This window comes from Brachyhypopomus gauderio, chromosome 2 (assembly GCF_052324685.1).
Source record: "Brachyhypopomus gauderio isolate BG-103 chromosome 2, BGAUD_0.2, whole genome shotgun sequence".
Lineage (NCBI taxonomy): Eukaryota > Metazoa > Chordata > Actinopteri > Gymnotiformes > Hypopomidae > Brachyhypopomus > Brachyhypopomus gauderio.
Window position 1 is genome coordinate 13,263,722 of NC_135212.1, and position 72,089 is coordinate 13,335,810.

At 44.1% G+C, this 72,089-nt stretch overlaps 1 protein-coding gene across 1 annotated transcript; it reads right to left on the reverse strand.

Moving 5' to 3' along the window:
• Nucleotides 1-3,643: 3,643 nt before the first annotated feature.
• Nucleotides 3,644-7,630, reverse strand: nptx1l (neuronal pentraxin 1 like). The gene is made up of 5 exons (XM_076987520.1): nt 6,967-7,630; nt 6,280-6,487; nt 5,285-5,529; nt 4,755-4,934; nt 3,644-4,034 (listed from the first exon to the last, which is right to left on the reverse strand). The coding sequence occupies exons 1-5, from the start codon at nt 7,405-7,407 to the stop codon at nt 3,813-3,815; spliced, it is 1,296 nt and encodes a 431-aa protein (XP_076843635.1). The 5' UTR covers nt 7,408-7,630; the 3' UTR covers nt 3,644-3,812.
• Between the last annotated feature and the right edge of the window lie 64,459 nt (nt 7,631-72,089).

Sequence of the window (72,089 nt, forward strand, 5' to 3'; positions counted from 1 at the left end):
CTGCTGTGAGGGCTCTATGGCCGGAGCTGGGGGCTTGCTAGCTATGATTGTGTCCACTAGGCCTGATAAAATAGATGCTACTGACTGCTCTCTTGGTCTTTCTAGAGTCTGGGTGCACCACTCTGAACATGAATTCTTCTCCGCCATGCTAATAATTAATCTACACTTCTTACTTATAAAGTTACCACTACTGATGGAAGATGGGCAACTATACATGCCACAACAAAAGCAAGAAGTGACTCAAACATGGTAAATATACTTAGCTAAGTTGGCTAAGTTGTTTGTAGATTTGTTTTTGAAGGTAGAAAGGTCTTCCGATGGCTTGTGGATGTTTGCAGATATTGGGGTTATGTGTAGATATATCCAAATATTTCAAAAAATCAATAAGCAAATCATTTAACTAAGGAACAGAATGGCCACACAGTGTGGCATTTGCACAAAAATGTTTCAGAAACAAGCAGGTAGTCCTATCTAATATGCATGTATCTGTGTGTGTGTGTGTGTGTGTGTGTGTGTGTGTGTGTGTGTGTGTGTGTGTGTGTGTGTGTGTGTGTGTGTGTGTGAGAGAGAGAGAGAGAGAGAGAGAGAGAGAGAGAGTGTAAGAAGACAGTGTAGGTGTCTGTGTGCATGGGTTCCTTGTGCCATGTCTTGATGTCATGTCTCCTGTCTCTGGTCAGCAGTTTCCTGCACATACTCAGTATGCACCTCCAGCTAACTGGAGGAAAGGAAAGAAAATTATGAAAGAAAGAATAAAGGTTGTAAAGAGCCAGGTGGGGAGGGACAGGGTTGAAGGTGCAGGAAAAACCAGAGTAATCCAAACTGTTCAGTTCTCTTCCATTCCTGCAAATGCACAATTACTAGTCCTATTAAATTATAGGCTCAGTTCAGTAGTTTATATTTCTAGCATATACGGGCTGGGATCCATCAAACACAACAGATGGTGATTCACATCATATCCATGTTGGTACAAAAGACCAGAGGAGAGGCTCTATTTTTGGAGAGATTACCCCAGTGATCACCCCGGCATGTGGGACCTGGGCCAAGATGGAGATGGGAAACACTCTCCAGGAAATGGAAGGAACTCAGTCCCACTCCAGTGCAGTGTGGGATACCATAATGGATGTGATTTATTAATGGAAGCTGATCTTGTGGGGATAAGGTATTGATGCACAAGTAGCCATAGTGAGTACTGGGGAAGGACATTAGGACTGTTGCCACCACAAATGAGAAGCCTGGTATTATTTCACTATGGAAGATTGGTTTAGTGTTGAGGCAGTTTAGCATTTAATCCTTTCCACGATGTCACTGAGGCCACTTTATCCTGGAGTGAACATCTGACTGTTGGTTACTTATGCATGTATTTATTTATTATGTGCTGCTTGCTGTACAAGAGTAAAAGAGTATGTCATGGGTGAATGATCACCCTCGACTGCTATCAACCTTTCACCTTTTTACACAAGGTCAGACTTCATACAGTACAAAATATATATTGTATGAACAAATGTATTGGGTCTCAGCTCATAATCATTCAATGTAGGTGTTTCATTCAGTCATGTTGCCACAGGTGTGTAAACTCGTTCATCTAGTCTTGCAGTCTGCCTTTACAAACATGCGAAAGAGCTGTTCTTACGAAAGAGCTCACTGAATGTGAGTGTGGTACTGTAATAGGATGTGACCATTGCAACAAGTCAGGTTGTGAAATTTCTTCCCCCTAGATATTTCACGATCATCTGGGAGTGATATTATTGAAAAACAGAGATATTTAGGAATCACATCATTCTGGTGACTCAATAACTGCAGAGCTCCAAACCTCCTCTGGTATTTACGTCAGCACAGACACTGTGTAGAAGGAGCTTCATGGTGTGGGTTTCCATGGCCGAGCAGCTACATGTGAGCCTTACATCACCAAGCACATGGCCAAGATGGAGTGGAGTAAAACACGCTGCCACTGGACTCTGGAGCAGTGGAAAGATGTTCTGTGGTGTGATGAATCACACTTCTCCATCTGGCAGTCTGATGGATGAGTCTGGGTTTGGCAAATGCCATGAGAACTTTACTTGCCTGACAGCAGTGTGTTGGTTGTAACATTTGAGGAAGGATTGATGTGGGTTGTTTTTCAGAGTTTGGCCTAGACCCCTTAGTTCCACTGAGGAAATCTAAATGCTTCAGCATACCAGGACATTTTGGACAATTTGATGCTTCCAAATACAGATTGGGGAGGCAGGAGAGGTGCAAATTTATATTATTACAAATGGATTTAGAATGGAATGATGTCATAAAAGCTCCTGTAGGTGTAATGTGCAGGTGTCCCAATACTTATGTTCATAGAGAGATAGAGAGAGAGTGTGTGTGTGTGGGGGGGGAGTGGCTATAGACACATACAGTGCAGTGTTTTAACAGGTGTTCACATCTAGCCTTAAAATCAGAATTTTTTTACATAGAATAGATACTGCAGATGTGTTTTGATCAAATTCCTGGCATTAAACTGCTATGATCTTTTAAAAAAACCTTATATCCCATCTTCCTTACTTTAGATGTTTCTATTGCACTCTTTTCAAAAGAAAGCAACATTCAGTTCTGCATATCTGCTCGGCTGAGTAAGAAATTACGTTGCTTTTGGGAAACTCTAGAAGAATGTGGTGGTTGTGGTAATGACTTTTATATGCACTAAAAGAATGTCCACTGTGATCAATTTGATCAAAAACAGTAATAAAGCAATTTTTTCAATACAACATTGCTCTTTTATGTATCACAATTTTGTTACAAAAATTAGATTTTTCTTATCTTTCAGTCCTGCCATGCTTTTAGCATATAACAATATAGTATAAAATCTCAACCCAAAGGAGGATAGGAAAAGCAGACTTCAGTAATGCTGTTGCAGCATTTTGCACTGTCATGCTGTTTTCTGTACGTAGAACATTCCTAGGAAAAGTACAAACACCCTTTGACACACACGATGGGTTTGCTCCAAAATTCACTGACAACTTGCTGCTTCAACCATGACTGCTCAACTGAATTGTTACATGTTGTGACCATAAGCAACATAGATGTTAAAGTCAAGAATTACACAAGAAAAGAAACACACAGGTACAAGTGCGTTGCGAATGATGAATGAGTTTTGAGATTTTTCCAACAGCCGCAAGGCACCCAGGCTTGTAACATGTTGGCAATTAGCAGTTTTGTCACATACATGCTCGCGCACACACGCACACACACACAAACACACACACACGCACACACACACACACACACACAAGCAAAAAGTTCTTTCAAACAGGCGCTAACACTGATAAACACTGATAAAAGAAAGCTATTTTGTTCTTGTTGTATGTCCTGTTTCCAGATCTCAGCACTGCTCACAGTGAGTGTCCCAGGGGTAATGGGGAGGATCCCTGTGTGGTTCTGGGGAGGGACAACCAATGCCACGTCTAACATAACTTACATCGTTTCTGGAAGTGAAGATGGTAAAGCCTTTGCAGTTTTGTGTCAAGTAGGTTAAACTGTCCAGTAAGGCGTCACTTGCCCAACAGAATATTAGAAAAGACCTAAAAACAGAACCTGTGCACAGAAACCACCTCCATCTTCAATCCAGTTTCAAAGTCCAAAAACAAATGACCTGCGTGACCAGAAGGAAAGATCGCTGAAGTGTTCACAAGATTTCACTCAAACACTTAACAAACAAAAATTCCAAATGTTGTATTTTTTTTTTTTGAGTCTGTGTACACCTCCGTGACGGACGTTCCAAGCCAAACAGCTGGACTGCAGGGACTCGCGAGTACCAGTCTCTCCTTAGCTTGTAACTCCTCTGCAACTTAGTTCAGTTGGCGACAAGCTTCAAATTGCCATTTGGATGCACCTCCATAGATGTCGATGCCAGTCTCCGACCAGGAGAAGACGTTACCCACTTGTGCCTTGCTGCTGCATGTTGCCAGATTATAAATCTCTCCCACCGTCAGCTTTCGATCCCAGATGTGAAAATTTGCCATGTCACCCACAAAGGCCTGAGTAGCATCAAATCCCCCACCGAGAGTGTCCTGCAGAGGAAATGGTCACATTAAACACTCCTGCAGAGGAAATGGTCACATTAAACACTCCTGCAGTGCATGTTAGTCTACCTCCAAAACACCCGCCTAGGCTGTTCTGTGACTTATTTGACATTGTCGTCTTTTAAGAAGGTTTAACAAATGTGAATGTTGAAATGTTAGCAGCAGTCGAAACCTGCAGTAGGAGCCTGACAAAGTGTTAGATGTTTGCTTCAAACCAAACCCCCGAATAAACTTTCCAAAAGGATTTGCTCCAATTATTTTCAGATAAAAGAAGTATCTCATGTTGTGACAAATATGAGCTTTTAAAGTTAAGCCTTTACAAATTTTCATGATTAATTCAATGTATTCAATATCAGTGTCAGTATATTGGGAGCATTATTATGGGCTCCTTAGCAGTTGTGGTGTTGAATTTCTCATGCTGATATAAGCTGAGTGAAGCCTTAGGCTGCACTGTTAGCTGCTGAGCAGGACTAATCTGAAACTAATATCATGTTCCAGTTTTACTCTTCGCCCTGTGATCAGAGAATGAGCCTGCAGCATTATGTCTGACAAGGAAAACGGGCAAATTCCACTTGCTCATTCATTGCTTTGATCACAATATCAGATTTGAATCTGTTTAAAAGGTTAGATCTAAAACTAACGAGATCCTTCACTGCTGGAAATGGCGTCTGCAGAAGATGAGGTGGAGGTTGAAGAAAGTGTCCCTGCCTGTTCCTGCCCTAAGATCAGCATTCCTTGTGGTTTGATTGGATGATATGGTGCCAGGTTCTCTCCGGTTCCCCTCATCACTCCGTCCTGGAAGGCCTCCCACACCCCGTCACGCGTTGTCCAGGTAACACAGATATGGTGCCATTTTCCATCATTGATGAGAAAGGGCAACTTTGCCACCTAAAAATAAATTCATATGTATTTGTAGTGATGATTACTTATAGTGACACTGCAGCCAATAACAGTATGGGGCAGTGTGCTCAATATTAATGGGCTTACAGCTCAGACTGAAATGTTTAAGTTTTAAATTTCAATTCACAACACATTTTTATTTTTTAATACCATCGTTCTTCACTTTCATCACTGTTTCAACAAAAGTAATATTAATCCTTTTTCATTACCTGAGTGAGAAAAATGTCAGAATATGACCCAAAACATGAATTCATTGACATTCTCAATTCATTTAGCATGTTTATAAAACAGTTGGCTGCAAAATTTCCAACAATCTACAATCTTCAAAAAGTGTTTACCTTGTCATTGATGAGGATTTCCATAGGGTTATTTCCCCATTCAATAAGGACTAACTCGTTGGCTTGACCAGGAACAGCATATGAGAATGGAGTGCCCAGGCCAGGAGACGCATTAGATTTAATCCACATGCATACGGTGAACGCATACATCTCTGGCAAGCTCTTCTTAACCTTAGCATACATGTAGTTGGTCCTAAGTGGATATGTCAGCTGGAATTTGTCTAATGGTCTACCTTCCTTCTGACCTGTAGGTAAAAATATATATATATTTTAAACATGCTTTCAGGAATTAGGCATATAAAAACAAACATTTATACATATTAGATATTTCGACATATTTGTACAAATGCAATATTATAATTGTATAAGACCTCTACACAGCATATATAAAATACAGGTGATACAAAATATTATTCTGGCACACTGGTATTTCTGTTATGTGTGTGCGTGTGTGTGGGGGGTGGGGCATTGACAAATATGACATATTTCGTCATATTTGTCGTAACAAAATTAATGTGAAAATTTATGTGAAGTAACAAAATTAATGTGAATGCAAAACTGACAGTCTCAAAATATGGCAAATAACACTACTATTGGTATTTATCTTATTTTTCATTTAATTCATGTGGATATGAAATGTTGCTTTGTTGTTGGTATTGTGGTTGTTTTGTGTATTTTAACGTGAAATATGGCATCGTTAGAATTGGAGAATTTAATGAGCATGCGCAAAAAGGTCTTCTTATCAGTTAAGTCTCCCACCGCCACCCAGCGTGCTATATAAAAGTGGAACTGAACTGGATATGCAAAGCAATGCAGCTAACACCCCTCCTTCTCACGGAGTCGTATGCGACATTCTAAGATCCGGTTTGGTGCCGAATAATTATCGGAGACCGTTAGTCTACTTACTTACTACACTATAAGTAAAATATTGCGTCGATGTTACTGATTTCTACGGAATCTACGTGAGTCGACAGAGTGCAAAAGCTCATTTTAACCTTTTTCCAAGTCGGTGATTCGTTGGTGCAGGGAGGTGAGCGTGGACTCCACGCGCCCGCGCTGTTCGGTGTCGTTGCGCAGCCCGGATTTACCTTCCTCCAAACTGTTCACGCGGGATAACACCTGCTTCTCCAGCTCGTCGATCTTGTTCTGAAGCAGATCTTTCAGGCTGTTCGCTGGGACAGAGCTGTTGTTACGGCTAAATTGCTGTGAAGAATAAATGTGACATAAAATAAAAAAATATATGACATAAAGAACAATCCCCCGCTTTTCCGAGACACTGCGAACTAACAAGGCAACGTTGTTAACTTATTTAAGGCTTACCGGTTCATGCCGCTACACAAGGCGCGAGTACTTTGGTAACTAAATTTGTTATCGTTAGATATATGTCCTTGGGTGAGATAGTTTTATATTGCATTAATTTTCATGGGGCAATGTGCTACAATAAAACAATTTATAAAAACACTGACGCTTTTAAATACTCCCGAGATACTCTAAAGTTGTATTAAGTGAGGCACAGATTGAAACACGAGATGCCCAGCGCAGGCTGAATAGTAATCTTAACTGATTCAAATTTTAATTCGCACCATGTAATGACCAATGATCAAAGTAAACGCAGAAAATATATGTCTAGGTATATTAGAGCCGTCGGGGTTATTCGAGTAAAACATTTGCGCATACTCTACCTCGAGATTTTCCAGTCTTTGTTTTAGTGTCTGTAAAGTATGTGACAGTTGCGTCAGTGTGTCTGTCGGACCCCTTGATACATCTCCCATTGTGTTCTTAGAGCCCGGTTCTTTTCGCCGTCCTCCTGCGCGCGACTCGCCGGGTTCGGCTACACTTTGACTTTCGCAGCGCGTCAGTTTTGAAGTGAGTTCCCTGATTGTCTCCTTTTGGTTCATGATCGTTTCTTTCTGTTGAAGCACGGTCTCTCTTAGTTGCATGACCGTCGTCTTCAGGTCCTCTCCCGGCACGCTATTTTGTAATGTGGCAGTGCATATGTCCATATCCTTGGGCACGGACGTGCAAATAAACTGTGTCTGTCCGAAATCTTGGGTCAGACCATCCGCTAGTAAGCAATAAAATACAAAAAGTTTCCAGTGGGACGCTCTGACTCCGGCCTCCATTGTGTCACGTACGTTTGGTGTTCTTTGCGTCGCAGCTGATAGTGCGCCAGAGACTTCAGCACCACGGAGCTGTTCTTAGTTGTAATCCGGCTTTGGCGCGCGCCTGGTTTATATAGCGCGCGGTCTGCGGTGAACAGGTTCGCTGCATCACGAGGAGGATGAATTCGAGGTCCAGCGCCTAATAATCGTCTCCCGCCCTTCCAGTGTGGAAACAGCGTAATGCCAGCGTATGAAACTGCTTTGGCCCCACAAAATGATGTTCAGTTTATCCCAACAAGGACTCACTTCTCGTATTTATGTTCAGATTATGTGGCTTCTTTGCAGTGTGTTGTATTATGACGTTTGGGTTGTCGTTGTTTTGCCTTTTTGTTTCAATCACAACAAATAATCGACCAGACAGCATTATTTGTTATTCGCTGAAATGAGGTTGGTAAGAAAAATGAAAGTGGTTTCCTCCCTCAGTACTCTGTTGTCATATACATATACATACCTGTCAGGAGGACGTTAATACTGACTAAAGGTGGGTAATTATCGCATATGGTCTTTAAAGTATTGGTAGGTCTGGGAAATAAATATAAATTATAGATAAAATAGAAAAAGAATTAAGGATATCTGTCTTCACACTATAATAAATAATAAAAATACACAAAATGACAACGGTACATATGTTCAGGAAGAAAATACCCAAGTATCAGTATAAGTTCAGTCAAAAGCATTAATCTTGTAAGTTCAAGGATTACAATCCTTGTTTAGTTCTTAGAATGAGGTCATTGATCACATAAACATCTGTTATGTCAGTAATTAAAAGCTGATTTGAAACCACTCACACATCACTAACTTGTTCAACACCCGAGAACCCATAATTGCAAGATCAAATTTCGTATTGATCTCAAACAGCCATCAAATGAAAAGGTCAGTTGTGGTCAGTATGTGTGTTCTGAATCATTTCACCTGTGGAGCACAGAACAAGAACAGCACACAGGTGCACACAAACAGAGATGCAGCAGAATTAGGACCCTACAACATCTTTGGCAATTATAGTCTGCATTTGATCTTCTAATACAGAGCCACACCAAACAGTGAATTAATCTGTCTGGTTTAATCTGTTAATCTGTCCCTAATCAGATTAGAGTAACTTTCTTGAAAGTTCGGTTTAGAAGTTCTTAGATTAGGCCAACATTCACCAATTGATTATATAGATGTAGCCCGTGCCTCACTAACTTTGTACATCTGAAGGTATGATAAGACACAACATGTAATAAATCAAATTTTTGTTTCTGCAGTGATCATCCGTTTATTCTGAAATCCATCTTGATCTGACAACATAACAGAATTCTGTAACAGTTGCGTAATCAGCCGAGTTAGACCAGAATATTATTTTTGGTCATTGGATCTCAGTTGAGGTGATTGGTTTTCCTTGCTTTTCTCACACCCCCAGACCATGTGACATGGACCCATAACATAAACTGTGTGTTTTCCTTTTGTGCCCCCCCCATTTATTTTGACCAGTGATGTTACAGCCCTGCTTGGATTAAAGCTTCTTCTCAGCTGCCATTAAACAAGATGTTTAAAGCAGAATTAAATGGGTAGGAAAAGAGCTTATGGATCTAGAGCACGGTACATAACCCAACATGTTTTCAACTGACCTATTACAACACAGTCAGAGACTTTAAAAAAGCCAAATGATTTGTTTTTTGAAGTGTCTCTGATCTTCTAGTCTATTACAGAAGTATAGAGCACTTGAGGTTTTGAGCACACGGTTTGGAATTATGTAACTGTCTTGCTGTTGTGGAGCACCAATCAGGGCTCCTGCAGTCTCTCAGGGGGGCGGTCCATAAAGGGCGTGGACTGCAAGCGGGGGACATGAAGTCTCACCTACACTAGGCGTCAACCTTTTTAAATGGAGCATGAGCTTTTTCTTTGCCTTGACAGAGGATCCTGCTGGAATCCGTTCTGAAACATCTGAAGCATCTTCGTGTGGCTCCGTGCTTTTGGGCTCTCTGCTGCTGTCCTTGCTGTGAAGTGTTCAGAGAAACGATATGTGTGATTAATCTCTGCCCTCTCCACCTTTCCCTGATCAAAACCTGTCCAAATAACCCCTGGGGATGCTGTTGTAAATATGGCACTGTTATACATACAGGTTTTGGTCCAGACGCTCATTCTAATCTAATCTGCTGTTTTACGTCCTCCAAAAAAAAAGCCCATATGCTTCATACGTTCTTTCCTTTGTTTCTTTTTCCAACATTAAGGACAGTGGGGTTCCACCACCTCACACTCACACCACCCCACCACTCAGAAGCTCAGAGACCAGTACCTGAGCTCCAATCGAAGACTCATTACGCTCTAGAAGTGCGTGATGGGTGTATAGGAGTATTGCAGACTTATTAAGGTAATACCATCTGCATAGAGGATCTCAAAAATGGCATTTTTGAATGCAAAACAAATACACTATTATGCAAAAGAACAGCAACAGAAATGACAAGAGACAGATGGGTAGAGAATCCTAAAATGCACACACAATGAGGGTCACACTATTTTGAAGAACTCTACGTACTGATTTTCAAATAATTTACAGGTTGCAGGGAGGAGCATGTCATCATGGAATAGAAGTCTGTCCACATACCACCCCACCGCCTCCCCAACAACACCCCCACACTACCTCACCCCCTCCCAAGGAAGTGGCCTGCAAAAAGCATAAAATACTTTTGTATTACAGGCCATTAAATGGGTCTAAGCTTCCAGAAAGCAGAAACAGCAAGGGTGATTTGTAGAACACGACTGAACCCTGCCTGACATAGCAGAAACGGGTCTGCAGGGGGCCATGACCAGAACCACACAGAGGCTTGATGGGGGCTTTCATCATTATTATTAGATGGTGTGTAGCTGTTGCCGGTTTGCAGAAGGAGCTGCCCAGCACTGCAGATTTGAGTCAAGGCAGAAATGAAGGAGGCCCTTCAAGAGTAGAGATGTGTCTCTCCACCCCTCCCCACGCCTCCACCCCTCCACCCCTCCACCCCTCACCACGCCTCCTTACCCCACCCAACCCCTCCTGTCTGTCTGTCTCTCTATTTCCCTCTCCATCTCTCCCGGTCTCTCTCAGTCTCTCTCTCTCAGTCTCTCTCTCTCGCTCTCTCTCTCTCTCTCTCTCTCACACACACACACACACACACTGCAAAGCTGCTTGTCACCTGTTGTTGTCTGTCTCTAAATAAATCAGCCCATCATACAGTTCCAACACATTCAGTTAGAGCACAGATCAATGGGCATACTTCTGAGAACTTCTACCATGTTTCTCGAGATGACTTTACTGGCATGACTGTGTTTAAGAAAATTAACGATATTGTAAAATATTGACCAAACACTGGAAATGGAGACAGTTTCATAAAACAAATGTTATTGAACATATTCAAGCAAGGCATTTATAGGTGGAAAATATCATATCAATGATATAATAAAAGTAACAATAATAATAAATAACAATGATAATAACAATATCTGCGTCTCATATGAAATCAACGATGCTTTGATAATATAAATGTTACATAATGATCAAGAACAATAAGGAATGATACATTAAAGTCTTACTGGTGGTCCCTTAGGTTGGGACACGACGCCACAAATCCTGCTGTGGTCGTGATCAGCCTGTTCTTGTGTCCACAGTTATAGGACAGATACAGATACAGATACAGGGCACCTTCTCTTTACTACTGCTGTCTACAAACTCAGGGAGGATTCTGTAGTTTTCCTCTATACAGAACATTCCAGGTTGAATCACACTTGAAGGATCTGTTAGGAAGTGCAGCCCCATGTCCACCATGCCAGTGTTCTCTAGGAAACCAGGTCTACTGTGACACCAAATTACCTTTGGCTGTGTGTCTGAGTCAGAACACTGAACTTTTACATTTTTTTCTTTTCTTTTCTTGTGCATCTGTGTGTGACTGTGGTCTTGTGTCAATGTTTAAATCTTGACTGAAGACTAAAATAATAATTTCAGCGTGTAGTGAAGTAATTTTGGTGTGCAGTGAAGGCGTTTTGATGTTTGGTGATGTTTGGTGGGTCAGTCCTTCTGTAATGTCGTGTGAGGTAGAAGGATGCTGATTTGAGAGTGCACTTTAAAACTACAATGTTTATTTTTAGAAATAGCGATAGCAGTCAGGCTAACTCAACAGGAAGGACTCACACATACAACATCAAGAAGTAGTCAAAACAGACAGAATGACAAGACAAGGAACAGGGGATACAAATATCAAACAGCACAGATGAACACACAAAAAGATGACAAGATATTGGTGTTTGCAGTATTGGTTATGCTGCCTCAGGACCAGCTGTTTGTGTATGAACAGGTGAGACTCCACCTGTGGGTGGGGCTGCCAGTGTTGTACCTACAAATGTATAACAATGTGTCCTATACTTTTAACTGTTGTTTACTCACAGGTTCATTTTTCCTAGTTTCTCCCAATACTTCAGTCACACAGAGTACACAGAGTACTGGTTCTGGTTATCAGAGAATATGCTTACTGAATATTTTCTATGAAGTGTATGATTGTGTGTGTGTGTGTGTGTGTGTGTGTGTGTGTGTGTGTGTGTGTGTGTGTGTGTGTGTGTGTGTGTGCGTGTGGGTGTGTGTGTGTGTGTGTGTGTGTGTGTGTGTGTGTGTGTGTGTGTGTGTGTGTGTTGTAGGGATGTTTTTTATACCCATTAATCCTTTGGCTGCACTTATTTCTGTCCTTGGTTGTAGCAAGCAGGTAGGGTAGTTAAATATCATAACTAAACCCCCTACAGTGTGTTAACCATGAACTCCTGTTTTGTCAAGGTTTCTGCTCCTTTCTCCTCTCCAGTGGATTTACAACTGTTTTAAAAGTCTGTTGTGCAAGGGACTAGCTGTTTCTGTGTTGCAGTTACAAACAATCTCGTCTAGAACCAGTGATTCAATCTGTCTGAAACATTTTATATGTGAATTAAGGCTTGCTGGCATGCTTGTAATAAAGGTTTGAGTTTGTTTCATTAGCTAGAGATAATTTCCATAAGAGTTCAGTGAAAAATGCAGGTAGCTGTATGAATGTCACCCGCAGTCAAGAGCTGGTTTCCCAGATAGTAAATGACATCTAGTGTAAGACGAATTCTAATGGGACTGCAGATTTAATGGAAAACAAAGTTCTTCTTGTTTTCTTTCACATCAGAGCCAAAATTGCCTGTAAATTGTATTTACGCCATGTAAGTTCTATATTTGTTTTGTCAGTTGTGAAGTAACAGCATTTACATTGACTTCAAGTCTGTTTTGAAAAATTACTCTTTTCATTTTTTAAGTATGAAATTTCAGGGCCACTTTTCACATACCTCTACCAGAAGTGCGAGGTTTCAATATTTAATTTATCAATAAAATCATCTAACTAACAAATAAATATAAAAAAAGACACTTAATTTCAGTGGTTCCTAAGAATGCAGGAATGATATATGGACAAATGGACGACTCTGTCCGTGGTTTGTGAAAAAATGATACGATATCAAAAGAATCATATGATATCAAAAGAATGATACGATATCAGAAGGAGTTATGGTGAGGACACAGCTGATTCATCAGCCTCCAACCTAGAGAAACGTTCATGAATTCATTGAAGCTTGAAAATATTAAATCAAGTATTTATTTACCATTTGCATATGATACACTCCAATTTAGCACACATCCTTTATAAAATGTTATAATGTTATATTTTATATATATTAAAAAATGTTATAAAGTTTTTTTCAGCGTCCTTGGGTACTTTGAAAGGCGCTATAGAAGTGGAAATTATTATTATTATTATTATTATTGTGTCCTTGCATTACAGTTTCTACAGATGATGATAAGGCCCTTCTCTACCCATTCTCTATACCCATCTCCCCATCTCTCTCTCTCTCCCATTATCAGAAAAAAGAAACAAAGCCCATATCTTCTGAGTTGCTATATGCTTCCTTTTCACATTAGCATTCTGAAGAATGACAGCCACTGAACAGAAGATGCTAAGTGTGCAAAAATGAGTAATAAATAAAAATGTTTGCCGGCCATAGTCAGTTCAGCAGTGCTGCTGTTTCTCACTCTAAGCTAAGGGATAAAGAGATGAAGAGAGAGAGAGGGGGAGAGAGAGAGAGAGAGAGAGAGAGAGGGAGGGAGAGAGAGAGAGAGAGAGACATAAAGGGATATAGATGTTATACTATAGTATTATTTCTCTGTTATTGTATCACTACAGTTTAATCATAGTACACTGCATTGAAGTCTGTCATTCTTGTCCTTGATCAGTGTGAAGTGTCATTTCAGAGTATGAAGAAGTTTAGCCTAATTGCACTGCACCAGTTGTGCTATCTGGCATGGTGAAGACATGATACCTGTACCATGTAATAATGTGTACACAATTACTTCTTATTGGTTCTGGCTGAAACGTCTCTGTAGAGAATACAGTAATGGCTGACTGCAGAACACTGTGAATCCTTTTGCCTTGTCTTTTCTAACATTGTCTCCAAATTCTCTGACGGCAGGTGCAAACAGTGGAGTACTGGGAGTTTTTCTCAGCCATTAGTGTTTCATCACAGTGGCCTTGGTTCTGTGGGGACTGAGCCAGGCTGCTCTATTAGAGTACAGAAACCCAATTAAGCCCCTGTCCTGGGCCCCGGGGCTCTGCCTCTGCAGTTGCCCCTGCCTTCCCCTACACAGCCTGCACCCTCGCTCACCACGCCAGTCAGACGCTCTCTGATTGGCCAGATCTAAATGCCAGCATCTGTGCACCGTAAAGAATACCTCCTCATTAGGGTCCAGTGTCGCCGTCCCAGCGATGGACACTGTCTCCATCTCACACTTGTCTTCTTATTCTTCTTTCTTTACGGTTTTTCAAATCAACACATTTCCCTCCTTCTACCATGTTTTATTAAAGCTTATAATTTCATTACTTTCCTCAGCACTGGACGAGCACCTTAAATTGATACTATATATCATCAGCCTGGGTCTATCTCCCCCCCCCCCCCCACTCCCCCCCAACCCCTCTCTAACTCACACATACATTCCAATGTACACACACTCGCATACTTAGACGCATACACACGCACACACACACACACACACACACACACATCACTATTTTACTGTGCTATGAGGACCTCAATAATGCAAGACAGGAACAGGCTGTGGAGAGCGAGGATGCTGTTTAAAGAGACACGTGTGTGACATCAGCCTGCTTCTAAGATGAGTATGTAAAGATGTATCAGCCTTGTATGTTTATATTTACACATTTGTTTGAGTCCAGTACCCTGATCTGTGAGCTCTGCCTCCCCAACAAACTTAAAGATGTGAGATATGTGCACAAGAACTCATTAACCCACATAATAAATTCTGCATGGGCAATATTGAGCATCATTAGCTTTTATGAATTTTCATTCTGTAGAGATGTTTGATTTAAAGTTCCAATCAATGAGCCAGTACCACTGCAAACTTCACAGTTCCCCATATTTATGACATAAGTTTGAGTTTGAGACTAAGAGCCAGACCTTCTCGTCCAACATCAGTATGTGACCTTACAAATGTGCTTCTTGTACAATGGTCAAAACTCCCCATAAACACCCCTAAACCTTGTGGACAGCCTTCCCAGAAGAGTTGAAGCTGTTCTAGCTGCAAAGGGTGAACCAACGTCATATTGAACCCTATGGATTAGGAATGGGATGTTTCTTAAGCTCATATGTGAGTCAAGGAAGGTAAGCGAATACTTTTGGTAATATGGTGTATATACAGTATATATACACTATATTGCCAAAAGTATTTGCTCACCTTCGCTTTTTTGAATCAACAGTTTCAAGTTCTAAAGTTGGATATGTGTAGTCCATGTCGTGGTCCATAGGAGAGGCACTTGAAATTCAAAACATAACAATAAATTGTGCATATGAAACTGAGGCTGGAAGACAGGAAGACAGAAGACTGTAAACCATTACAAATGAACCAGAGTTGTCTGCAGGGTTCTTAAATCAAATGGAGAGCCAGGTTTGCGCGAGAGAAAAACTAGACAGCAAAGCTGGATCTTGATCTGTTTTTTTTCTATTTTTAAATATATATTTGCATCCATCTATATGAACATATTACTCCACCTTCAGTAAGCCTTCTGATATTAGGATGTATTGGGCCTTATGCTAGTATCACTCATATGTACTGATTGATTCTGAAATGTGGAATTTACTCTTCAGAACGAATGAACTTCCATAATAGGACTTAAGAACTTGAGTAAGAGCTGTTGTGTGATTTACAGCTGTTGTGTCATATTCTATGATACAGCAGTTCCTATTGTGTGCTGTACACCTCCTACATAAGAGACACCTGTTGGATGATGTACTCTTTGTGTTTGATGTACACCTGTTGTATATTAGGGGTGGACATAGATTAATTTTTTTAATCTAGATTAATCTCACTGAAATCTTGAAATTAATCTAGATTCATCTAGATTAATATTAAAATGGCTCATATGCGTGCTACCCAAGTAATGACTAAAAGTCAGTCTTTGAGATAGGGTTTCTTAATACAGAGGGTGCATTAGACCAGGGGCTCATCTCCTGTTTCCAAAATGCATCAATGACTGCTTGAGAAAGCTGTTCTACTTTGATACTTGAAGAAAAAAAACATGCTCAATAAAATGTAGGCTACTCGTGTTCAACGGTTTATTCAGTTAAACATGAATTTGTAAGCCTACATACTGTACATTAAAAGGGGTTGATAACATGTTTATTCAGCTAAACATGATATTTGAAATGTAAGCCAACATTTAGTACATTTAACCTCACGGATGTAATTTTGGGGGGACTTTTTCAAAAGCCGGTTTTGGTCCTCTGCAATTTTAACGGTTAAAAGGGAATATTTAAATAGAGACGAATCTAGTGCTAGGACCATGCAGAAAACGATCGCTCCGAGCTCCGCACCGGTAACACTTTACGTTCATAAATTAATTTTCCATGAAGCAAACTTGGCGACTTCGTGGCTGCATCCATGTAAACACACGTACGATTTGTAATTGACAGGTTTGAAAACTCGTTCTCGCCCCTACTGTGCAATTTGGTTAGGAATACAGCCAAGCTAAACTATCAAGTTGAAAGTTATCATAGTTTGCTTACCCATTTTGCCCAGTTCCCAACCCAACTTTAAGAATAGATTAACAGCAATAATTTTTATATCGCACGATAAGAGTATCAAATTAACGACCGCCGTTAACGCTGTTAACGGCCTACCACTAATATATATATATACACTCACTAGCCACTTTATTAGGTACACTTGTCCAATTGCTCATTAACGCAAATGTCGAATCAACCAATCACATGGCTCACATTAGCCTAACCCAGCCTGGTCTGAGTATTTCAGAAACTGCTGATCTACTGGGATTTTCATGCACTACCAGCTCTAGGGTTTACAGAGAATGATCAGAAAAAGAGAAAATATCCAGTGAGCGGCAGTTCTGTGGGTGCAAATGCTTTGTTGATGCCAGAGGTCAGAGGAGAATGGCCAGATTGGTTCAAGCTAATAGAACGGCAGCAGTAACTCAAATAACCAGTCGTTACAACCGAGGCACGCAGCAGAGCATCTCAGATGGGCTACAGCAGCAGAAGACCACACTGGGTGCCACTCCTATCAGCTAAGAACAGGAAACTGAGGCATAGGCTCACCATAGGGGCAGTCATGGCCTGGTGGTAGGGAACTGGTCTTGTGACTGGAAGGTCATGGGTTCAATTCCCAGACCTAAGGCCATGACTGAGGTGCCCTTGAGCAAGGCACCTAACCCCAACTGCTCCCCGGGCACCGGGCTAGGGCTGCCCACCGCTCTGGGCACGTGTGATCCACAGCCCCCTAGTAATCACTAGTGTGTATGTGTGTGTGTGTTCTGACTGCACAGATGGGTTAAAAGCGGAGGACAAATTTCGATTGGGGTGTAAAAATCACAATTGACAAAAATATGGCACATTTACATTTTTTACATTTACCAAAATTGGACAATAGAAGATTGGAAAGCGTTGCCTGGTCTGATGAGTCTCGATTTCTGCTGCGACATTCAGACGGTAGGGTCAGAATTTGGCGTCAGCATCATGAAAGCATGGGTCCATCCTGCCTTGTATAAACAGTTCAGGCTGGTGGTGGTGGTTCAATGGTGTGGGGGATATTTTCCTGGCACACTTTGGGCCCATTAGTACCAATTGAGCATCTTGTCAACGCTACAGCCTACCTGAGTATTGTTGCTGACCATGACAGTAGGGCGCTGGTCAGTGTGAGGACAGACTGTTGTTATGTAGTCTGATTATAGTGGGCACAAAAGTAGGTCTGATGCATTGTGTCTTACACTTACATGGAATGAGTTTGTATGACTAAACTGCCCAGAGGTGGAGAAAGTTTGTTCAGAATTGCTCTAATTTTGTCTTTCATCCTCCTCTCACTCACTGTCTCTGGACTGTCAGCTCTACTGAGCAGCTTCCTCACCCTTTTATTACATGTGTTGGCTTCACCTGCCTTGATTCCACCACCTCAACACAATACAGCAAAGAAGAGGACACTGGTTACTATAGACTGGTAGAATACCAAAGAGTTAAAGTGCTTGTGTGGTATAGTGAGTTTACAGTGGATTATGTATGAAGATTTTGATAATTTTATTGCATTTTGTTTGTGACTTTAACTGCCATGCTGAGCTGCACGCTGGTGAAGATAACTGTGCAAAGAGTTTCTTTAAAAATTAACTCAGCATTAAGAAAAAAGTGTAAACAATTGCAACAACAGCTTTTTGAATCCAATCTGTGAAGGTTTGTGATTCCTGGTTATCCATAGCATGGGAGGCTTTCTGAGATAGTTTCCAGCTGTCAGTGACATCAGTAAAAGGTCTCAGCACATAGCAAAATATTAGTACCCAACAAGGCCAGCTGAAGCAGTTACAATCCATCTGTCATAGTTCGTAATAGTGAATGCTGCATTTGACTGCAGTGTTAACATATGGTATGTGTGGGAACATACAGATCAGAATATGTGTTAAACATCTTGTATACCCTCATATCATTTCAGCTCATGTATTATTCATTTAAAACATGTATTGCAGACAGAATATGTGTTTTATTTGATAGATGTCATATAGAAGTCAAATAGCTATTTTTGCTCTTTCACAGGAGAGTTAACATCAAAATGGATATGGTGACAGATGAGCTACATAGTCCATGAAAAAAACTGACATCACTTTCCAGCACACACTGAGATTTTACATTAGTTTAAAGTCGTCCTATTAAAACGGTTCCCTGACCAGCGCTGTCGAGCAGCACGGACTCCCGCAGAGCAATGACACATAAACACCTTTCTCAAAACATTCATCACAAATGCAAGCACAGAGACCAGCTGCAGTAGACATACACACAGGGAAGCTTTTAATAAGGCAAACTAAAAGCCATCAGGGCATACTGCATCCTCCCAAACATGTTCCTGGAGTTGCCTCAACTCAGAACCCACAAAATCTTTAAGATTTTCACAGGTACCATGACCTACATCATGGTTCCATGTCAATTACTCACATGCTCACCGTCTGCAGGCACTCATGCCTCTGTGATTGAGGGCTCTTCCCATTTCATCCATTTGCACTCCTCTCTTTTGCTGTTATTATGCCCATCAAGAACTGTGTCTCCTCCCCTGTAATCTGGCACTGGACACAGGGGACATGGAACCACCTCAGCCTATAAGTGGCCTTGTCAAGTTAGTTGCCTACTGGAGTGGCTGAATTCTATAAAGGACCTGTGACCTTTCCATGAAAGCAAGGGATTCACGAAGAGAGCAAGGCCTAAATGTAGCCTTCTTATCAGCAATTGACGCTGACACTGCTTCCTGCTGACGCTGCTGTGGAGTTTCTGTTTCTAACTTTGCAATTGTTTTGCTAAATTATAATAACTACTTGCATGGTATTCTTAACTTTTTGCCTTCCGAGACCATTTTCACAGTGGACTATTCCGGCCACTGACCAACTATCTGTTTCTACAAATCTGCTAGCGTAAGTCCTTATGAATCAGCTAAACGCTGTAAGTTTTGAATTTATTGTCACGTAGGGCTACACCCCCATCTCCAAGCTGTCACTCCGGTCTCCCTGCTCCTCATGTCTGGTTGTTCCCTGCTTGTCTGTAACCATAGTTCCCTCTGTCTGCCACGCATATATCGTCAGTGTCTCCACCTGTGTCTATTTCAGTCCTATGTATTTAAACCCTGTTGTATTTCTCCTCTGTGTCGGTGAATGTGTTCTTGTAGTTATTCCAGTGTGTTCCTTATTAGGTGTTCCCAGTTCTGAGTACTTCTCGTTTTCACTGCCTAGTCATTCTGTGTTTCTGTTTCTGTTTCCTGTTTGTTTCGTTTGTTCTGCGTTCTACCCGTGTTTTATTTCAAGTATTTCGTTCCGTCATGTCTCTCCACGTTTATTGTTCTGACTCCTTATCAGACTTGACATCTGCTTTTCTGTTTGACCCTGATTTCAAAATTCCCTTCATTAAATCACACTCTCCTCAGCATTTGTGTCCGCCTCCTCGCTCAGCAGCGTGTGCTGTGTTACATTTATCCATGGCTGGTGTTGGTTTGTTTCCCTGTTCGGAGTGTGGCATGTTTAGCTTAGACCAGGGGTGCCCATTACGTCGATCGCGAAGGAAGTGTTGGTTGATCGCAAAAGAATGTGGGTAGATTGCATGACATCGCATAAAAAGTAGTGGATGAATGACAGGCTATCGTCCATCTGCACTGACTGTTGTATATATACATCGTCCTGGTAACAATTTACGTTTTACTTCAATATTGAACTCTGTCTGCATTATACAAAATGTAATAGGACCTACGCATTAGGTAGGCCCTGGTAGGCCAGGGCACAAGAACCTTAACTAAAACTGTAGAACAACCTTTTGTCCACAAATACAAACGGGTCGCCCAATGGAGGATGGGTTCCCTCCCGATGTTTCTTCCTAATCCCCACCATCATAGGGAGTTTTTCCTTGCCACTGTCGCATTTGGCTTGCTCATTAGGGACCCATATCTGGACCCATACAATTGTAAAGCTGCTTTGTGACATCTGTTGTAAAAAGCACTATATAGATAAATTTGACTTGACTTGACTTTTCATCCACTCCCACAGTCAGAATTAGAGAAAATAATTTCATCATTAAATTTTACTACTTGCACACAAAATTCAGTTCCCTCAAAATTATTAAAAGAGGTATTACCAGTTGTGACTGAACCTCTTCTAACAGTAGTTAACTCTATTACAATAGGTCACATGCTCAAATCCTGTAAATTAGCGGTTATTAAACCTCTGATTGTCACGTTGAGGACCCCGGCCCCTCCCTTTTGGGCGTGTGTTTACGTAGTCTACTGGCATCGTCTGCGTCTGTGGATATCCGTGGTTATGGCATGTCGTGTGAATAATCTGTCTCGCCTGTGACTCGTCTTGTAATCACGTGGGGCTAATGTGGTTTGTCTATTTGATGTGCGCTCGCGCAGTGTCCTGTGCTCGTCGTTGTCTACGTCTACACGTTGTGTGTGCGTGTTGATTGTTACCTGTGCGCTTAGTGCGCTATTATTGTCTTTAATAAAAGTGACGTCTGTCGCCACAAGAGGGATCCGTGTCTCGTCCTTCGCTGCGCTCCCAGCGTCACACTGATCAAGAAACCAAATCTTGATCCAACTAATTATTGACCCATTGTGAACACATCATTTATATACAAGATCATAGAAAAAACTGTTGCCCAGCAATTATGCCTATATCTGCATAGGATTCACATATTAGAAAGTTCCAATCTGGATTTATGCCCCACCACAGTACTGAAATAGCACTAGTCAAAGTAACAAATGATCTCCTCCTTGCCTCAGATCAAGGCTATGTATCACTGTTAGTGCTTCTTGATCTTAGTGCAGCTTTCAACACAATAGATCACAGGATCCTGCTAGAAAGGTTAGAACTGTGACGCCGGAGGCGTCGGGACAGAGGAAGCCGGAGACGGGGGTTGAACAGAAGGATGTTTATTGTCCTTGGCAACCAAACCAGTAAAGCTCTTAGCGCACACATTGCAAGTGATGCAAGGTAAAGCTTGTAGCGCACACCAGTAAAGCTCTTAGCGCACACACTATAAGTGATGCAAGGTAAAGCTCGTAGCGTACACTAGTAAGGCTCCTAAAGCACGCATTGCAAGCGATGCAAGGTAAAGCTCGTAGCGCGCACACAGGTAGGGAAAGCAGTGACGGACACACAGAGACCAGAGACGCTCATGTAGCGGCAATGTGCAGCACTGGACCAGACGACCTGCGGGCTTAAGAAGAGCAAAGTAAACAAGAAACCGTTGCTCAGTATGATGGTGATTGCGACTGTGGGAGTGGTTGTGTGCGCGGGGGTGTGTGCTGGGATCGGCTGCTGGCCGGGATGCACGCCCTCTGGTGGCAACCCGGCCCCCTCACCGTGACAGAGCCCTCCCCCAAGGACCCCTCCCATCGACTCCCACGCGGTCTTCCCCGTCACCGCGGAGCTGGCCGGTCTGGATGTTCCCTGTGGAAGTCGGCGATAAGGGAGGGGCCTACCACTTGAGAGGGCGGTATCCAGGAGCGCTCCTCCGGTCCGTATCCGACCCAGTCCACCAGGTACTGTAAGCCACCTTTTCTGCGCCTCGAGTCCAGTAACCTCTCCACGAGGTACGCGGGTCCGTCCGACAACTGCAGCGGCGAGGGCGGTCGTGACGTCGAGGCCTCCTCCAATGCACCTGCTCTGTATGGCTTGAGAGCGGACACATGAAACGCACGCGACACACGTCTGTCTTCGGGCAGACTGATGCAATAAGTAACCGGGTTAAGCCGCCTCAGGATGACGTACGGGCCGGCATATCTCTCCCCCAGTTTACCTCTCCTGCCCAGGCGTCCATCTTCGGTGGAGACCTACACCTTATCCCCTACCTGATAAAATGGGGCCTCTCCCCTCCGACGGTCGGCTTTCCTCTTGAATCGCCGGATCGCCTCCCTCAGCTGCTGATGGGTGTCCTCCCACACCCGCTCGCTCCTCTTACACCACTCCTCGACGATGGGCTGGTCTGAGGACGTGGCGTTCCAAGGATAGAGCGGCGGCTGGCGACCGAGCACGCACTCGAACTGTGTCATCCCCGTGCTGGAATGTGTGAGGGAGTTCTGTGCATACTTGGCCCAGGGCAGAAGGGCGCACCATGTGTCCGCGTGCTCGCTGCAGTACGCGCGCAGGAACTTTCCCACCTCCTGGTTCGCTCGCTCCACCTGTCCGTTAGCCTGCGGATGGTAACCAGAGGTTAGGCTAACTGTGATGTTGAGCTTGGACAGGAACTCCCGCCACACACGCGAGGTGAACTGCGGTCCCCTGTCCGACATGATATCCTCAGGCAGACCGAACTGCCGGAATACGTGCCGAAACAAGAGATCCGCAGTCTCCCACGCGGTGGGCAGGCCCCGCAGGGGAAGGAAGCGAACCATCTTCGAGAACCGATCTATCACCACCATGATGACCGTGTTCTCCTCGGACGGGGAGAGGTCCGTGATGAAGTCCAGAGCAATTTGCATCCATGGCTGCTTGGGTGCAGGGAGAGGGAGGAGCTTACCCGCAGGAGGAGTGTGTGGCACCTTGCACCGCACACACACCGCGCAGGACGCCACCTGCTGCAGTACGTCCCGGTGCAGCCCGGCCACCAGTAGCGAGCCTCCAACAACTGAGCCGTTTTTGACACCCCTGGGTGCCCTGTCCCCACTGACGTATGAGCCCAGCTGATGAGGGCACTACGGTGCGCGGGGGGAACGTACTTACGGTGCGGCGGGCAACCTGGATGCGGGTTCGCTGCCTCGATCTTCCACTCCAAAGCTCCCACGACGCACTCAGGCGTAAGCACCGGCTCCTCGCTCGTCGACTCCGTACTGCCAGGAAAGGACCTAGCACTAGAGCTCCTAGAGAAGCGAAAAATTTCACAGGGCTTGGTAGGGTCCATGTAGCCCACTCCCCTGCTGTGAAGGGATTAACACCCATTGTCTTGGTAATGCGGTGGAAGCGGCTCACCCCCAGCTCATACGCCTGCCAAAGCACAAGCTGGCTCACCCCCAAGCTCATATGACCAAAACACCAAACGTGATACTTCACGAAAAAGTTGAAGTTACAAGCAGACTGTATGTTACCGATACTACAACAAACGGCAGAAAATTTGTAGACTCGTGTTTCAAAAGTTACAATTCAATCGCACGTAGAAACGACAGTTTCTCTAATGAGTCCCGTCAAACAATAAAAATAAATAAAATTGTTTGAATCTTGCTCTTTGTATATTTCATATACTATACTATATAATATTTGTTGTAATCAAACACTTTCTGTTTCCGCGTTTGAATTCGTGTTTGAAAAGCTAAGAAATGATATGGCGCAATTAGCTTGATGCTAATGTTATATAGGAAATCCCATATCATTGCTAGCGAAAATTAGCATGGTCGCGTTGCATCACTGCATCACTGATAAATGTTGTGATCTAAACAGCAGGCTGGAAAAGGAGAGGAAAAGACAGGAAAACAAATTCATGTGCTCTCTATCTATCTATCTATCTATCTATCTATCTATCTATCTATCTATCTATCTATCTATCTATCTATCTATCTATATTTGTGTTAGAAGCATTTGATAGAAGCATTTGTGTTTCTGCTTGTTTGTGATCTAAACAGCAGGCTTGAATCTTGCTCTTGCTTGTTTGTGATCTGTGATCTGTTTGACTTCTGGGTGCAGAGACTTTCTGGGTGAGGCTGCTGCCTCAGTCTTGCTCTGTGAATTAACATAATAAAGGGTGATGTTTGGCTTTGCTAATTGCTGGCAAGAAGGAGAAGAAGGAGGGGTGATGTCCTGAGAATCCTGAATTCTCAGGAGCTCTAGTGCTCTAGATAGCGCATCCGCATGCTGGTTCTTCTCTCCTGGCCGGTATGTCACCTGGAACTTGAAATGAGAGAAATACAGAGACCACCTGGCTTGACGGGCGTTCATCTGTTTCGTGGTCCTGATATATTCCAGGTTTTTGTGGTCAGTAAGCACTGTGAATGGATGCTTAGCTCCCTCCAGCCAATGTCTCCACTCACCGAACGCCTTACGCATGGCCAACAACTCACGGTCTCCCACCCTGTAGTTGCGCTCAGCGGCGGTGAGCTTCTTAGAGTAGAAGGCTATGGGACGGAGAGAACTATGCTTCTTCGGTCGCTGTGACAGCACCGCGCCTACTCCCACGTTCAACACGTCTACCTCCACTATAAAGGGACGGTTAGGATCCGGTTGGTGCAGAACCGGCGCGTCAACAAACGCTTGCTTCAGCTGGTTGAACGCTCTCGTAGATCTCTCTGTCCAGCGAAGCTTAACTCCTTCCCCTCTCAGCATGTCAGTAAGGGGCTCTGCGATCTGACTATATGCGCGAATGAACCGCCTGTAGAAATTCGCGAAGCCCAGAAATCTCTGCAGCTCGCGCCGTGTGTGAGGCTGCGTCCATTTCACGACCGCCTCCACCTTCCTGTGCTGCATGTGCACGGAGCCTGGCCTAATGGTGTAGCCTAGGAAGTTCATCTCACTGAGATGGAACTCGCACTTCTCGAGCTTGCAATACAAACGATTGCGCAAGAGCGTGCCCAGAACTGCCCGTACATCACGCACATGTTGGTCATAGGAGGGAGAATAGATCAGGATGTCATCGATGTAAGCGACAACGCATCTATTCAAATACTCCCTTAAGACCTCATTAATGAACGCCTGGAAGAACGACGGAGCAGACGCCAAGCCATACGGCAAGACGCGATACTCGTAGTGCCCCGTAGAGGTACTAAACGCCGTCTTCCATTCATCACCCTCGCGTACGCGAATAAGGTTGTAGGCGCTGCGCAGATCTAGTTTAGTGAAGACTTTAGCCTTCCTTAACTGCTCCAGCGCCGACGGCACTAGAGGCAGCGGGTAGGCAAAGTTCACTAAGAGGGAATTGAGCCCTCGGTAATCTACGCATGGCCTCAGCCCACCGTCTTTCTTCTTTACGAAGAAGACGCTGGCTGAGGCGGGAGAGGTGGAGGGAGTAATATAGCCCTGAGCGAGAGCCTCCTTAACATACTGAGCCATGACCCGCTGCTCTTCCTGAGAAAGTGGATAGACTCGACCGCGCGGTGGCATAGTACCTGCCTTGAGGGTGATGTGACAGTCCCAGGGTCGGTGGGGTGGTAACTGGGTGGCCTTGGCAGCGCTGAACACCTCCGCTAGATCACGGTACGGAGCGGGAATGACTGGGGTGGAGCTGATGTTAGGGCTCTCAACGCTGGTGGATTGCGCGAACACACGGGAGGGAGACCGGGTGCCCTGTTGGGGCGCTACTCACTTTAGCAGCTTACCCGTGGACCAGTCGATGACGGGGTTGTGAAGCTTAAACCAGGGGAGACCTAACGTGATGGAATAACGTGTGGAAGGGATTACATAAAAACTGATCTGTTCCCTTCGGCCCTGAACGTGTATGGTGACTGGTGCAGTGCGGTGAGAAATAAAACCCCCGCCCACAGGTCGCCCGTCCAGTGCGTGCACGCGTCTCGGTCTCTCCAGCTGGATCAGGGGCACCCTCAGCTGCTCGGCAACGCTCCTCCGGATCAGGTTCCCCGAGGCTCCTGAGTCCACTAGGGCAAACACAGGTAGAGACACCGCCCCGTAAGACACCGACGCTTCCCACATTAACAGCCCACCCATCAAAGAGATACTCACCCTAGCCCGCCCCCTCCTTGGACCAGCGGTCCGAGTGAGAGGGGGGGCGATAGTACCACGGGAGCCTGCGGGGTGAGAGGAAGCGTCGATCCTCCTTTTCGCTCCTGCAGCAACCTGTCGACGGTTATCGCTCGGTGCACCACCTGGTTCAGGTCTTTTCCCTCGAGCCGACAGCTCAGTTCCGCCCTTAGGTCGGGTTTCAGCCCCGCTATGAAGACGTCTGTCTGGGCGGCTTCATCCCAACCGGTCCTGGCAGCCAGGGTCTGGAACTCCAGGGCATAGTCAGCAGCGCTACGGTTACCCTGACGTAGCTGCAACAGGCTCTGACCACAAACCCTCCCGCAGCTAGGGTGGTTGAACACCGCCCGCAGTTCGTGAACGAACTGGCCGTAGCTGCGGGTACAGGGTTTCTCTGCACTGACCTGGGCTGCTCCCCAGTCCAGTGCCTTACCCTGCAGTCGGTTCACCATGAAGGCGATTTTCTCCTCATCCACGAGGTGGGGCATGGTGGTAAAATATAGCTTGCACTGGACCAGGAAGTCCTCGCAGTGCTCCGGATCCCCGTTGTAAGGCTCGGGAGGAGGAATCAGTGTCCGCGGTCTCGGAGAGGGTGTGGACGTCTGCGCTGACAACGCCTGGATGCAGCTCGTCAGAGCGGTTACCATAGCGCGGAGTTCCTGGAGCTCCTGCTGTTGTCTGCCTAGGGCGATGCCTTGGTGGGCCAGCACCTCTATAGCAGAGGTGCCCTCGCCTCCGGCTGCTCCAGGCTGCACATTCTGTGACGCCGGAGGCGTCGGGACAGAGGCAGAGGCAGCCACTGCACGGGCTTGCTCCTGAGTACCTCCAGGAACTTTTTTCCTTTTATGAACCCCCACGTCCACTAAGATCACAGGGTACTGTTAGTTCCAACAATTAATAAGGTAACAGCAGGGGGAAGAGCCTTTTCTTATAAGGCCCCCCAGCTTTGGAATAACCTTCCAGAATGCGTCCGGGACTCTGACACTGTCACAATCTTTAAGTTTAGCTTGAAAACCTACTTATTTAGTTTAGCATTTGATAACTAATATGCCCCCTTAGATAAAGGTACAGATCCAGGGGTTCATAGGCGAAGGGTTTTATGGTAGACTGGGGCACTGGTGCTGTCATCCTGTCACTGCATGTGGTCACTCAAGTTTGTTGACAGTGCAGTGGATGGATGCCATTGTCTCAGAATGCTCCCAAGTCTATGTTACCTTCTGGGTCTGCCTTTTTAAGCTAGGCTATAATAATTAAATTTAATGCTGGAGTTGCTGCCATACTCCAAAATTGTTTATAATTTCATCTGTCCTGTATATGTCCTTATACAGAGCTAATTTTCCCTGTTTTATGGCGGCCTGCCTACTCGAGGAACACTGAGATTAGGAGAGACGAGCCTTTCCAGAGATCCATCCTGGGCCGGCTACCTCTTGCCTAACCAGATATGATGGAGGACCAACCTACCGCCCTGACTAACCAGTATGGATAATGGTTAAACCCACTACCCTGGACCCACTACCCTGAATTCTCCCCTGCTATGACTAACATTACCAACCATCAAAATGTAGGGGAGACCGGGTATGGCTGTAACATGGGAAGAGTTGTAACACCATCAGTTCCACCAATCACGGATAAGATAGGAGTCATATGATCATTCCAGTATTTACCCAATTCCTCCCTGATCCTACATGGTGAATATCAAGGCTGTAAACAGGCACATGCAGATTCCATCGCGAAAAAACTGATTTTGAGGTGAGAAAGTACATTTCTGAATCAAGACTATATTTTGTTTAGTACTTATACCATTGCATATAAAACCATATGAATTATATTACATTAAACTGTAGTTTCTCAGGTAAATTGTGATGCATTTTTCCCCTGTTAATTTCAAATCACCTTGCTAATATAGCTAGTTAAACACTGGCGGACAGGGGTGGGGATGGTTGTAACACAGCTTTAAAACGTGTTACAGCCATCACCTTACATACAACTAAGAAAACTTTATTGATTTTTTATAATTTTAAAGAAAGACTGACAGAGGTGTGCCTGCAAATGTTTTTAAAAGAAGCATCTGATGAGGTCACATATAAGGGCAAATCAGTCAGATCAGTTGCAAAGGCACATGGTATCTGCCATGTAGCACACACTCTCACACACACACACACATTGACATTGGTTATTATTTGACCTACATGTTCTTTACACAGATACATTGTATTAGTGTTCATTAAGCATACATATTGTTAAATATGTTTGTTCTAGTACACTAATTTACACACTCACACACACACACACACTTCTGAGTAAAACAAAAAGTGAATATGAGTTATGGTCAATCACAGAGAGAGATACATTGTTCTGGATTGTTATTTTATTTTTTTTTATTATTTTTGAAGCATTTTGCATGGTGTGGCCTCCGTTTTTGCTTCTTTTTTCTAATTGTTACAACTTACCCCAGCATGTGTTACAACCTACCCCGCTAGTGGGGTAGGTTGTAACAAGGGAACACCTTGTATTTGACATCAACTCACGACGGCTGTGATATTTCAATTGAAGTTTGAATTGGTGCCATTTGTAGTAAACAAATGGGTGTACCTTGTATAAAAGTTTGAGAAGTCTAGCTCAAAAATTCAGTGAGTTACAGGTGCTGAAGCAAAAAGTGTTACAACCATACCCGGTCTCCCCTACATTAAAAAACTCATGTATATAAATACACACCAAGATGGACTTAATTTATCCCTCACATCTTTTCTTTGTTTCTCTTTTTAAATTGTTGTGACGTCTTTGTTTCTCTCTTTTTAAATAGTTTAAATAGTTTGCATGGTGACTGCCGTCGGCTAGAAGAGGATGAGTTCCCCCCGAGTCTTGGTTCCTCTCAAGGTTTCTTCCTCATGCCTTAGGTAGTTTTTCCTTTGCCACTGTCACCCCCTTGGCTTGCTCACTGGTGGCTTGGACTCGGACACTTGTAAAGCTGCTTTGTGACAACTGTTGTAAAAAGCACTATATAATATATAACTATATAATACAATTTTATTTGATTTGTTTTGATTGGGGGTGGGTGGGGCCTGTGAATGCATCAGCCCTGGGTTTTCCTCTTATGCAGTAAGGGTCAAGATAGGCCCAGCCTACTACACTGGACCCACTTCAGTCCATCTACGTTACTGAACCCACTTCAGTTCATCCATCATCCTAGCCATTCTAAATGGAATCCCATCCTCCCATCCTTACAGAAAAGTTGAGCCTGCTGGGCTTGAACAACCCCCCCCCCCCCCCCCATCATTTTATCTGGGTCCTGGAGACCTCTCGGCAACATCACCTCCAACACCACCACACTGAACACTCCATACTCTGAGTGCTGATAGCACTACAGTGTTGGGCCTCAATAACTATAACGACGAGTCAGCATTCAGGGAGGAGGTGAAGGAACTGACATACTGCAACGACTGTAATCTATTTCTAAATGATCATAAAACTAAAGACATAATTATACGCTTTAGGAGGACCCATGGTGAGCCCTCTTCCCTGCACGTCAGTGACAACTGGAGAAATAAAAACTCCAAGCTCCTTGTGCACATCATGGATAACTTTACCTGGACCCTCAACATCACGTTCCTAGCCAGGAGAGTTCAGTAAGGCCTTCACTTCTATCCTCTGCTCCCTCATGCCCATCAGGTCCTTCATACATCTCCTTCTACCCTCAACGTCTTCAACGGAGACACAGTAGAGTCTGGTCTCAGAGTTTCAGACCGCAAGTACCTACAGTATTGTGTGAGCAACCTAGTCCAACATCCAAGAACATCACCAGTGTATCTTTACTCACCATCTACCAAAGCATCCATGCCGCAATTATCAGACTCCATTGACTGCTCAGAGGTTCCTGCCCCACTTCTCAGTACACACCAGGACCATCAAGACTCACTCCAACAGTCTTGGACACCATTACATGCCTGCACTTTCATCGACAGACAATCTTAAAACAACCTTGTGTATTATAATGCCCCCAGAGACCATGGTTAGCATGCTGCTACAGACACCTGCCCCATCCTGCTCTATCCTGCCCCATCCTGCCCCATCCTGCTCCATCCTGCCCTGTCCTGCTCCATCCTGCTCCGTCCTGCCCCATCCTGCTCCATCCTGCTCCGTCCTGCTCTGTCCTGCCCCATCCTGCTCCGTCCTGCTCCGTCCTGCCCCGTCCTGCTCCGTCCTGCTCCATCCTGCTCCGTCCTGCTCCGTCCTGCTCCATCCTGCCCCATCCTGCTCCATCCTGCCCCATCCTGCCCCATCCTGCTCCATCCTGCTCCATCCTACTCCATCCTGCCCCATCCTGCTCGGTCCTGCTCCATCCTGCTCCATCCTGCTCCATCCTGCCCCACCCTGCTCCATCCTGTGCCACTGTCCCTGTGCTCTGTGTTGTGTGCCTTTAATGCCTTTAATTCAGTTTTCTATCTCTTCAGCACTCTTCTTATATCTACTGCATTGGATGCAGATCCAGCTCCCCTACCCTCCACCCACTGGAATAGCTCACACCTCCACCCACTAGTTACACTGTCTACATGTGGAAGCTTGGGCTGCTCAGGACGCCCATTCTTCAGTCACGGTGAAGGTTTCTTCCTTAATCCACACAGGGAGTTTTTCTTGCCATTGTCACCTCTGTCTTTCTCATTAGGGATGTGGACCCAGCTGTGAACATAGCTGCTTCGTGACAATGCTGTAAAGTGCTACATACATTTGACTTTGACTATTGTGCTGTCCTTTCACACTTTGCATTCCTGTACATTGTGGTTCTGTACCATTGTGCTACGTTGTTGTGTTGTGTTGTACGATCATGCTTTGAATTTGTGTAGCTGTACCATTGTGTTGCACCAGAGGAAATGATATCATAATACCATCACCACTGAGCTTCACAGTGAGAATGCACTTCTAATAAACCTGATGGACAGAGTTGAGAAGGTGATTCTGATCCGAATGAGGAGGTTGTTTTGGGAAGAGCAGCTTGCATTAAACCTCACTCAAAACAGACGTAATGGTCACATTCATAACAGTCTTTATCTTTTGAAACAATATAAGGGAATTTTGTATAAGTTGCATAATACTCCATATATACCCTAATCACAGATCTCTGGTCCTCCTACGAGAGATTTCAGAGATGTCTCTGAAATGTAAAGTGCATTATAAATAAGATGTATTATTATTATTACCCAGACCAGCTTTTGAATGCTTGGTTCCCTTTTCAAACCAGAGCTGAGATGTCACATTACTGACTGCTATGGTGATCGGGGCTTTACGCATGTCTGGTTATTTCTTGCTGCATTTTGGTTGTGTGCAGATGTTGTGTTTTCCCCCAGTAATATGGTGGTGATAGTGAGATGTCATGTAGAATGCGATAAGCTGCACTGATTTCCCCTCTGTGCACCCATATTGATTCAGGCCAGGAAACACAGGAGAAGATGTGTTGTTGCAGACTGTAGCGCACTATAGGCAGATAACAGACTGTAGATCAAGTCAGATAGATGAAAATAACACAAACAGACATGCTGAAGGTTGGATGATGGGGAGATAGCACAGGTTCTGACGCTGGCCTGTTCTCCAGCTGTTACCGTCGTACACACAGAGACAGCAGGTCAGGAGCAGCAGATTAACGGAGCCTCATACTTCAGAACAAGTAGCTGGTGTTGTGTCCTGATGATGCGTATTTGTGTAGTGTTCATGTAACTGGTGTTGTGTCCTGATGATGCGTATTTGTGTAGTGTTCATGTAACTGGTGTTGTGTCTTGATGATGCGTATTTGTGTAGTGTTTATGTAACTAGTGTTGTGTCTTGATGATGCGTATTTGTGTAGTGTTCATGTAACTAGTGTTGTGTCTTGATGCTGTGTGTTTGTGTAGTGTTTATGTAACTGGTGGTGTGTCTTGATGATGCGTATTTGTGTAGTGTTTATGTAGCTGGTGTTGTGTCCTGATGATGCGTATTTGTGTAGTGTTCATGTAACTAGTGTTGTGTCTTGATGCTGTGTGTTTGTGTAGTGTTTATGTAACTGGTGGTGTGTCTTGATGCTGTGTGTTTGTGTAGTGTTCATGTAGCTGGTGTTGTGTCCTGATGCTGTATATTTGTGTAGTGTTCATGTAGCTGGTGTGTCCTGATGCTGTGTGTTTGTGTAGTGTTCATGTAACTGGTGTTGTGTCCTGATGATGTGTGTTTGTGTAGTGTTTATGTAACTGGTGGTGTGTCTTGATGCTGTGTGTTTGTGTAGTGTTCATGTAACTGGTGTTGTGTCCTGATGCTGTGTGTTTGTGTAGTGTTTATGTAACTGGTGGTGTGTTTTGATGCTGTATGTTTGTGTAGTGTTCAGGTAACTGGTGTTGTGTCCTGATGCTGTGGGTTTGTGTATAGTGTTTATGTAGCTGGTGTTGTGTCCTGATGCTGTGTGTTTGTGTAGTGTTCATGTAGCTGGTGTTGTGTCCTGATGCTGTGTGTTTGTGTAGTGTTCATGTAGCTGGTGTTGTGCCCACTCAGATGAAACCTTTTTATCTATTTTATTGGTGTCAATGCCACATACCAATGTGAAAGGTGAATAACAGGGTGTGCTACCGCTAACAAAAGTAGATCTATCATACACTACTCTCCTCCCCTTTAGTTATACTACTCATCACAACAATTAATGAATTCAGAAACTTGTTGCAATACTTTAAAAGTAAGTAATATTTTGCAGTACAAGTCTCATCCAAAATGAAACAGTCTATAGCTTTATTACAGCCACATATATGCCTGAATAAAACAGTCCATTATAGGTTTATGTGTCTTAATAAGTTAGGTGTCTCTTAGGTGGTGCCCTGATTCTTTCCAGGTAACGCTTTGGCACCTGAAGCGTTTCCTCTTCCATGGGTAAACTCTTTGGCAGGTGTTATTGCATTTGGAGTTTCATGGTGAGGTGAACACTGTGTCCTGGGTTTGTGACATAGGCCACTGGGGGGGGGGGGGGGGGGGGTGGTTGAGCATTCAGTGACTGATCCACATGACACCTCCATGTTTGCTCTCCAACCCCCACCTCATATATGAGTGGTCCATTTCTTGTGACAGTCCTTCCTGGTGTCCATTTGTACCCCCGATAATCACAAGTCAGAACCTCTTGTCCAACAACAAAAGTTCTTGTGGTCTCATTTGACCATGTGTTGAACTGTTTATTTTGTACATCCTTCCTCAAACTGGGCTTCAGGAGGTCAATGCGAGACCTTAAATGTCTTTTCATAAACAGCATTGCCAGATATTGATTGGTTGTTAAATGGAAGAGTTCCGATAGACAAAAAGGAAATTGTCCACCTTATGTTGAAGAGACATGGTTTTTTTCTCCATGGCCTTGATTGACCGTTTGAAGGTTTGAATTAATCGTTCTGCCAAGCCATTCATTGCTGGATGGTATGGATCTGTCTTTTTCATGAAAAGTTTAACTCCTCTGAAATGAACTGTGGTCTGGTGGTCTGTCACTAAAGTGAATTTTTGCCCATAAAGGTAATGGTAAAACTTCTTTATGCCCCACACCAGGCATCTCGATCAATTTGCGCATAATTGCGCTCTGCACTTGTTAGCGACCTTGAAGCGACTGCAATTGGACGCTAAGATCCATCAGCCATAGTGACAACACAGCACCGATACCATATGAAGATGCATCGCACGCCATGCGGACCGCAGTGGGTCATGTGAGCAGTGGGTCATAATATGTCAGCAGTTCATCTGAATTTATCAGACGTTTTGTTTCTTTGCATGCCTTTTCACTATTTTCAGACCACTCCCATGTGATCCCATGTAATCCCCACCTGTAGCAGCTTGTTCAGTGGATGTAAAATTAATGCATGTTTTGGAAGGAACTTGTGATAATAGTTGACAAGGCTGATCTGGTGTGATCTTAGCTAGGACACAGTTTCTGGTCTGGGTGCCTTTAGCACTGCCTTACACACTGGCGTTTTGTGTAAGCCGATTTTATCAATTACATGTCCACAGTATGAAATTTTATCCTTGAGGAATTCACATTTTCTCTTTTTGCTCGTAGGCCGTAATCACAGAGTCTCTTGAGCACCTTATTGAGGTTTTGAAGATGATCTGTGTCACCAGTATATCATCAATACCTTTCTCAAACAACATTGCATTATATTTTAGGATCTGCACCAGTTGTTGTTCAGAGCTAAGATTGGGGCTCTTTGTGATATGTTGAGGGCCTTAATTTAATGCCAGTGGAGTTGGATGTTTCTTAATCCCTCGTGCCCCAGAAGGTCCTCCACCTTTTAAGACACAGAGCTCTAGCTGGTGTGTTTTGTTACCATGAGTCACGTCCACTTTCAGTTTCCCTTTAGGAGACACTTTCTCACCAGAGTATGTCTTTAATGTCATTGAGGTCTTCTCTAATGGTGGCTTGGAAAACAGACTTTTGTATGCATCTACAGAAATTACAGGCAAGGCTGAGCTTGTGTCAAGCTCCATTTTTAGTTGGACTTCAGAAACTTTCATATATTTTATCCATGTTATTTTCTGGTCTTTTTCTGTAATGATATGCAGCTCTAGACGGGCTAAGTAATCTTCATTAGTATCTATGTTATCTGATTTTTTTTTTTTTGCTTTCTGTCACTTTGTGCATGTATTTTGCCCTTTTCTTATAACTTTTATTTTTATCAGGTTGTTCTTTTCGGCTATATTTTGTATCACTTTTACATGTTCTTTCTATGTGGCCTTGCTTGTGGCATTTTTTGCAGGTCTTTTCTTTGAACCAACAGTCATTTGCACCATGGGAAGATTTCCCACATCTGTAACATTTCTGTTGTTTTGCTTTATTTAAAGATATTTCATGCATTTCTGTTTCTATGCCTTTCTTTTTATCTCTGATGCATCTTTATCGTTTAATCAAATCAAATCAATATATATTTGTATAGCGCTTTTCACAACACATGTCACAAAGCGCTTTACAGGATTTACAAGGTTTAATTCAACGTTAACCAACACAAAAGCTACGGTGATTAAAGCAAGTTCAAATGGAGGAAATTGCCTTATGGATGAAACTATTAACTGGAAGATAATGGAGAGTCTATGCTAAAATGGATAGCCTACATGCTAGGTCTGAAATGCAAGCAAAGGAATGGCTAGAATGTATACATCATGCTAATTTGGTCAGAATAGCAAATCTTATTTTGAGGATAATAATAAGTGCAGGGAACATCAAGGCTGATATCAAAGTGGCATTATGAATGAAGGCGAGAGAGATCAGGGTGAGAGTCTTTCAGGCTCGGGTGGTGTGTGCTCAGATTGAGCAGGTGTGTGCACTCGCCAATCTTTTATGCGCTACCATCGGATTTATTTTAATGTCTTACCGAAGAGCAAAGTGTGAATAGTGAAGAGTCTGATTAGTGAAAAGTGTGAACATGGAGTGTGAATACTGAAGAGTGTGAACATGGAATGTGATTAGTGAAGAGTGTGAATAGTGAAGAGTGTGATTAGTGAAGAGTGTGATTAGTCTTTGTCCACTATACATTCTTGTTCTTTTGTCTTTTGTTTGATTTTCTCCTGTACATCAGGCTCAGTTTATGGAGACAATATAACACAAAGGTCCAGTTCTCAGAGTCTGTGAAGCACAGTGTGTGATGCCCATTTTACTCCAAAGTCCCCCCCCCCCCCCTCTTTTTTTTGGCCTGATGGTCAGGCTCCTAAACAGGTAAAAGTCTCTCCACTGCAGAGTCTCTGATTGCCAACCCAGCTCACGCACTCAGGGCCGCTGACGAACGCTGGCTGACAGGCAGTGGCGGTGATGCACTTACCCTGCGTCACACAGCCCATTACCCATCGATAATTCAGTAGTAAAAATAGTACCTGGCTTCCTCCCCTGTGTGAGTGGGGCTTATGGGTTCGGAGGACGTTGTGATAGGTTGTGTGTCACTTCTCCCTTCACTCACTCACTCACTTCCTCTTCTCCTCCCTTCACTCACTCACTCGCTTCCTCTTCTCCTCCCTTCACTCACTCTCTCCCTCTTCTTCTCCCTTCACTCACTCACTCTCTCCCTCTTCTTCTCCCTTCACTCACTCACTCTCTCTCTCTTCTTCTCTCTTCACTCACTCACTCACTTCCTCTTCTCCTCCCTTCACTCACTCTCTCCCTCTTCACTCACTCACTCACTCACTCACTTCCTCTTCTCCTCCATTCACTCACTCACTCCCTCTTCTCCTCCCTTCACTCACTCTCTCCCTCTTCTTCTCTCTTCACTCACTCACTCACTCCCTCTTCTCCTCCCTTCACTCACTCTCTCCCTCTTCTTCTCCCTTCACTCACTCACTCACTTCCTCTTCTCCTCCCTTCACTCACTCACTCACTTCCTCTTCTCATCCATTCACTCACTCACTCCCTCTTCTCCTCCCTTCACTCACTCTCTCCCTCTTCTTCTTCCTTCACTCACTCACTCACTTCCTCTTCTCCTCCCTTCACTCACTCACTCACTTCCTCTTCTCCTCCCTTCACTCACTCACTCTCTCCCTCTTCTACTCCCTTCACTCACTCACTCCCTCTTCTCCTCCCTTCACTCACTCTCTCCCTCTTCTCCTCCCTTCACTCACTCACTCACTTCCTCTTCTCCTCCCTTCACTCACTCTCTCCCTCTTCTCCTCCCTTCACTCACTCACTCACTTCCTCTTCTCCTCCCTTCACTCACTCACTCTCTCGCTCTGCTTGCAAATGTGAGATAGAAACTGCTGAGCTGCTTCCTAGCTGTAACAGACCTGTTATCATTTTGGGGTTACATGGATCAAATGGCACTTCTGTAAAACTTGGAATGCGGAGCACAGTGTCTATGGTGCGACCGTCTATGGTACCTGTGTCCAGTTACTTAGTAACACGTTACTCTAATCTTACCACTTTTTTTCAGTAACGAGTAATATAACGAGTTACTGCTTCCAATCCAGTAATCAGATTAAAGTTACTTATCCAAGTAACTGGGCGTTATTTTCCTTAGTATAAATATATATTTTTGCTTTCTTCTTGGCTCAGTTATACTACGCTCTGACCGTAGCGCTCCACTCCACACGCTGCGTGTGACCCTGTGAGAATGCGAGCGTGTTCACGTCATTCTGTGCAGTGTTCTCCATAACGATATGTGGTAGTATAAAGAAACACCCCTCAAAAACAGGGGAAGGGACATTTACCTGTCGAATTTTAATGTTGCTTTGTGTTCCAGGTTTGAAAAGTGCTGGAATTTTGGCTAAAGTACTTTAAAATGCTTGAAATTGCAATTGTTTTTCATTTCAAAACAAATAACTGTCTGACTGAATAGTTCGCTTGTATTACGTTTACAAATACATTTACAAGTAATACTGCGCAGCGATACAAACGTAATGTCAGGAGATACATAATTTAAATGTCAGGAGATAACGTTGTTACTGTTAAAAATGCACTTCCAATAAAGTGAGTATTGGAAAAATTAATTTTTCTGCTGAATGTAACTACTAAAGTAACTTGTAATCTAACATAGTTACTTTTAAAATCAAGTAATCAATTACATAACTAAGTTACTTTTTAAAAGACAAATCAGTAATCGGATTACTTTTTCAAGGTAACTAAGCCATCACTGCCTGTGTCTATGGTACACTTCTGTCATCATATTTTACGGGCCCTTTTTACCAGTCACCTGCCATCTGATAAACGTGATAGAGTGAGACACCCTCACCTGTCTACTGACCAGAACGAGATGCCCTCACCTGTCCACTGACCAGAGTTAGATGCCCTCACCCGTCCACTGACCAGAGTGAGACACCCTCACCTGTCCACTGACCAAAGACTCACCTATTTCATCAGTTAATATTCTACATATGAAGGTGTGGAGCTCAGGGGCCCCCAGTCACTGAGTCTTCTAGTATTCTGAGATGTTGATTCTGTCATTCATCCATGTCATGCGTTCACTCTAGTTGTGATGATGATTTGGGTGTAAAGCAACGTCTCAGTGATCCTCATGACTCTGGTCACCTCCAGGTCCCACTCTTTAGTTGTGATGCTATAGATTAACCAGCTGGAGCCACATGCTAATCACTGGCACGTGTTCTATATACAGTATATGATTGTTTTATGGTTGTTCACACACTACCTTGTATTTTATATCCTGGTTACATGCTTCTACCAAAGACCTAGGAGATGGTCTGGCTTGGATGGATGTGTCAATGCCAACTCCTACCTGAGGTTCAACATCTACATTGGAGGGACTGTGACTGCTCGGCCTGGAATTAGAACTATAGAACTATAGAACTATATTAGAACTATAAGTATGGACTTCTACTAGCGGTAGTTATACACATTATACACATTCACTGATTCGCAAGGATGTTATTGGCAAAACCTCTTAAATGAAATTGTAATGCCGGGGGCGTCAGGGAGCGATAGGGCAGACACAAACATTGAGAAGAGCAAGATTTATTAAACGATATTCCAAAATCAGGGTCATACAGGCAGGCAGTGGTCAAATCCGGAAGGGAGTCCATAATATTAACAGAACCTACATGCAAAGATATACTTGGACACAAAGAACAAACAAGCACAAACCGTAATATCATACTGACGCACGAACACGAAACATGCAAAACAGGGCTGTATGAGAAAACATCAATGACCAGCCATAACATGACTAAACACTGAGTTAACTTAGACCAGACAATAACGTTTCAGCTGAATACGATACAGTAAGATACCTGAATACGATACAATTTAATGATAATAATATATTACTAGAATCAACTCATTGTGTTTTCCTGACATTTTAAATGAACTGAGGACTTTTGCTTTGGAGTTTAAGGATGACTGAGTACGAAGACTAAAAGAACTGGTTCATATTGTACTGGTTCATATTGCACTGGTTCATATTGTACTGGTTCATATTGCACTGGTTCATATTGCACTGGTTCATATTGTACTGGTTCATATTGCACTGGTTCATATTACACTGGTTCATATTGTACTGGTTCATATTACACTGGTTCATATTGTACTGGTTCATATTGCACTGGTTCATATTACACTGGTTCATATTGTACTGGTTCATATTGCACTGGTTCATATTGCACTGGTTCATATTACACTGGTTCATATTACACTGGTTCATATTGTCAGGCCCGTTGACAGTCTTGCTGGGGCCCGGGACAAGAAAGTTTCATGTGCCCCCCCCCCCCCCCCCCCCCCCCCCCCCCCCCCCCCCGGCTTACGTCAATTGAATTTTCTCTGTAGCAGACAATCGATTCTTCGCGAGGTCGTGCACCTCTCGAATTTTGTAACTTCGCGCGCGCCGCGCTTCAGCGCAATGAACAAAGTCACGTTTGCAGGGTTCTTACACCTTTATAAGGTGGAATTCAAGCACTTGTACGTCACTTTAAAGGTCCATTTCAATATTTCCCTGAACGCTAAACTTAATTAAGTTAAATATTTATACATATACTCGAAATAATTTGCTTTTTATTTACATTATTTAATGGTTGTTTATTTTCAAAACGCCCAATCTTAACGTCTTCACGTTCTCTCATTTTTCGTCCTGGAATTACATTTGTTGTGAAACGAAGTAGTACTTTAGACTAAATTCCAGCACTTTTCAAACCTGGAACACAATGCATTAAAATACATTAAAATTCGACTTTCTTTTCTGCGCTCCAGATTTCTGTATTTACTTTAACTATCCACCACTGTATTTCCCGCTGTTGGGCGGGTACCAGCCAGCTACGGTCGATGCTGGCTCAAACCATTTTTCAGTGGGAGGCGGGGGTGTATGCACTTAATGGAAAATATGCAGATGGGTAAAAAACATATATTTTAGCCATTGAGCTTAATTTGAGTACAAAATTTTATATTAATGAAAGATTTCAAGATTATTTAAAATTATAGACTTTAAATAAAAAATAAATTGCTGGGCTCTTTGATGGGCCCCCCTGGCCCTGGGGCCCGGGACAACAGACCCGGTTGTCCCCCCCTGTCGACGGGGCTGCATATTGTACTGGTTCATATTACACTGGTTCATATTGTACTGGTTCATATTACACTGGTTCATATTACACTGGTTCATATTGTACTGGTTCATATTACACTGGTTCATATTACACTGGTTCATATTGTACTGGTTCATATTACACTGGTTCATATTGTACTGGTTCATATTAAACTGGTTCATATTGTACTGGTTCATATTGCACTGGTTCATATTGTACTGGTTCATATTACACTGGTTCATATTGTACTGGTTCATATTACACTGGTTCATATTGTACTGGTTCATATTAAACTGGTTCATAATGTAATCCCCTACCTCTGTCAGGGGCAGTTTTCATCTGCATGCTTTGGCTTGGGAAAATTGTTTGTTGGGGAGACAAATGTCTTAAAACACACACACTGACACACATAACACACACACATAACACACACTGACACACATAATACACTCAGAGGAGGTTCCATCAGTGAGCATTCCAAAAGTTTTCTCCAACTTTCCATTCCTAACCTTGTCCTAACGGCTCAAAAGCCACAAATTCAGACATGCGTCTCCCTGCGTGTCCGCAGTGTTGTGACAGGCACCCTGCAGTGAACCTTTGTGCGGCTCCAGGGGAAGTGAAGACAAGAGACACAGCTGTAGCTCATGGGAAACAGAATAACGAGGAACCTTTATGCAAAAATAGAGTCGACATTACTGTGGGAGTGTGCTCTCTGCCTCCTGCTGCAAATCCCAACAGCATGGAGCTTCTGCGAGGGACCTGAAGGCACTGAGACACATACACACTGTGGCCTTTTGCCTGTATCACTTTGCACTGAGAGATTCCCACTGCCACCTCGTGAACCGTTTAGTCTCCTTTGCCCAAAACTTTGTGCTCTAGTCCGTCCACTGAGACATCTGTAGTCTGTATACTGGGATGTCTATAATGTCTGTAGTCTGTACACTGGGATGTCTGTAGTCTGTACCCTGGGGTATCTATGGTCTGGATGTTGGAATGTTGGCAGTCTGTATAATGTGAGGTCTGTAGTCTGGATGCTGGGACGTCTGTAGTCTGGATGCTGGGATGTCTGTAGTCTGTACACTGGGACGTCTGTAGTCTGGATGCTGGGATGTCTGTAGTCTGAACGCTGGGATATCTGTAGTCTGTACACTGGGACGTCTGTAGTCTGGATGCTGGGATGTCGGTAGTCTGTACACTGGGACGTCTGTAGTCTGGATGCTGGGATGTCTGTAGTCTGTACACTGGGATGTCTGTAGTCTGTACACTGGGAAGTCTGTAGTCTGGATGCTGGGATGTCTGTAGTCTGTACACTGGGACCTCTGTAGTCTGGATGCTGGGAAGTCTGTAGTCTGGATGCTGGGACGTCTGTAGTCTGTACACTGGGAAGTCTGTAGTCTGGATGCTGGGACGTCTGTAGTCTGTACACTGGGACCTCTGTAGTCTGGATGCTGGGATGTCTGTAGTCTGTACACTGGGATGTCTGTAGTCTGTACACTGGGACCTCTGTAGTCTGGATGCTGGGATGTCTGCAGTTTGAAAGCACCGTCACATTGAACAGGTGAGTACAGGGCAACTTTAGCAGTCGCAGTGATGGAGGTCAGAAGAACCGTGACTGCAGTTCCACCTCTGGACCATGAGGGCGAGCACATTTAATGTTCCCCAGCCACCGGGTCAGTGGGGGTTAGATATTGAGTGCATTAGCCACGTCTTTCTCTCTGTGCTTTTGTCTCTCTTTCTGCTACGTCTCTGCATCTCTCTCTCTGTCTCTCTATCTCTCTCCCATTGTGACTCATTCACTCTAAAAGGTTTAGACCAAGGAAAGCTCCAGCATTTAGTTATTGGAGGCAACCACTTCTAACAAAACAATCATCCACAAAAAAACACCTAAGGCCCTATAATGCTGTTTTCTTGGTTTTAGATTTTACATGGCATGCTTCCTATGTTAACCTCATTCTCATTGAGACAATGTAAGATTTACGTCATATGTAAGATTTATGTAAGATCTACACTTCCTTCTTGCTGTGAACATGTCCAACTTTTGAATAGGTCTCCACGTAGTCGTGTATTTTAACACCCATGTTCTCTCTGCCTCACACACACACTAACTCCTGCTTGCTCGTGGGATGAAGTGTCATGGGATGGTTCAGCCTCCCACCTCTAGAAATACCAGACCTCCCAAAACACTGGGGCGTCGATCAGTGCAGACAACGTTTCCATTGAGTGGTCCTAGCGCTTGATTTGTCGCTATTTAAATATTTGTTTTTAACCGTAAAAACTGCAGAGGACCAAAACCGGCTTTTGAAAAATTGCGGGGGACTCGTCTATTAATTTTTTTGCTGATGCTGGTCCAGCGTGCCGCGTGCCAGTGATTATGCCTCTGCGTGCCTACGGTGGCACGCGTGCCATAGGTTACCGACCCCTGTTCTAAAGGCTCTGCTGCTCTATGTTCTAAAGACTCTGCTGCTGTCTTCTAAATGTTCTGCTGCTCTATGTTCTAAAGGCTCTGTTGCTCTATGTTCTAAAGGCTCTGCTGCTCTATGTTCTAAATGCTCTGCTGCTCTATGTTCTAAAGACTCTGCTGCTGTCTTCTAAATGTTCTGCTGCTCTATGTTCTAAAGGCTCTGTTGCTCTATGTTCTAAAGGCTCTGCTGCTCTATGTTCTAAATGTTCTGCTGCTCTATGTTCTAAAGGCTCTGCTGCTCTATGTTCTAAAGACTGCTCTTCTATCTTCTAAAGACTCTGCAGCTCTGTCTTCTAAAGACTCGGTTGCTCTATCTTTTAAAGGCTCTTCTGCTCTATGTTCTAAAGGCTCTGCTGCTCTATCTTCTAAAGGCTCTGCTGCTCATTTCTGCATTGTCAAAGGTTTTGTAACAGTTGCACGAGAATGTCAATGTTTATATTATTATACTAAATATTAGAAAATTGTGACCTTGGTGTGTGTATGCGTGTGTGCTTATATATGTAGACATGGTTTATTTTGGGATTGCAATGTTCATACTCCCTACTGATGATCCCTGTGGATTATATATATATATATATATATATATATATATATATATATATATATATATATATATATATATATATATATATATATATATATATGATGTGTGTGTATGTGTGTGTAGTTTATTTTGGGATTGCAATGGTCATACTCCCTGTTGATGAGCCTTGTGGATTGTGTGTGTGTGTGTGTGTGTGTGTGTGAGAGAGAGAAAAGGAGGGAGAGAGAGGGAGAGAGAGAGAAAAGGAAGGAGAGACAGAGAAAGAGAAAAGGAGAAAGGGAGAGAATTGTGTATTTTGAGATTGCAATGTTCAAACTCCCTACTGATGAGCCTTGTGGAATGGTAGAGAGAGAAAGAGAGGGAGAGAGAGAGAAGGAGAGAGAGAGAGAAAGAGGGAGAGAGAGAGAGAGAAGGAGAGAGAAAGGGAGAGAGAGAAGGAGAGAGAGTGTTGTGTGTGTGTGTGTGTGTGTGTGTGTGTGTGTGTGTGTGTGTGTGTGTGTGTGTGTGTGTGTCAGAGCGAGGTCAAAACAGAAGCAGATATCTTGGGCTGTCTGCCCACTCTCTGTGCTTCCTGGCAACCTGCTGTTCAGCTTTTCAATCTTATATGCACATACAGCCCATATAAACATGCAGTAAAAACATCCTAACCAGCCATAGACCCTGAAAGTGTAGAGCCCCCCCCCCCCACTCACACACACTCACACACACTCTCAAACACTCATATCATCATATGAAGTCTTCACAGCACATTACATTTGAAGCACTGATAAAAAAAAAAACGCATTTTCATGCCCTTAAAGTTATGAAGGAGTCTGTGTGTTTACCACAAGCAGCCATAACTAGATTTGTAGGAGTGCATGTGAACCTAGCAGACACCATATGGTGTTTTCTTTTACTTTGTCAATCAAACATGTGTTCCTGCAGTACAGAGGAGCAAGAGTAACTACTGTTTACAGATATTACAGCATAAACGGTAAACCACCCACCCACAGCATGTATAATGAGATACTGGAGTATCAATTATTGCTGTATAATGATGTGAGTATTTTATAATGTGCAGAAGAAGGATTTAGGCTTGTTGTTGCTTCCACATGTCTGCATAGGTAGAATGGCATCGCAACCAGAGAGAGAATGAGAGAGAGAGGGAGAGAGAGAGTGTGAGAGAGAGAGAGAGAATGAGAGAGAGAGGAAGAGAATGAGAGAGACAGAGAGAATGAGAGGGAGAGAGAATGAGAGACAGAGAGAGAGAAAGAGAGAGAGAATGAGAGGGAGAGAGAGAGAGAAAGAGACACAAAACTTGTTAATTTTATATTCACTGCTCAGAGCTGCTCCAAAATGTTCAAATTGCTGGATTTTTACATAATTGCAAATAGAAACATGAAAAGTGTTTTCCAATGAAAAGAAAAAGACCTTCCAACTCAAGTAGCAACGATTTCACATCCAAACTATTTTTTTTTCAGTTTGTCAGCCTACTATCAACATTCAAGTTAATTGTCAACAATAGTGGATAAATATTTGTTGGACAGAGATCATTAAAAGTGAGGTGTGCTATCTCTAACTATGTCCTAGTGTTCACGGTGCAGCTGGACTTTACTGGGTGGTGTTACGTTTTGGACCCTTCCAGGAACAGTGTTTGAGTGGCTCAAAGACAAGGTGGCATGGATGGTGCCCAATTCCTGAGGTGTTTGTGTACAGGTGGAGTTGCAGGTCGTCTGTTTACTGCTGTGTGCAGGTGGAGTTGGACATTGTCTGCTCACTGCTGTATGTGGATAGAGTTGGACGTTGCGTGCTCGCTGTTTTGAACAGGCAGGCAGTTTTTTTTTGTTTTAATCTAAGCATTAGCTGTGGCCTGCTGTCATCTCTCTATGTTAATGAGTGGAGGTCTGTTCTCTGTGTTAATGAGTGGAGGTCTGTTCTCTGTGTTAATGAGGTATGTTCTCTGTGTTAATGAGGTCTGTCCTGTCCTGCTCTGCCCATAGAACAGGGTGCAGGGTCGCTCTCTCCGTCTTTACCACTGCACACACATTTGACATCATATCTGCCCTGACCTTTATGGATTAGTCTGCCTGCTGCTTTAGCTCCGCAAATGACTTGTGATGTTTCCTACTTGAGTGGGTGTGGGTGTGTGTGTGTGTGTGTGTGTGTGTGTGTGTGTGTGGGTGAGTGTGTGTTAGCTGTGTGTGTGAGTCTGAAACTGGCATCCATCTGTATGATCTGTTTGAGTCTATGTCTAATTATGCAGCAGCTCTGACACTGTGTGTTGACTCTGCAGACATAACTAATCAAAATGAATCATTACTGACATTCTGACAAGTTATTTTCACTTGTTACGGTTCCCTCAACAACCCCTCTTGTTTTGGTTTGGTTTATTTCCTGGTTTCCCCTTTGTGTACTTTTATTTTGAAATTCATCATTGTGTATGGTTTCACATACTTCCTTTGTACTCCGCCCCTCTCATCATGGTCTCCAGGTGTGTCTCGTTTGTTTCTTGTATGGTCTTTAGTCACCATGCTCTGGTTCTAGTGGTTTGCGTGTATACCTGTGGAGGTTGTCATGCTCAAGGCTGTTTGATTTCTAGTTTGAGTTTCTTGGTTGTCATTCAGTTGTATCTTTTGATGTCTTTGTATTATAGTGCATGTGTTTGTCAGTATCATGAGTTAGTATGTGGTTTGCTAGTTGTTATGTTACCCCTGATCAGTGTATTAGTACTTTCTGTTGGTAATATCACGCGTTCTTGGTTTACATTGGAGTTGTCTTAGTGTCACGTTTGTGTGCTGTCATTTATTTAGTTCTTCTGTTCATTAAACTGGTAATCTATCTGCACTTGCTTCCCGCTCTATGTATTCTGCATCTAAATGCTATTATCAGTGTTGGGAACGTTACTTTAAAAAAGTAATTAGTTATAGTTACTCACTACTTGTTCAAAAAAGTAACTGAGTTAGTAACTGAATTACTCTATAATAAAAGTAACTCGTTACCAGGGAAAGTAACTATTTGCATTACAGTTAAAAAAGTTATATGCCAATTAATAAGGATTTTTTGAAAAAGCAGTTTTCACAATCAGTTGAAATGAGTAGATCAGAAAGGTGTTTAACGTTTTGATATTTATTACACATCCACAGACCAGTGAATCCTTTAAAATGCAAATCTTTGTCAAAAAAGAATTTTTTTAAAGCAAAAGTAAACAGTTACACTATATAGCCTATAGTGCATTTACAACTATCAAATTAAATTAAATTCTCTCAACCAGACACAACTGGTTTGTTCACAACAGAAATAAACCTCTATTCTTAATTAAATAAATCAAATACTTTTAATTAAGTTTGGTAGACATTCAGGAACTTCAAGTATTTTCTTAAATAATGTTTATATCACCACCTTGAAAATGCTAATTTTTCTTCGGCTTGCTACTGACTCGCCATTTCTGCCTCTTCTCGTGTGTCACTGGTATGCTTCGGCACGCGTGTAAAAACACTGGCTCTGATTGGCTACCATAACGCTGCCTTAGCCAATCGCTTACTGACTTGTTAAGTTAAACAGGTGTTACACCGAGAACTGTGACCTATCGAGATCTGTTACTCCTCACTAGCCTGGGCAGGGGTCCGCTCGCATTACTGTTAGTATATCAATATATAGTAACGCTCTGCTTTTAATGACCAGTAATGTCAACGGCGTTGTAACGACAGGAAAAGTAATTAATTATATTATCCCATTACTGACAAAATGACACCGTTACCTAACGCCATTATTTTTAACGGCGTTATTTGCAACACTGGCTATTATGTGTAATCTCCTGCCTTTACTCTGTCTACCCAAAAACCTGAGTCTTCCGTCTTTACACTGTCTGCAGATACAGGGGTTGGACAATGAAACTGAAACACCTGGTTTTAGATCACAATAATTTATTAGTATGGTGTAGGGCCTCCTTTTACAGCGTCAATTCATCTTGGGAATGATGTATACAAGTCCTGCACAGTGGTCAGAGGGACTTTAAGCCATTCTTCTTGCAGGATAGTCCCCAGGTCACTACATCACGCTGGTGGAGGAAAACGTTTCCTGACTCGCTCTTCCACCCCAAAGTGGCTCAATAATATTTAGATTAGCACCCAAACATCCCTTTCAGACAGCTTCCTCTTGCGTCCACAGTCTCCCACCTTTACAATGTCTGCCTCAAGGGCTGAGTCTCCCACTGTCTGCTGTAATGCTGAGTCTCATGTCTTTACAGTGTTTCCGGCTGTCTGCGGCTATATCCCATAATGCTGAGTCCCCTACCTTTTACACTGTCTGCAGACGTATGCCATATTGCTGACTCTCCTGTCTGCAGTGTCTACAGCTCTGGGCTGTTATGCTGAGCCTCACATCGTGCTCTGCCTGTCCTAGATGCTAAGTCACCTGCATGTGCACTGTTTGCAGCTATATGCTATAATGCTGAGTTGCCTGCTTGTGCTCTGGTTCAGATCAGAGGGTGCAGAGGTCCTCTGCTTTATGAAAGTTGCTTTATGAAACATTTGGTGAATCAGAGTGCAATTACATCTGACCATAATGAGTTCAGTTCTATTGGTACAATTCTACTGAAACTCTATAAATTAACACTGTTTTGTGCAGTCAATATACGTTTAATGATTACACATCAGTACACTTGTCCAGCAAGTACACTTGTTACAGTAGGTGGTGTTGCATGTAAATTCAGAGTTAACAACACAGAGAGGTAAAAAAGAAAGAGCGTTTGGTCAACCAGGATAATTTCATCAGTGCAATTTCATGCTAGATTTTTTAGACCAGTCCAGTCTACTGGGCGGAATATGAAATATGTGAAATATTTTATAATAACTCCTTTCAAACCTAATAATGTGAACTCGGCATTAAAAAACCTGGGGCTAATGAAAAAGACCTGGGGCTGTAGCCCTATAGTCAGGACCTGATTCTCATCTGAGCACAAGTTCATGCCTTATTCAATTGGGCCTCCCAACAGAAATCACAGATAAGCTGGTCCCAGACTAGCATGAAGGGTCCCAGTGACGTGATGGTTAGGCCTGTGGAAGGCCAATGAGAAACAGTGTACAGTGCTCTGATCATCTGGGCTAGTTGAGCTGACGTTGTGGAGGAGCAGGGAACAGATGACGAGGAGCTCAGGACATGGCAGTGGCCATCTTAATCCCCCACGCCCTGACTGTCCTGCCTCCCACACTCATGACAGCTGGGGATGTGTGTTATCCAGTGACTGCTGTGACATCCTAATTTGTTTAGGATGTTACACCGTTATGGGTCTGTATGGTAGTTACGTTTAGGATGTTACTCCGTTATGGGTCGGCATGGTAGTTACGTTTAGGATGTTACGCTGTTATGGGTCAGTATGGTAGTTACGTTTAGAATGTTACGCCGTTATGGGTCGGCATGGTAGTTATGTTTAGGATGTTACGCTGTTATGGGTCAGTATGGTAGTTACGTTTAGAATGTTACGCCGTTATGGGTCGGCATGGTAGTTACGTTTAGGATGTTACGCTGTTATGGGTCAGTATGGTAGTTACGTTTAGGATGTTATGCCGTTATGGGTCGGCATGGTAGTTATGTTGTTCTCACGACTTTGCAAAATATTGCAGTTGCAGTATAGAATTTCAAAATATCACAGCCATGATAATGTTTAATGTTACTGCAATGAGCCAAAACAAAGCTTGGGAGGGTTTAAAATGAACCAATTAAAGACCCCCAGCCAGTCTGTTGCTCCCTACAGGCTGTTCATTATGTGAAATTGGAGGAAAACTTCTTAAGAGGAGGAGCTTGTGATTGTGTGTGTGTGTGTGTGTGTGTGTGGGGGGGGGGGGTGTGTTTCCCAAAAACACGAGATTCGAGTGAGTTTATGGCTGTCATTAGAAGGGTGTGTTTTGGTTTGAAGCGACTTAACAATGTCAGTTGGCAGTTGGCTTACGTGTATACATTTAGAAATGAAGACAGCACTAGCAGAGAATGGCTCATCTTTGCATTGAAGAACAGTCTGTTCTTTCTTCTTCACTGCATATTGGAGGGTACGGTGTGTGTGTGTGTGTGTGTGTGTGTGTGTGTGTGAGAGAGAGAGAGAGAGAGAGAGAGAGAGAGATCCTCATCAAACAAACAACACCTTTTGGCAGCTTTACAGAAGCTCCGTCCTCCTCAGTCAGACTCCCGACTGAATTATCAATCAATACAATGTTGCTAAAATATTTATTTCTTAATTCAACGTGTGTTTTTTCCTCTCTAGCCTTTCCACAAGCACCGTCTAAATCAAAGTGTGGGTGAAGAGAAAGCACTGCAGACATGAAGGGACATTCAACCTACTGCTGCAGAAAACTAATAGAGAACTGATCTGTGAGGAACCCGGGGCAGAGGGGAGAGATGGATGAAGAGGGGAGAGATTGATGAAGAGGGGAGAGATGGGAGAGGTGGATGAAGAGGGGAGAGGTGGATGAAGAGGAGAGAGGTAGGAGAGGTGGATGAAGAGGGGAGATGTGGGAGAGGTGGATGAAGAGGAGAGAGGTGGATGAAGAGGGGAGAGGTGGATGAAGAGGAGAGAGGTGGGAGAGGTGGATGAAGAGGGGAGAAGTGGATGAAGAGGAGAGAAGTTGGAGAGGAGAGAGGTGGGAGAGGTGGATGAAGAGGAGAGAGGTGGATGAAGAGGGGAGATGTGGGAGAGGTGGATGAAGAGGAGAGAGGTGGATGAAGAGGGGAGATATGGGAGAGGTGGATGAAGAGGGGAGAGATTGATGAAGAGGGGAGAGATGGGAGAGGTGGATGAAGAGGGGAGAGGTGGATGAAGAGGAGAGAGGTAGGAGAGGTGGATGAAGAGGGGAGATGTGGGAGAGGTGGATGAAGAGGGGAGAGGTGGATGAAGAGGATAGAGGTGGGAGAGGTGGATGAAGAGGGGAGAAGTGGATGAAGAGGAGAGAAGTTGGAGAGGAGAGAGGTGGGAGAGGTGGATGAAGAGGAGAGAGGTGGATGAAGAGGGGAGATGTGGGAGAGGTGGATGAAGAGGGGAGAGGTGGATGAAGAGGAGAGAGGTGGGAGAGGTGGATGAAGAGGGGAGAAGTGGATGAAGAGGAGAGAAGTTGGAGAGGGGAGATGTGGGAGAGGTGGATGAAGAGGGGAGATGTGGGAGAGGTGGATGAAGAGGAGAGAGGTGGATGAAGAGGAGAGATGTGGATGAAGAGGAGAGAGGTGGGAGAGGTGGATGAAGAGGGGAGAAGTGGATGAAGAGGAGAGAAGTTGGAGAGGGGAGATGTGGGAGAGGTGGATGAAGAGGGGAGAAGTGGATGAAGAGGAGAGAGGTGGGAGAGGTGGATGAAGAGGGGAGATGTGGGAGAGGTGGATGAAGAGGAGAGAGGTGGATGAAGAGGAGAGAGGTAGGAGAGGTGGATGAAGAGGGGAGAGGTGGATGAAGAGGGGAGATGTGGGAGAGGTGGATGAAGAGGAGACAGGTGGATGAAGAGAAGAAAGGTGGGAGAGGTGGATGAAGAGGAGAGAGGTGGGAGAGGTGGATGAAGAGGGGAGATATGGGAGAGGTGGATGAAGAGGAGAGAGGTGGATGAAGAGGAGAGAGGTAGGAGAGGTGGATGAAGAGGGGAGAGGTGGATGAAGAGGGGAGATGTGGGAGAGGTGGATGAAGAGGGGAGATATGGGAGAGGTGGATGAAGAGGAGAGAGGTGGATGAAGAGGAGAGAGGTGGGAGAGGTGGATGAAGAGGGGAGATATGGGAGAGGTGGATGAAGAGGAGAGAGGTGGATGAAGAGGAGAGAGGTGGGAGAGGAGAGAGGTGGGAGAGGTGGATGAAGAGGGGAGAGGTGGGAGTGGTAGATGAAGAGGGGAGACGTGGATGAAGAGGAGAGAGGTGGATGAAGAGGGGAGATGTGGGAGAGGTGGATGTGCTGTTTGCTCCACACACTGCAGCAGTGCAGATTGATGTTTCTGGCCAGAATTGCCGTCAGTCACACTGAGACCGTGCAGCCTGCACTAGTGCAGATACGGTTGAGGTTGGGGGAAACTGCCGTGAGCCCTATCAGATCTGTAACTGCTACGCACCAAATGCAGCCGTGAAGCCGTGGTAATCAAATCACGCTCCTCTGTGTTTGCATGTGGGTGGAATGGGCTCTTCTCCATATTGAAGACTGGGGGGCTTAGTTGTTCTTTCAGGAGAACAGAGAACTAACCTATCAGAGCTTCGGTTCACAAAGTTAAACTCTGAAGTTTGTTAACAAGCATTAGCACTTTGGGCATTGTGTCCAAATGTTTGCTATGAGCTTTAAAGCTTGTGTGCCCTCTAACACTAACACGTCTCATTAACATACTTACACCTAGAAGTGCCTAGAGCCGGTCACTGACCACTGTGCTATTTTCACCTATTTAAAGCGTGCAACAGTGGTCAAAAGGCCACTGAGTCTTTACACAAGGAAGCTGGTAATAACAAATAATTATCTCTAGAAGGCATCTTTTGCACAGAAGGCAGAAAGAGTTGTCAAAACAACAAATTGGAATGGAATTGGAATGGTGGCATTTACATTTAACATCAATAAACTAACAATAAATAATGTGACTAAATTGCTTTTTTTAGGATTGAGTGGCACGGTTTTTAGTAGCTTCCACATTGTCCAAAGTTTCTTGGTTAGTGTAATACTTAAATGTACTTATTTGTTAGTGTATTATACTGTGTCACTATATTATGATGTTCATATTGCACACCATTGACCAACTGACCCCACCCCCCACCCCCCCCCCACCCCCCCCCCACCCCCCCCCCCCCCCCAGACCCACTGACCCCGCCCCCCGCTGCATATCATTAGCGTCTATCGTCTTGCTAATGCAGCACAGTGTGTTGGAACCTCCGACCCCCACATCTACAAGCATGTTCAGTACTCAAAATAGCTAACATGAAACCTGCAGACCGAGCCAAGCTTCATGTTTCTAGAATTATTATTCAGGTAAGAATATATAATGCCATTTCAACTTTGATCAGAGACACATTAGCTTACATTTTTATAGTCTAAAAGGTGCAGTCTTTGCCACAGAGCAGTCATTTACAGGACATTACAGTCATTTACAGGTCATTACTGTCATTTACAGGTCTACACATGTCATAGGTTTGTTCCCAGAATAGCTGCCAACTTCAGCCAGACAAAGGAGTTTCAGGAAAAATTTGCAACAGTGGGTCTCTTGCACCAATCGTGTAAACCGAGATTTGACTCAAACTGTGGCTGCGTAACCATTCAACTGCCCAAACCAGTTACAGTTCTCAGTGCCTCATGAATTATATTGTGAACACAGTGATCAACAACTGTCATTTACTTTTATCATTTGCAAATTGTTCTCAACATTACATAATGCATTTACTGTTTGATAATAGGCAAAATTTTGAATGTAAACTGCAAATTAGTTTATTTATTTATAATGTCACAATGCATTGTAAGTAGTGGCAATGATAAAATGGTTAATTTTTTTAATTTAACCGGATAAAATTGCGATGGTGAATCCAAACACACCAGGATTTAATAGTCCAACAAGACATCGCAATAATTTACATAATAGGCCTACATATGTAACACGTTTACGTAAGAAGCGTTAGCTAGCCCTGGTTGGCAAAGAGAGGTTATATCTTTGAGACATTTCCTGACATTAATATTGACTTGATAAACAGATTACCATTTGCAAAATCCCTACAAACTACTAAGCATTTATTAGGCAAAGTGTAACTCACACACTCAGTTGGAATTTGGACTATTTTTGTTTTAAATTTAAATATTGTATATATGTATAGGAATATGGAAGGTGAAACACTTTGGAGAGGAATTTCGTTTTATTTTCTTTACACATGCTTAGAGATTATTATTGTTTAGAATGATTGTTCTTTATTAATTTATACTACGTATTAATTGACAACTGAACATTGCGACGCGCTGACAGAAAAGGAAATTACAGTCTTGAAATGCAGGTGATGGCGGCAATATAACAGACAAGAATGAAATCGATTTGTTCTAGCATGCACAGGAATTATTTTAACAATTTGAGAATCCTAATTTATTAAAAGTACATGTACTGGGAACAGTCCTGAAAGAGGGTTCTGAAACTTGATCTAGTGCAAAGAATTATGTTTAGTGTGGAACTGCAGCGGTCACATGACCAATGCTTGCCACTTTTAGGTAAGTAGGTCAAATAGGCACGTCACTTCTAGTACGATGCCACGGTGGTCAAATTACCAGTGTTGGGTGCATCTAGAGTTAACTAGTCTGTATAGCTTCCACACATTTCTGGAATTCTGTAACACCACCACTTTCTACACCACGGGCCAGCAGAGGTGGTGACTCGAGTCACATGACTTGGACTCGAGTCAGACTCGAGTCATTAATATTAAGACTTTTGACTTGACTTGAAAAAATATTCAGAGACTTAGACTTGACTTGGACTTTTACACCAATAACTTGGGACTTGAATTGGACTTGAACCTGTTTACTTGCAAAGACTTGATTTTTTTACCCCAAATCTAAATTTTAAAACGCATATTAATATTTATAAAGTGCGCCCCATTAATTTCATTTCCGTCCTTCTGACGCAATTGTTACCGAGCGGGATGTAAAATGGACACAAATTAAGTATTATATCGCGATCGATCGATCGCCAGTGGTTGGTGCCAGAGCGAACTAGTAACTCATTGAATCATAGATAAGGATCAGAGGTAAATAAACTAGATTTTTTTTTTCGGCGTGAGAAATCGGATGCGTGGCGTGAGAGCGTGTGAAGACGGTCAAATGCGTGTGTCTCACGCTCAATGCGTGAGGGTTGGCAACCCTGGGTTCTGTATCTGAACTCAGGGAAGAGAGCCTCTCTCTGTCACCATCATATCCAGTTCTATCTCAGCATGGATTGTGTATTTGAAGACATCTACGTCGAGAAAAAAATATATTGACAAAAGTGGAGCGAGTTTTCAGCTATGGGGACATCATTCTACGGCCTCATCGTGCACAATTGACATACAGACTTTTGGCCAGTTTGGTCTTTTGCAAATGCAATGCAGAATAGTTTACTGAAATGTCTAAAGTTGCATTCCTGATTCCTGTTAATTGTTCAGTTCTTATATTTGTTTGTCTTGTGTCACTCACACATGGACACACATGTTCTCCAAGAAACCAGATAAGAGAAGAGAGGGAAAAATACTGTTATGGTTCTTTGTATTGTACTGTGAAAATATCAGCACTTTTTATTTGAACATGGAGTTCTACTTATGACTTTTTCACAGAATATTTATTTCTGGAAAATTGTAGTTTAAAGTATGAATATTTTTGCAGCTAATTTTAACAAATTGAACTGTGCAATAAAGAGGTGTAATTTAAATTTTCTTATACTTCGTGTTTTCAGTTGCACATGTTTTATCAAGATTTGAGGAGAATACAGATTTAAAAAAGAACACATGTCTATTATTTACATTTAAAATATACCTGCAACATTGGTTAAAAAAAAAAAAAAGACTCGATAGGACTTGAAATTCCAAGTTTCAGACTTGGGACTTGACTTGACTGTTGCCTGTCTTGACTCGAGACTTGACTTGACTTGACTGTCTTTGCTTGAGACTTGACACGGGACTTGAGGATAAAGACTTGGACTTACTTGAGACTTGCAAAACACTGACTTGGTCCCACCTCTGCGGGCCAGTGTCCTTACCACAGCCATGAATGAATGTTCGATTTATATAGCGCCTTTCAGAATACCCATGGCGCTTTACAATTTAACACAGGTACAAGTCACAGACAACCAATCACACACACACACACCGGCGAGAAGCGGCAGCCAATTGCGCACAGCGTACTCTCTACCGGAAACCACAGCCCCCTGGGGGACTGAATGGGGTGCAGGAAGGGGAGAGAGGACAGACCCTAGTGGCAGAGCACCATCCACCACTGGGCATACAAGCACACACACACACTACTTTTTATTGAACATAGAGACACAGACACACACTCAGGGAGAATTTGTCAGGGACTGCCAATTTACCTAACCTCCATGTTTTTGGACTGTGGGAGGAAACCGGAGACCCCGGAGAAAATCCATGCAAAAACAGGGACAACATGGAAACTCCACTCAAATAGGGACTTGAACCCAAGACCCCAGTGCTGAGAGGCAAACGTGCTAACCACCAAGCCACCGTATTGCCCATCTCCAACATCACTACTTTCACCACCATCTCCATCACCACCACTAGCATGTTTACCACCACTAGCATGTTTACCACCACTGCATTCACCATGATCTCCAACAATGCCATTCTCAGCACGGTCCGAACCCACTTGAACTATTCTCAAATATTTATAGTCTAAGGACATACGGTTTAATCAAGCTCTTAAGCTTTATCTATGAGTATAAAACATCACTATCTGATGCTGCCCAGCATTACCCTTAAGGGTCTTGGATCCTCAAGTAGTTCTTTCTCTGTCACGTGCTGAGTTTTCATTAGCCATTTGGATCAGTATTTCTGTGCAGCTGGATTTATCAAATTGAATCGTAATGGAAATGTAGTCAAATTGAATCAACCCGAGTTGATTTGATTTGAACTAAACTGAACTTATGCTTGAGTTCAGGTGGTTGCAGCAGGAGTTGTTCCATAATAGCCACCCATAGGCTATTCTGAGCAAAAAGCATCAGTCATCATAAAATCCATTATAATCAATCCATAATAGCCATATTAAAACAGTGCCATTTTCAAATCAAACTAGACTTTGTGCTTGCTGGTTCCCTTCAGGTCCTATAGGCCTGGTTGTCATCTTGCTGTTCTCCACTGCAGTGAAGCTGCAGGCTCTGTCGCTTTTGCAGTAATAAATCTTCAGAGATAAATTGGCTGTTTGGTCTATTATTTTACCAGAACAGTATGTGCACACACACACACACACACACACACACACACACAACACACACACACACACACTCGTGCCCTAACACACAATCACGCACATACGAACACATGCACATACAGAAATACACACCACACACACAAATACATGCAAGCACACACACAAGCAGCCCCCACCCCCGTCCAGTACACATACACACTCACACACTGCTTCAACACACATGCATTAAACATACCAACTCACACACCAATGCATACAAACCACATGATGACACACCGACAAATGGTGTAAGTTCAAACACACACACACGTGATAAAACACATACAATGCAAAGAACCAGCTCATTCCCACACATAAGTGAACACCAACACACATTACACACCAGTACACACACAGACACCACACACAATCACAGTTAGCCTTGTGAGTAGCTTGTATTCCAAATAGTATCAGGTTTTTTTTCCGTCTGCAGATCTGTGTTCTGACAACTGTAAGGTCAGTCAGGCCCCAGATAATGACAGAGCAGAACTGGCCTTGTGCATTTCAAACAGCCTTATTTATTCTCAGCCATTTGAGCTGTTCAGAAACCTGAATTGATGTTTTTGGTCTTCTGTGAAATATCGCCTGTTTTCTGGTACTAGATCTAGGCGGGAAGGTCCCTAATTTGTACGCTCCTCCAATAAGCAGACTGACCAGTGTGTGTTTGGGGAAGCACAGGCCGCCATGCTGTCACCAATAACACATGATTGGCATGGTGCAAGAACTTGGTCACAGTTTGAAATCAAACACATTGGAATCTGATTGGTTCTTCCCAGCAGGGATATGTTTAAATGACAGCTCGCACTAGTGTCTACAGACTGAGAGGTCACATGAGGTCTGAGAGGTCTGAAATGTGTGCTGTCTGTTCGCCAGAGGTCCAGTTGATGGTTTAGTGTCTCTAGGCAATAATCAGGTCAGCACTGACCTAGAGTGACAGCATTATGGACAGTACAGTGAAGAGAGCATGTATTTTCTCTCTCTCTCAGTGTGTGTGTGTGTGTGTGTGTGTGTGTGTGTGTGTGTGTGTGTGTGTGTGTGTGTGTGTGTGTGAAGTCAACCACTTGTTCAACTCTTTAATGCTGAATGACTTGTTTCACCTCGTTACCTTCACACTCAGCCATGTAAAGTCTAACCCATCTCAAGCACACACACACACACACACACACACACACACACACACACACACACACACACACACACACACACACACACTCTGCTTCTGCTTACCATAGTACTTCAGTATTGTCTCCTTTACTTCCAAATAGCACCTTTCTGAGGATCGAGTGAATAAAAACCCTTTTGTGGGTCAACCGCTGACTGTCTCATTAAGTCCATATTCCTCCATCATTCCCTTATTATGTCCTTATCCTTCCCTGACCCCTGCACACACCACCCCCCCCCCCCATCCCCTGCCCCTGTCTCCCCCAGCATGGATCATGGGGGCAACCTCATCTTGCACAGGTTCATTATTCATATCATTCTGGTCCAGGATGCAGAGAGCACAACTGTGATGCTAATACTCACAGAGAGCAAATTGCACTTGAACATGGTCCAACAAAAAGCTTCTTGCAGGAGCCAATCGCATTTGGGGAGATTCACTTTTAGGACGCTGAATGTTAAGAGTTAGATGTATGCAGGGTGGGTTCGGACAATTGGATAGGTTGACCTTTGTCCAATGAGGTGATCTATTGAATTGTGTTAAAGAAAACACATTGATAACAGTACACAGTCATTTGCTGCCTCCTTTGACCCGGATCCACCAGTGAATTATTGAGGTGAATGAACATGTTTAGTGAGGGATTATAGAGCTCAAAGCAAATCTGACACCAAAGTACTGATATAGAATCAAGTTGTGCAGACTGCAGTAGGTTCATAACTGATTGCAGACATCGTCTCAGCTCATACGTTTCACCATATACAGTTGTATGCACTCAACATTATGGTAGATTGTGCAGATTTAGATGTTTCTTGAACATGGCAACACATGGCAGGCTAGTTTTTCATATTTTGACAAATTCACTACTGACATGGCCTGATACTAAAAGAACTAACAGATTCACTACTGACATGGTCTGATACTAAATTCAGACCAAATAAATCCCCTAAACACAAATATACTGGTGTTGACACATCGGTTTTGTAGCAGAACATCCCACTTTGCTGGTTTAAAGTATTTCCCAGGGCCTGAGTGTTATAAGAAAGTTTAATCCTAACCCTAACCCTAGTCATACCCCTAGCCAGGAGTGTTTGTGGTCTGCATTCTAGCTGAAGGATTAGGTGAATTCCACAAACATTCCCATTATGTAGTCTGAAGAAACATGGAAACCCAACTGCTGAATTTTCTGAGCTGCCTCTTTGTGTTTATAGTTATACCGCAGACAGGAACTTTACACAGAGAAGCTTTACACAGATAAGCTTTACACAGAGAAGCTTTACAAAGATAAGCTTTACACAGCAAAGTGTTACACAGAGGAGCTTTACACAGGAAAGCTTTACACAGAGGAGCTTTACACAAAGGAGCTTCACACAGGGAAGCATTATACAGAAGAGCTATACAGAGAGGGGCTTTACAGGGTGAAGTTTTACACAGAAGAGCTTTACACAGAGACGTTGTACACAGAGAAAGTGTGTAGCTCTGTTCACCATCTATATCCATTATGGGCAGGATGTGCAGTTAATGAAACTACCTACACAGAGAGAACTGAAACAGCCTCAGTTCATCTTGCTGACAACACAACAAGCAAATACTGTCCCAGAATGCATCAGGACATGCAGAGAAAAAAAGTAAAAAACTCAACTGTTATTTCTCTGGAAGTATATTTGTGTTTAAGGGATTTATTTGGTCTGAATTCAGTGTCTGGCCATGTCAGTGGTGAATTTGTCAAAATATTAAAAAAAAACTAGCCTGTGTGTGTGTGTGTGTGTGTGTGTGTGTGTGTGTGTGTGTGTGTGTGTGTGTGTGTGTGTGTGTGTGTGTGTGTGTGTGTGTGTGTGTGTGTGTGTGTGTTAGAAGGGATGTGATATATATGTGTGTGTGTTGGCGGTAGGCAGATTGCTCTCTTGTTTCGCTCATTGTTGGCACTATGGCAGGATTAAGGAGCAGATGGCTGCACTATAAACATGACAGCCACAGTGCCCAGCTCACACACACACACACACACACACACACACATTAAAACATGACAGCCACAGTGCCCTTGGTTAAGCCAGCTCACACATGCATGCACACACATCACACACACACACTCACACACGCACACATATTCTCACACACAAGCAAACAGGCATGTAGATGACATCTTTGTTTACCCATTTCAGTTTAGTAAGTAGTGTGTCAGGAACAGTATTAAAGAAGAAATCAATTGAATCTGGCCAGCATCTCGTAATAATGGTGGCCTGTTCTCCTGCTTTCTGCCCTCTTGGCTACAGGGAGACAGACAGATATGAAAACAGAGCACAGGAGAGACAGTTGGGTCAAGGAGACAGAAGACAGGGACACAGATAGCACAGGGAGACAGACAGAAGGGGTAGAGAGACAGAAGATCCCTGTCCCAGAGAGAGAGATACAGATACCTGCCCTGTATTTATGTCTCCCTGCCCTGTCTGCCTCTCAGATCCCTGTCTGTCTTCCTGAGACTAGGGCTCCTTTATGAGGAGCTGCTGGCTAGATTCAATTGATTTATTTTGTAATGTACAGAAGGGGTAGGGAGACAGATAAGACAGGGAGACAGACAGAAGGTAGGTAGACAGGAGCATGGAGACAGGTCTCTTCTACAGCTCTCCTCCTGATTAGCTCAGGAGTAATTAAGCCAGTCATGGGGCAAGGACCAGACCACACTGACGTCCTCCCACGCAGGATGACGAGTGCTCCATAGTGGATTACTCTTTATTTCACTGATTAAAAACTGGTTTGGTGAGGTGTAACTGTCTCACCTCCTGCCCACGGAGAGGAACCAGGACCCCTGTGGTGCTAAGATGTCTGACAACTGTAGCCATTAAACGACACTTAAGCCCTGAGCAAGCAAGGCCATCACCCCTGTCGTGACCATCTGACTTTCTGCTTCCTTTACCAGGACATCCTTTGTTTCATAAATTCACATACTGGAATGCAGGAACCTTCTAGCAGCACATTAACATTGTGTTAACTATGACTCCAAATGTCATTTGACTCTAATGTACCCTGGACAACCAAAACGTTCTGTACATGTTTCAGGGGCAAAGATACTTCCACTTATTCACAAGAACAAATTCAACAAAAAATGTTGTTATTGTGTTATATGACCAAGATTCAAGGACCAGGGGTTTAAAACTTGCAGTTTTATTTCTTTTTACCGTATTTTATTTTGTTTGAGCTTTTCTTCCTGGTGAATTGCCCTCTAGGTCACCAAACGCTACTTAGAACAAAGAATAATAATATGCGTGAACCTTGAACATCTCTTTCTTCCTGACATCTACTGTTCATTTGGAAGGGCTACGATGCACACATGGCGGAAGCCTTACCTTAGCCCAGCTAGAAATTAAATCCAACACAGCAAGAACCACTGGGTCCTGTTTGTCTTCGTTTTAACCACGAGTGATTCCTCGCTTGGTTAATTTAGTTTGTTAATTTAAATTCGATAAAGTTAACATAATCCTCCACAGAGATATTTTCCCTCTATTATCCCCAATTACTCAACAACCATCATATTAGTTTAATATTCTGGAAGATTACAAATAATATATAATATTAACAAATATAATTTGTGACTTTTTCAAATTGAGACTGAATGAATATTCATTAATTGCATCAAAGTGTATTTTTCTTGCTAATCAGGGTGGTGCCCCAGATCTTAACAATTTTGATTGCCAGTGTTAAACACAACCTACTGCTCCACTGCTGTATGCTATTACACACACAAGCTCAGTCTCACACGCATACGCATGCATACAATGTCAACCTACCACCTTATCATTGCACAAGCACAGTCTCAATTGTAAGTCAAATATTCCCAAAATCTCTGAGCAGCTGGTCACAAGAGTTATGCCACATGCACATTAACACAAATTCCTGTGAGAAAGTACTTCGAATCACTTCAGAAAGCTGAGACAGGGGACAGGTTGAAGCTGAGACAGGGGACAGGTTGAAGCTGAGACAGGGGACAGGTTGAAGCTGAGACAGGGGACAGGTTGAAGTTTATTTTGCAGCCTGTCATTCTGCTCTATTGTGTGTTCGTCAGTCTATATGGAGCAACAGCCATTTCCAAAAGCCAAGCAGTGCCTCTGTGCCGTAAGCTGTCCTGGACAAGAGAAAGGAGAAGCACTTTCAGTGATTCACAGAACCTTCGAAAGCTTCCCATGGATGTGACTAAGTGCAGAGTGTCTTAGATGTGAGTATCCGGGGGAAGGAGGTTGGGGGTTTAAGATGGCTGTAGAGTTTGGTCTTCAGCGTCCAACAGCTTTAAGTGCTGAACGACAGATGCTTCTTCCATCTCTGTTGAATCCCAGCCAAGCTCATGGGGCACTTGGCAGCCTTCATAGCACACGTGTGTGTGTGTGTGTGTGTGTGTGTGTGTGTGTGTGTGTGTGTGTGTGTGTGTGTGTGTGTGTGTGTGTGTGTGTGTGTGTGTGGAAGAGAGAGAGAGGTAGTGTGTTTGTTGGTGTACTTTCTTATGTGTGTGTGTGTGTGTGTGTGTGTGTGTGTGTGTGTGTGTGTGTGTGGAAGAGAGAGAGAGGTAGTGTGTTTGTTGGTGTACTTTCTTATGTGTGTGTGTGTGTGTGTGTGTGTGTGTGTGTGTGTGTGTGTGTGTGTGTGTGTGTGTGCTCATGTTTAAATATCTGCTTGGGGACCAAATGTTCCCCCATGTTCTGACATTGTTGACCTTGTAGGAAACACATTGGGTAAATTTTTTTAAATAAAAAATAGTACTTTATTTTGAAAATGTAAAAGAGATGCACAATTAACTTCGTTACTGAGGTTGAGGTTCAGGTTAGCAATAGGTGTACCAGTAATTAGCTCAAATAATCATTGTGTCAGTAGAACGTCCCCCACAAGGATAGCAAGACAGTGTGTGGGTGTGTGTCTGTGCCTGCATGCATGTGCATGTCTCTGCATACGCCTGTACTCCTGAATATTCATCTGCAGCTAATACGTGGCATTTATCCATTTCAGTAAGACCACATGGGAACCCCTGAATCTCAAGCAGTGTCCCAAAGCAGCCATGGGGCTGTATGGGGCTGCATGGGACTGTCACCCAATGGCTAAAAGTCGGGCAGTGCTGCTTGGAAGGCTCTTCACATGCCTTGGCCCGTCCTGGCTCTCTAAACACTCCAGAAAACCATTGAGGAGCACAGAAACCCAGCTGAGAGGACATGGTGACCTCTGATCTGTGTGTAGCGTCACCCTCTAGTGTCATGGTCCTGTGCTTGGTACAGTTAAGTCCTGGCAGTTTCTGGGAAGTCTACTGAATGTGAAAAGCCAACACATTACTGAGACAGATGTATTTTTCAAAATGATAAGTCCTGAATTGAACTTCTGGAACATTCCTTAAGTTCTGGGAAACAAGCTTTCATTGGTTGCAGGGCAGGAATGCTTTATATTTTAGCAAACAACCAACTGTGGGTATGTGGTGAGGCCAGATTGATATATGCAGTCTTCAGTCCGTCACACTGATGGTGCGGTTGTGTGATGCAGTACTGTATGTGACAAGGTAAAGACCTCCTTTCAATTAGTTTCACTTCTACTATTCATTATCCTGGTTGTGATGGGTGTGTTAGGTGGGAGCTGGCGCAGAGCCCAAAGAACCTGATCATTTGAACTCTGTAACAGCCGCCCACACATGGTGCATAAATCAGGACACTGCCCGCAGGACAAGAAGACGACGATTGTTATTCCAGACGCAGATGTAGTGGTAGTAGCAGCCAGGGTTAGCCATAGTGCAGTAGTGGTAGTAGTGATGTTGTAGTGGTAGTAATGGTGTGGTAGTGGTAATAGTGGTGCTGTAGAGGTAGTAGTGGTGCTGTAGAGGTAGTAATGGTGCAGTAGTAGTAGTAGTGATGCTGTAGAGCAGGGGTACTCAACTGGCGGACCGCGGTCCGGATCCGGACCCGAACGCAGTCCTGTCCGGACTCAATCTCATTCCTGATTAACTAGATATGGACCAAAAAAAAAAAACGGAGCATTTATTTCAGGGCTATTGAAAAAAACACTCCGTCACGAGTGTTACGTTTGCCACTCTCGCTCAACAACTTACGTTCGCCACCAGCCCCAAAGCTCAACAACTTACGTTCGCCACCCCCCCCCGCTCACAACAACTTATGTTCGCCACCCCCGCACCGGACCTCAGGTCACAAATTTAGTTGAGTACCCCTGCTGTAGAGGTAGTAATGGTGCGGTAGTGGTAGTAGTGGTGCAGTAGTGGTAGTAGTGCTGCTGTAGTAGTAGTAGTGGGGCTGTAGTGGTAGTAGTAGGCTATAGTGGTAATAGTGATGCTGTAGTGGTAGTAGTGGTGCTATAGTGGTAGTAGTGCTGCTGTAGTGGTAGTAATGGTGCAGTAATGGTAGTAGTGCTGCTGTAGTGGTAGTAATGGTGCTATAGTGGTAGTAGTGATGCTGTAGTGGTAGTAATGGTGCAGTAGTGGTAGTAGTGATGCTGTATTGGTAGTAGTGCTGCTATAGAGGTAGTAATGGTGCGGTAGTGGTAGTAGTGGTGCAGTAGTGGTAGTAGTGCTGCTGTAGTAGTAGTAGTGGGGCTGTAGTGGTGGTAGTAGTAGGCTATAGTGGTAATAGTAATGCTGTAGTGGTAGTAGTGGTGCTATAGTGGTAGTAGTGCTATGCTGTAGTGGTAGTAGTGGTGCTATAGTGGTAGTAGTGCTGCTGTAGTGGTAGTAATGGTGCGGTAGTGGTAGTAGTGGTGCAGTAGTGGTAGTAGTGCTGCTGTAGTAGTAGTAGTGGGGCTGTAGTGGTGGTAGTAGTAGGCTATAGTGGTAATAGTAATGCTGTAGTGGTAGTAGTGGTGCTATAGTGGTAGTAGTGCTATGCTGTAGTGGTAGTAGTGGTGCTATAGTGGTAGTAGTGCTGCTGTAGTGGTAGCAATGGTGCGGTAGTGGTAGTAGTGGTGCAGTAGTGGTAGTAGTGCTGCTGTAGTAGTAGTAGTGGGGCTGTAGTGGTGGTAGTAGTAGGCTATAGTGGTAATAGTGATGCTGTAGTGGTAGTAGTGGTGCTATAGTGGTAGTAGTGCTGCTGTAGTGGTAGTAATGGTGCAGTAGTGGTAGTAGTGCTGCTGTAGTGGTAGTAATGGTGCTATAGTGGTAGTAGTGATGCTGTAGTGGTAGTAATGGTGCAGTAGTGGTAGTAGTGATGCTGTATTGGTAGTAGTGCTGCTATAGAGGTAGTAATGGTGCAGTAGTGGTAGTAGTGGTGCAGTAGTGGTAGTAGTGCTGCTGTAGTAGTAGTAGTGGGGCTGTAGTGGTGGTAGTAGTAGGCTATAGTGGTAATAGTAATGCTGTAGTGGTAGTAGTGGTGCTATAGTGGTAGTAGTGCTATGCTGTAGTGGTAGTAGTGGTGCTATAGTGGTAGTAGTGCTGCTGTAGTGGTAGTAATGGTGCAGTAGTGGTAGTAGTGATGCTGTAGTGGTAGTAGTGCTGCTGTAGAGGTAGTAATGGTGTAGTAGTGGTAGTATTGATGCTGTAGTGGTAGTAATGGTGCTATAGTGGTAGTAGTGATGCTGTAGTGGTAGTAATGGTGCTGTAGTGGTAATAGTGATGCTGTAGTGGTAGTAATGGTGCTGTAGTGGTAGTAATGGTGCTGTAGTGGTGGTAGTAGTGATGCTGTAGTTGCAGTAGTGGTGGTATTAGTGGTAGTAGTCAGCTATGGTGGTGGTGGTGGTGGTGGTATTAGTGGTAGTAGTCAGCTGTAGTGGTAGTAGTTGTGTTAGTAGTTGTAGTAGTGGTGCTGCTGCTAGGGTTAGACATAACACTAGTGGTAGTTGTGGTACTGTAGTGGTAGTTGTGGTACTGTAGTGGTAGTAGTGGTGCTGTCACAGTTCTGTAGTTGCATACGTATCTTCCATATAAGCAGGGGGTGGGGGGTCTTGCACACCTGTCTAATGTTTCACACGAGCAGGGGATTATGGGCAACTTCACATCATTCTGTCATTGTTTCTGACGACTTTCCAGATGTCCGCTCATGGTCCATATGATCTGTCTCACACAAATATATATATATATATATAGAAAAATATCGTTTACAATATCTAAATTATTTAGAAATATCATTTACAGAGCAAATGACATCATTGATTTGCCACCCACACATGACGTCTCTCTGTCTCTCTCTTTCTCTCTGTCACTCTCTCCCTCCCTCTGTCTTTCCATTAATCCGTGTCCTTTGCAGGGTGCTTTGCATGACTACCCTCATTAGTTCCACCCATGGCAGGTGGGCGTGCCTGGCTGCTGTGCTCTGTAGCCAATCCAAGAAGTCCATGGGGAGGGAGGAAGTGAGGTAATGGTAAAAAGTCTCTGTTCTCTGTAGAGGTCACAGGGTCAGCACTGCACCGTGGCTCTGTGCGGATGCAAAAGCACATATGCTATGAACATGTTTGGTTATATATGATTGAGTCATATTTGTAACTCTCATTTTACATGCAATAATATCAACTAAGGGTCCAACCATACAAAAATAAAAAAATAGAATTTCACCACTTTTGGATCAAATCAAAAATATATATTTGACAAAGATACAAGGAAGTGATTTGTACTGTAACGCTTAAAATGAGGGAATTAGCATGGCCTTTCATCTCTTGTGAGATGCAATGATTGTAAACATTGCAGCAGGCAACATATTGTTTTGAAATAACCATTCCTGATAGTTCACAGTGGGTATGACTCCCTGCCACACCCCTCTCACGACTCTCTGCCTTGACTCCCATGACTCCTTCTGACTTCCCTTCAAGACTCCCTGTGACTCCCATTCTCTCATGACTCACTGTGAACGCCCACTCATGACTCCCTAACATGACCCTCTCATGACGTCCTCTCATGATGTCATCTCATGACTCCCTGCCGTGACTCTACGTCATGTCTCCCTGTGGGTTTCAGTGCACAGTGTGCGTATTCATGTGTGTACTGGAGTACAGGTGTGTCTATTTCTCCCTCACTGTCTCTGTCCCTCTTTGTCTCTGTCTCTCTCTGCCTCTTTCTGTCAATCTCTGTTTCTATCTCTCCCTATCCTTCTCTGTTCTCTCTCTGACCCTCTTTGTCTTTGTCTCTCTCTGTCCCTCTGTCTCTATATCTCTCTGACCCTCTTTGTCTCTCTCTGTCTCTCTCTGTCTCTATATTGCTTTGTCCCTCTTTGTCTCTACCTCTCCCTGTCACTCTCTGTGTTTCTCTGTGTGTGCTCAGCATTCTCAGGACTCCACATTAGTTCATCATTGTTTAACATTTAAGCTGACAAATATTTGAAGAGAGTTAAATAATTGTGTGGTCAGTTTAATTGGGAGCACGTCTTAAATTCAAGTTTTGAAGATTTCCTTTGCTCTAACGGCAGTCACTGCCACTGACCCTGCTGCCACTGACACTGTTGCCACTGACCCTGCTACCACTGACCCTGCTGCCACTGATACTGCTGCCACTGACCCTGCTGCTGCCACTGACACTGCTGCCACTGACCCTGCTGCCACTGACACTGCTGCCACTGACCTTGCTGCTGCCACTGACACTGCTGCCACTGACACTGCTGCCACTGACCCTGCTGCCACTGACACTGCTGCCACTGACATTGCTACCACTGACACTGCTGACACTGACCCTGCTGCCACTGACACTGCTACCACTGACCCTGCTCCCACTGACACTGCTTACACTGACACTGCTTACACTGACCCTGCTGCCACTGACACTGCTACCACTGACATTGCTACCACTGACCCTGCTGCCACTGACACTGCTGCCAGTGACCCTGCTGCTACTGACCCTGCTGTCACTGACCCTGCTGCCCTGCTACCACTGACCTTGCTGCCACTGACCCTTCTGCCACTGACACTGCTGCCCCTGACCCTTCTGCCACTGACACTGCTGCCCCTGACCCTGCTGCCACTGACCCTGCTGCTACTGACCCTGCTACCAATGACACTGCTGCCACTGACCCTGCTGTCCCTGTCACTGCTGCCACTGACCCTGCTACCAGTGCTACAACTGACCCTTCTGCTACTGACCCTGCTACCACTGACACTGCTGACACTGACCCTGCTGCCACTGACACTGCTGCCACTGACACTGCTACCACTGACATTGCTACCACTGACACTGCTGACACTGACACTGCTACCACTGACATTGCTACCACTGACACTGCTGACACTGACCCTGCTGCCCCTCACCCTGCTGCCACTGACACTGCTACTAACCCTTCTACCACTGACCCTGCTGTCACTGACCCTGCTGCCACTGACCCTGCTGCCACTGACCCTGCTGCCACTGACACTGCTGCCCCTGACCCAGCTACTACTGACCCTGTTGCTACTCGAGGTTGTCATGGTGAAAATTAGCTGCTAGTAGGGGGAACAAATGTGGGGCTTAAGCTACACAATCAGTTAATGTTATTTAATGAATCTAGCAAGAAATTCTCTTCATTAAAATTGCCTCATTCTCATGGATGAGCTAATCTGCATTAGCAGTAGATGTGAATGGTAGAACCAGATGCAGGTATACTGATCAACTCCAAACACAGGACATCTTATGAAATTTACTGTCCAAAGTGTCTTGGAATAGAATTCTGGGCCAAAGTTCACTGTTTGTAGAGGACATGACACTGCAAGGCTGTTTTGAGGAAACTCTTTAATGTTCATACCTGACAATATTTTAAAGGACATTGGTAACCCAGTACACACTGTACACCCAGTTTCTACTGATTCACATGTATCCTTGTTGCTGGTCAGCCCTTGTGCGAAGCGTGAAATGTTAAACAGGCCAGAAATAATTTATTATTATTATTATTTGAATTTCTGAGTGTTTGACTGATTAGCAAGACTACAGTTGGAGGCAGAGCCATATCCTTTTAAATGCCCTTAGTCTTGCAATGGACAGGGCTCCAATTTGTGATTCTGACACACTTCCTTTCCTTTAAATTTTTTAATCTAGACTTAAGACTCACCAATTTAAGACATAGAACTATAAATATGGACTGCTACTAGCTGGGCCACCAATAGGAGGATGGGTTCCCTTTTGAGTCTTGGTCCTCCCAAAGTTTCTTCCTAATGCCCACCTAGGGACCCATGTGTTTGAAAAGTTGTTTTGTGACATGTGCTGTAAAAAGCGCTATATAAATAAGATTTGATTTGACTTTACTGGATTGGCAATCATACTGTCTAACTATAAAGAACTCTTGAACTATAGTTAATTGAGACCGGCAAATACAGTGTAGCTGTCACGTTGAGGACCCCGGCCCCTCCCTTTTGGGCGTGTGTAAACGTTGTCCACGTGCTCTGTCTGCGTTTTCGGAACTCCGTGGTGATAGCTTTGTTGTGTGAATAATGTGTCTCACCTGTGAATCGTCTCGTAATCACATGGGGCTAATGTGGTCTGTCTATTTAATGTGCGCTCGCGCAGTGTCCTGTGCTCGTCGTTGTCTAAAGTATACACGTCTCCGTTTCTGTTGGATGTTCTTCGTGCGCTATACGCGCTTTCTTCATATATATATTAAAGTGACGTCTGCTAACTGCAAGGATTTGTGTCTCGACCTTGACACCGCAACCATCGTCATAGAACGACGAGCCGTTGGAGACACCAGGACTATGCCCGGCTACAAGCCAAAGCCCAAGAAGGGCAAAAAGCCAAACAAGCGACACCACCGCTCTTCCTCATCTCCCCCGTGCCGCGTAACCTCGCCAACGCCAGAACAATTGGAGAGGGACCCGGTGTGCGCCCTCCAGCTGGCCTCAGCCCAGAGGGTAGAGGAGAGTAACCCCGAGCTGGCGGAGATTTTCCGACAGGGCGCGATGAGAATTTGGAGGGAGCTACACTCCCCTCCATCTCGCGCTCGCTCACCGCCGAGGGTGGACTCCGGTGTTTACGGAGCTGTCGAGTCCACCCCGGAGAACGAGTTTGGGGAGGAGGACTCCGAGGAGGAGCAGGACGAGGAGGAGGAGGCATATCCTCCGTCGATCGGCGAAGCCTCCACCGTTGACTACGGTGGGGAAGGGGAGGAGGCCTACCCCCCGTCGCTGGACGACGTGTCCACTATTGACTATGGGGGAGAGGAGGAGGAGTCCGAGGAAGAGGACTACCTCCCTCCGCCTGTAGGTCCCGCTTCCATCGTTAAGGAGGGGGAGGAGGACGACGACGAGGACTACCCGCCGTCGGAGCGCTCCGCATACCCCTCTGACTACAGTGAGGAGGAATAGGAGCTTGAAGAGGAAGATTGTCCTCTGTCCGTGCACTCAGGCGTTTCTGAGTGCACGGACAGCGAACTGTACTCAGGGGAGGACAGTAGTCTGCCCCCCTTGGAGTGTTCTGCGGGGACCGTGAAGGGGAGTTGGAGACCACAGGTGAGTCCATCCTCTGAACGCTCCGGAGAGGTGAAGATGGAGTGCTCCCGGGGTGGCAGCCCGGAGCAGTTCATGGAGAGAACCCGGAGTGAGGACGAGGAGAGCATGGAGACCGAAGGGGTCTCCCCAAGCGGCCCATATGGAGAGTACGTCGACCGCGCTGCTCCAGGCGCCTACGCCGACCGCGCTGCTCCTGGCAGGTCCGCCGGGCGCGCGGCACCTGGCAGGTCCGCCGGGCGCGCGGCACCTGGCACGTCCGCCGGGCGCGCGGCACCTGCCACGTCCGCCGGGCGTGCTGCACCTGACACGTCCGCCGCAGCCCCGGCAGCCCCCGGTCTTCCTCCACTCCTAGCTCTCCTCTTGGCGCATAGTGTGGCGCCTGTTACATGTTTGTGTGTCCCAGTGTTTGTGAGTCTTCCCGTGTGTATTCCTAACCCATTTTTCCCATTCGTTCCTCTATGTGTCAATGTGCCTGTGTGCGTGTTTGTGAACGTCCCGTGTAACGTGTCTAACGTCTTTTCCCCTATGTTCCCAGGGAGGGTGTTCTAGGCGGTCCGTGGCGGACGCTTCCCCGAGGGCAGTCACCTCCCAGACGCAGGACTGAGCGCGTCGGATCCGCCCATCGTCGTGGGTTCGGGGCACTCGGTCCTGTTGGCACCCCGGGACGGGTAGTGCCCTTGGAGGGGGCGTCTGTCACGTTGAGGACCCCGGCCCCTCCCTTTTGGGCGTGTGTAAACGTTGTCCACGTGCTTTGTCTGCGTCCGTGTATATACATGGTTAGAGTTTTGTTGTGTGATTAATAAGTCTCACCTGTGAATCGTCTCGTGATCACATGGGGCTAATGTGGTTTGTCTATTTAATGTGCGCTCGCGCAGTGTCCTGTGCTCGTCGTTGTCTATGTCTGCACGTTGTGCTGCTTGTATGAGTGTTTATCGTGCGCTATTGCGCAATAATCGTTATAAATAAAAGTGACGTCTGTCGCCACAAGAGGGATTCGTGTCTCATCCTTCACCACGACCCCATCGTCACACTTGTTTTCTAAACATTTTATGTGAATGCCACTGTATTGGCATCCAATACTTTATGAGCTGTTGATTCATTTTTTTAATCTTCTGTTTAAATCTTCTGTTTGTGGATATAAGTGATATTATAATATCATAATAAATGCTCAGAACACACAAATGTTATTTCAGTAACACCTAAATCTATTGTAAAAAGCTGAGGTTTCATTATTGATTCAAATGTATCATTTGACACACACGTTAGCAATATCACTAAGGCTGCCTTCTTTTATAATCATTAAATAGCCATTTATAGTGCCAAGGTGAGAAATTTACTTCCGTTATCAAATGCAGAGAAACTGGTTCACACTGTTGTCTCATCTAGATTAGACTACTGTAACGTCTTTCAATTGGATGCTCTAAACCACAGGTCACTAATAGGCAGATCTCGTTACGGATCCGGACCGAAATGATGTCTCATGCGGACCCGAAACTGATACCAAAACAGAAACGACATTGTAAAATCGTGTTATATATATAATTAAATAGTTGGACTTCCGGACCTTGGCATCATGAAATATTGCCGGACTGGACCTCTTAAAATTTTTAATTGAATACACCTCCTCTAAACAGTCCCTAAAGAAATGACAACTTGTACAGAATGCAGCAGAAAGAGTCCTAACCAGAGGGTTTAATCAAACCTCAAGTTCATATTCTACATGCTGCTATAGATTAACTTGCAGGAGCCACATGCTAATCACTGGCATGCATGGGCGTGGTAGTGGGGGGAAAAGTGGACATGACTACCCAGGGCCCGAGTAGGGAGAGGGGCCCATTTTGCTCATGTGCCTCGTTTACTGGCATTTATAGGGGCCCACTGACATTGAGAGTGTACAGGGCCCAGAATTTGCTGCAACGATCCTGCTGGCATGTGTGCTATATATATGGATATTTCATTTGATGTTTACACACACACACACACACACACACACACACTATAAAAATGCAGGATGGTTTCCCTTTTGAGTCTTGGTTCTCCCAAGGTTTCTTCCTAATCTCTCCTTAGGGAGTTTTTCCTAGCCACTGTTCCGCCTGACTTGTGTAAAGCTGCTTTGTGCAACATGTGTTGTAAAAACCCTATATAAATGAAATTGATTTTGACTACATTTAAAACCTTAAAATCAATTAGCTAAAATACTGTATGTTGCTCAACTGACAAGATCAAAATGTTAGTTAGCAACTCTGTACTAGAAACAGGAAACAAAGTCATCTCAGGTAGTACAGAAATAGAGATTATTGTTTCTGTGTCCACCCATGTGTATTCTGTTGAAAGGTCTTGAAGAAGTGACCCTCAATAAAAGGAAACGGAGTATTATGTGTGTATTAGGTGACATATTCTATTAAACTTCCATGACTCAGCTGTAGCAGTCTGTACTGACCTACATCAAGGTCATCAATATCGAATCTGTCAGTTTTAATGCTTAGCCCATGTTTCAGGTCACTGTTTG

Bases quoted from the DNA above. Each gene is read 5' to 3' on its own strand.
- nptx1l (XM_076987520.1), bottom strand. From the start codon at position 7,407: ATGGAGGCCGGAGTCAGAGCGTCCCACTGGAAACTTTTTGTATTTTAT. The intron at 4,935-5,284 runs GTAAACACTTTT...ATTTATTTTTAG, and splicing joins AAATCCTCATCAATGACAAG to GTGGCAAAGTTGCCCTTTCT. The intron at 4,035-4,754 runs GCAGGGACACTT...TTTCCTCTGCAG, and splicing joins TGATCTTAGGGCAGGAACAG to GACACTCTCGGTGGGGGATT.